The 72,089-nt window shown below is 40.4% G+C and overlaps 1 protein-coding gene across 3 annotated transcripts; it reads left to right on the forward strand.

Annotated features, from left to right (window-relative positions):
- Window positions 1-882: 882 nt before the first annotated feature.
- CLDN12 (claudin 12) lies at window positions 883-13,559 on the forward strand. 3 transcript variants are annotated; one of them, XM_033194403.1, is made up of 4 exons: window positions 916-1,093; window positions 3,057-3,146; window positions 7,948-7,982; window positions 10,996-13,559. In XM_033194403.1, exon 4 carries the CDS (start codon window positions 11,029-11,031, stop codon window positions 11,761-11,763), a length of 735 nt encoding a protein of 244 aa, XP_033050294.1. In that variant the 5' UTR covers window positions 916-1,093; window positions 3,057-3,146; window positions 7,948-7,982; window positions 10,996-11,028; the 3' UTR covers window positions 11,764-13,559. The 3 variants fall into 3 exon arrangements, with proteins under 3 accessions (XP_033050293.1, XP_033050294.1, XP_033050295.1); XM_033194402.1 differs by lacking the exon at window positions 7,948-7,982 and having other exon boundaries at window positions 883-1,093; XM_033194404.1 differs by lacking the exons at window positions 916-1,093; window positions 3,057-3,146; window positions 7,948-7,982 and adding an exon at window positions 9,334-10,405.
- Window positions 13,560-72,089: the final 58,530 nt, after the last annotated feature.

The raw sequence follows: 72,089 nt of genomic DNA on the forward strand, positions 1-72,089 counted from the left end.
TACCTCACTTGCCCAAGGTTATACTTACTTGGGATGGGTGCCGTCCTTTTGTATAAACTATGATACTTTTTCTCCTTTTTATTTTGAAAAATTTCTAAGATACAGAGATTTGAAGGAATAGTACAAGAAACACCCACAAACGTATTCTTCATGAATCAATTATACACTTTGCCACATTTTATATCCATTTGTGTGTGTGTGTGTGTGTGTGTGTGTGATCATTTCGAAGTAGTAGGCATCACAACACTTCAGCATCTTTTATTTTTTAAAAACTCGGATGATTGTTATTTAGGACTTTGGAATCCTTTAGTTTAATTCAAATATTCATTCACTAATGCAGGACTTCACATTCGAGAGAAGCCAACAGAGAAAGGGACAGGACAGTAGAAATTGTGTGGGAGAGTAAAATTAGTTCAAATGTCTAATAGCTAGCTATGTATTCTGTACTTTAGCTATATTAGGTCCCTCAATTTTCAAGACAACAGTATGATGTGGGTGATCTTATCCCCATTTTAACAGATAACCTCCAGACATAGAGAGATAACTTGCCCAGGGCCACCCAATCAATACACAGCAAAGCCCCATACAAATCTGCGCTGTTTCGTTCTAGACTTTGAGCTCTTTTCTACTTTGTGCCTAGATAAACCTTTGAGGGGAAAAAAAATCCAGATTTAAGAATTTTTGCTAACCTTCTTACGGGCAAGTCACCTTCACTGGGGAATATTTACTTAGGTACCCAACTCAAAACTACTTTTAGTTTTGTTTCGTTTGGCCTTTTTTTTTCTTTAATCGATAACCCAATTCTAGACAGAAGATAAGGTGCAAGAGAAATCCGGGGAGGTGGAGGGGGAAAAACGGAAAGGCAGGAGGTGGTCGCAGGATGTTGCCTGCGGCTGGCAGCCCAGTGGATTCTGGGAATTGTAGTCCCAGCCATCCAGGGCATTGCCGTTCAGGGCCACGGGAGAACCTGACTGCGCTCCCAGAAGCCTCCGGTGTGCCTCTCTGGGAACGCACTTCCTGGGACGCTGAGAGGGAGACGCTCCAAGAGGCTCCTCAGTGTGGGCGAGTAAAATGCCCTGCGTGTGAGAAGCAGGTAGGTGTGGTCAAGATGTTCCGATTTCTGGGTCTTTTGCATAAGTAACTGAGGATTTTATGTAAAATAGCTAAATCCAGGGGAATTGGGAGCATTGGAAAACGCTCACCACATCTGTGGATGTGAAAATTGAGTAGGTATTTGGTAAGGCTTTAAAAATTATTTTGTACACAGGAGTATGGAAATGTCGAGGTGTGTTGCCGGAACCGCCAAGGGTTGGTGGCTTTGCTGGCGCGGGATTGTGGGGGAGCCCAAGCTGCTATTTTTGAATAACCAGCTGATGCTGGTTGTGTAATGATGACCTGCTTGCGGTTCAAACCCACTCAGTGTTGCAGGGATGGGCTAGCTCTCACTGAGAGCGTTAACAGTCGCTGTTGCGGTCTCTCTCCATTGGCTCTAAATAGTGAGGCATTTTTTTCTTTCTGCCAGGTCTGTGTCTACTAAGCACAGGGCTCTTCGAAAAGAGGGAGGAGGAGAGGAGGCGGAGTGGGGCGGAGGGGGATGTGGATTGCCCTGGGAGCTTGTTTTGCTTTCCTGTAAGTTCTATGTTCCCGGCCTAGTAAGGGGCCCATAGCCACGAGAAAGGTCAGACTTGGTGACCTCACTTAAGATGATTGCCCAAGGAGTCTATGTGTGTTATTAATTGTAAAGCGATTTCCTCTGACTTTGGAGTGAGCAATTATGCTTGATATCAACTCAAGAAACACATTTGGGGCGGGGGAGGGGTTGTGGGGGACTTGACTGAAATCTCCGAGCAGCCAGTTGTAGAGGGCATTCTACATAATGATCATAATAGGGCTAGTGATGAACGCCTCAATCCAGGAAACTCTCAGGCGCACATAATAATGAGTTTCCATTCTCATCTTACCTGTTTGAGATAAATGGTATTTGAAGAGGAAATGGCTAATGTTTAAAGTAGATATATAGAAGCATCTTCAAATGGCAGGTTGAGTCATTGGTGGAACAATTTTTTGAAAGCATTCTAGTTGCAAATTTCAGGATGCAGAATTCAGGTCAATTTTGTCTGGTCTTGTTGTCAGTGTCCTTTTTTAAAAATGTAAAAGAAAATTTATTTTGCTTCCAGGACAACTGCACAATCTTTCCCCACCTTATCCTTTCACCATAGTCATGAAAATGATCTAAAACATTCATTAAATATCAATCATATATTCCCAAGACAGCAAAGTTTTTTTCATCCCCATTTCTCCTATATTCTCAAGTCACAAAATGAGTTTTTTCCTTCTATTTCTACGTATTTTTCTATATTCTCTATATTTCTCATATATAATGCATGAATTAAGGAATAAACAGCCTTTTCATTTTTATTTTTGTATTATTTGAGACAGATCATTGCTGTCATCCAGGCTGGAGTGCAGTGGCATGATCATGACTCACTGTGGCCTCAAACTCCTGGGCTCAAGTGATCCTCCCGGGTCAGCCTCCCAAGAAGCTGGGACAACAGGTGTGCACCATCACACCTGGCTAATTATTATTATTATTATTATTTATTTGATTTTATTTTTTTGAGCCAGAGTCTCCCTCTATCGCCCATGCTGGAGTGCAGTGGTGCAATCTCGGCTCACTGTAACCTCCGCCTCCCAGGTCCAAGCGGTTCTTGTGCCTTAGCCTCCCAAGTAACTGGGACTATAGGCATGAGCCACCATGCCTGGCTAATTTTTGTATTTTTAGGAGAGATGGGGTTTTGCCATGTTGACCAGGCTGGTCTTGAACTCCAGCTCAAGTGATCATCCCGCCTTAGCTTCCCAAAGTGTTGGAATTACAGATGTAAGCCACTGCACCCCTGCTCAACTGCCTTTTTAAAAAATTTACTATCTGCCCTTTTTAGTATAACATTTAATTGGTTTTAGGTGATTACTAATCATTTCTTCTAATTCATGGGAATTCAAGCAGAGCTTTTAGAGAAGTACTGTGTTAATTTGGAGTATTTTTCCTATTTCTTTAGGCTCAGATTATTGCTACTGTGTATTCAGATCTGCATGTGTTTCTTCTAAGCTGAATAAAGCTGTTTTGGAACTGTCAGGTACCTCAAAGGGTAAGTACATCCTTTAATTATATCTTATTTCCCTCCCTCCTGCTACCATGTCTGCCAACAATGATTATTTTTTTTTTCTCTTGTTCAACAAAATAAATGTATAGGACAGACCTCTCTTGTGAGTGCAATGATTGATGACTTACAGTTTCTCAGAAAACCCAAATTATAGGTAGAAGGAACTCTCAGTGTTACCATCAAGAATTAAGTTAGGGCTGGGCATGATGGCTCAGCCCTGTAATTGCAGCACTTTGAGAGGCTGAGGTGGAAGGATCCCTTGAGGCTGGGAGTTTGAGACCATCCTGGGCAACATAGCGAGATCCTGTTTGTATGAGAAAATTTTAAAAAATATCTCACACCAGTTAGAATGGCAATCATAAAAAAGTCAGGAAAAAACAGGTGCTGGAGAGGATGTGGAGAAATAGGAACACTTTTACACTGTTGGTGGGATTGTAAACTAGTTCAACCATTATGGAAAACAGTATGGCGATTCCTCAAGGATCTAGAACTAGAAGTACCATATGACCCAGCCATCCCATTACTGGGTATATACCCAAAGGATTATAAATCATGCTGCTATAAAGACACATGCACACGTATGTTCATTGCAGCACTATTCACAATAGCAAAGACTTGGAATTATCCCAAATGTCCATCAGTGACAGACTGGATTCAGAAAATGTGGCACATATACACCATGGAATACTATGCAGCCATAAAAAAGGATGAATTTGGGTCCTTTGTAGGGACATGGATGCAGCTGGAAACCATCATTCTCAGCAAACTATCGCAAGAACAGAAAACCAAACACTGCATGTTCTCACTCATAGGTGGGAACTGAACAATGAGATCACTTGGACTCGGGAAGGGGAACATCACACACCGGGCCTATTATGGGGAGTGGCGGGAGGGATTGCATTGGGAGTTATACCTGATGTAAATGACGAGTTGATGGGTGCTGACGAGTTGATGGGTGCAGCACACCAACATGGCACAAGTACACATATGTAACAAACCTGCACGTTATGCACATGTACCCTAGAACTTAAAGTATAATAATAATTAAAAAAAAAAAAAATTAGCCAGGTGTGGTGGCACATGCCTATAGCCCCAGATACTCCGGAAGCTGAGGTGGGAAGATTGCTTAAGCCTGGGAGGTCGAGGCTGCAGTGAGCCATGATTGCACCACTGCACTCCAGCCTAGGTGAGAAAGCAAGACCCTGTCTCAAAAAAATAGAAGCCAGCTGCTACTAGACATATGTACTCTTGTAACTCTCCTGTAACTATAACTCAGAATTGTGCCTGGAAAAAATAGTGCAGGGTCTATGAGATCTGTGACTTCCTAAAGCACTTAGCCACTGTTCCTGCTCCAGCCTTCTTTAAATTCTATTCAAAACCATAGAAAATATATACTTTGAAAATATTTTTATTTGAAATTATGTCTTTGATAACATTTAATTGTGTACCAAATTTTATCTTCTTTTCTGAAAGTCACGGTGGAACAGAGGGTCAAATGACAAATCTGAAGTGGTTATTTGAAATAGAGTCTATATTTGATTTGGTCAGTGTCTCCAAAGAGAATGTTCTGTCCTTCTTGTCCTTCTTGTTATATGACTATAACCATCTGTGGGCGTTTGCTGAGGGTCCAGAAGAAAGTATGTTTCTAGTTGAAAAAAGTAAATAAGCCTGCTAATAATCATTACTGACTTACATTTCTGACCGTATTCTGGTTTACAAAGGACTTGGCTATTCATGATTTTACTACTTTGTGGTACACTTTACAGATGAAAAATTTGAGGTTCAGAGGACATAAGTGACTTGTCCAGTTTGTAGATGATAGGTTCTGAGTGGTATTCAGGTCTTTGGTCTCCGGGACAACAATACCAAGCAGCTTCCTAGATGGAAACAACAGACATACTTATGTGTATGTACAACGTAGCTCAAAGCTGTCATCCAGCTAGTACTCCTGACTGCTTGTCAGATTTGTTAAAGTGTTCTTAGCCTTGCACATTTTCCACAGTCCCTAATTCGGGATTTTCACATGGCAAAAAGATGTTTTTTTCTCCATTAAAAAACATATATATTGTTTAGCTTTACTAAATATTAATTTGATATATTAACCACTCTTAAGAGAAGTATGTCTAATTCATGACATACCTGTTAAGTTGAAAACGGAAGAATCAACACCGGAACAATGGACTTTTTGTTTTTGAAATGGAGTCTCGGGGTTTCATCGTATTGGCCAGGCTGGTCTCGAACTCCTGACCTTGTGATCCGCCTGCCTCGGCCTCCTAAAGTTCTGGGATTACAGGCACAAGCCACCGCGCCCGGCCAGGAATAATTGACTTTCAAAGCATTGTTGAAGTTAGCCAGTGTTGCTAAACCTAGATATGTATTCCTAGAAGCATAGTCTGCATGTAGGTACCTAAGGATGGCCTCGTCTTTGCTAAGCACAGGTTTCTGGGGGAAGAAAATGAATGTTGTTTTGTAAAATGGGAGAGTCTTTTGGCCAAAAAGGAGAAAGCAGGGGCACAGTCTAGAAGCAGTCTGGATGTATCAGAATGCAGGGTGGTGTGAATTGTCCCAAATGAAGTGAATGGAACTGAGACTAAATTTCTGTCTGTATTCTGACTAGAGTTATACAGAACCTCCATTTGTTTGCTCATTCATTCAGAAAATAATTGAGTGCCTTTTATGTGCCAATATAGGACACAGTGAACAAAACAAAGGGATCTCTGTCCTGGAATTCACAGTCTGATGGGAAAGAAAACAACACTGAACAAGGAATTATAAGAATGATCACTGCTACAGAAGAAAAAGTGCAAAAGTGCTACCACAGCATATAACCAGGAGTGGGGGGAGGTTTAGGGCAAGCCTCCCTGGACACTAGAAGAATGAGTAAATATTAGCTAAGCAAATAATAGGTTGGAATTAAGAAAGTTCTAGGAGAAAGACCATGAGGGAAGACCCTTAACCGAATTAGAAAGTGGAAAATTTGGGAAGTTAACAGAAAGGTGGTGTGGCTGCATAGACTGTAGTGTGTAGGGTGGAAGAGTGGCACATAAGAAGGTTGAGAATTTGGTAGGAATCAGGTGGTGTAAGCTATGGGGAGGATTTGAAACTTTAGAGACTTTATTCTGTGGGAAATGGGAACTTATTGAATGGTAAGAAATGGAATGGCGGATGAGGTTTGCATTTGAAAAAAATTATTGTGGATTAAAACTAAATGACACAGGACAAGAGTAGTCTTTTTACCCTTGCAAGTATGAACAAATCCTAATCTGGAAGTCAGCATTATCTTTGTTTTAAAACATCAAACATATTCTTTCCCTAGACTATCCTATAAAATTTTACTTTAGGTATAGTGGCTTACTTTTGTAATCCCAGGCCTTTGAAAGGCTGAGGTTGGGGGATTGCTTGAGCCCAAGAAGTCAAGACCAGCCTGGGCAACATAGCAAGACCCCATCTACGGAAAACTTAAAAGTTAGCCTGGCATGGTGGCATGCACCTGTAATCCCAGCTACTCAGGAGGCTGAGGCAGGAGGATTACTTGAGCCCAGGATCTCAGCCCACTGAAATCTAGTGAGCTGTGATCATGCCCTGCACTCCAGCTTGGGTGATAGAGTAAGACCCTGTCTTAAAATAAATTACTTTCTCTTTCTCGTGGGATATATAACTTATCAAACCATAAGCATGTGAAATTAAGAACAGGGCATAAAAGTGAAGTAGCCAAAAGAAGCTACAAGGAGCTAGACATTAATTCCAGCATCAGGCCAAAATTTAGCTTAAGAATTAAGGCTAATAGTACTTCCCTTCTGAAAAAGTGCCATGGTATCCTTGTTGACTCTGTATAGATAGGCCTTTGTCCATCCCTGAGATCTGAGCTAAAAATGCTTCATCAAAGGTAATTTCAGAGAACTAATAGAATATTTGTATTGATTTGATGCAGATTACAGTTAAAAGCACTTCATACTGAAATATATATTGCCCCACCTCTCTTCATTAATGTCATTTGATAGTCTATAGGCTAAGAATTATAGAAATTTATTTTTCTTAATAATTTTCTTTTTTTTTTTTTTTTTTGTAGAGATGGGGTCTTGCTATTTTGCCCAACCTGGTCTCAAACTCCTGGGCTCAAGCTATCCTCCCACCTCAGCCTCCCCAAGTGCTGGGATTACAGGCATGAGCCATAGCACCTGGCCTGGAATTTATTAATAATAGAGTTATACATCCTGATCTTGTTTCTCACTCCATTTACGTTTCAGGAATCAGTGTTACAGGGCAGTTTGATTGGAGAAATCTCAATTACATTGAAATTCCAATTATTGCTATACTACTTGTGTTTTTTGTTGCTGTTTGTTTGTTTTGAGACAGAGTCTCGTGCTCTGTCACCCAGGCTGGAGTGCAGTGGTGTGATCTAGGCTCACTGCAACCTCCACCTCTTGGATTCAAGTGATTCTCCTGCCTCAGCCTCTTGAGTAGCTGGGATTATAGGCATGTGCCACCATGCCTGGCTAGTTTTTTTGTTTTTATTAGAGATGGGGTTTCACCATGTTGACCAGGCTGGTCTCAAACTCCTGACCTTAAGTAATCTGCCCGCCTTGGCCTCCCAAAGTGCTGGATTATAGGCATGAGCCAATTCGCCCAGGCAGTATACTGCTTCTGAAAGCAAGAAGGAATTGTGATTGCATTAGGACTTTGAGTGGGTTATCTGAAGACTTCTGAAGCTTGAAAGAAACAGAGGGAACCTTTTTCTTATGTCTTCACAACTTTAGTCAAATCCTTATTCTCCTTCATTTCTCAGTTTTTAACTCCTGGCTGATAAATTTTTATGAACAGGTACGTTATTCACTTTGCTTAACACCTAACAATAATCACTTGATATGTAGTAATTATACAGTTGATTCACCACCAGCACTTTAAGTTTACGTAAAACAGCTGTTTCTTTCCACAAGTCTGTCTGTAGACACATTGGGAGCAAGGTTCAGGTCTCAGTGGTCTTGGTGTTTTTCCAGGGTCTAAGTTGACATAAAACAGCTGTTTCTTTCCACAAGTCTGTCTATAGACACATTGGGAGCAAGGTCCAGGTCTCAGTGGTCTTGGTGTTTTTCCAGGGCCTAACAGTGTTTTGTGTATGCTAGACACTCAGCACGATGTAAGTACTTGTTGAATAAATGATTGCTTCTTACTAATAACTACTTCCTTGTACAGTTCTTCATTACCAGTGGCCCACCTTTGTGAGTTACTGGGGTCTTTGTACAGAGCCCACTACTCGTTTATTCAAATAATCCTAGAATCACTTGTGTGCCAGGCACACAAGTTGTATGGGGGAGATAGGTGAATAAGCAAAGACCACCAGAGAGCTGTAGCCTAGAGTTTGGCATCTCTAGTAGCTTTTTCCAGTGCAAACATTCTCAAATCTGTACTAGTTTCCATTGCTGTACTGAGGTGTTTGGTTGCCACAATTAAGCGAGACAACTTTTTCCCAATTTGCATGAAAAAAAATACTGTAATTTATCTCTCCCTTTCATAAAATTTTCTTCAACAATTGCTACTTCTAATAATATTGACAGAAGGTAACATAATAAATACTAAACTAATACTAATGGAAAAACTTAGAACTAACCGTGTTTAACTTGAGAGCTTTAAAAATGGTTACTTGTGCTTAAACTCTGATTTTATATTGTACATTTATATATGCTTTGAGTATATTTGAATATATATGTATGTACACATAGGCATTTTTTTGGTTAGCAAAATTATTCTGGCTGGGTACGGTTGCCCATGCCTATAATGCCAGCTTGTAATTTCAGCACTTTTGGAGGCCAAGGCAGGAAGATTGCTTGAGGCCAGGAGTTAGAGACCAGCCTGGCCAACATGGTGAAACCAGTTCTCTAAAAGAAAGAAAAAAAGAAAGGGAAGAAGAATTGGGTGGTGGAAGGAGGGAGGAGGGCTGGTTCACACCTGTAATCTCAGTACTTTGGGAGGCTAACGCTGGTGGATTGCTTGAGCACAGGAGTTTGAGATCAGCCTAGGCAACATGACAAACCCTGTCTCTACAAAAAAACAAAAAACAAAAATTAACATAGTGACGTGTGCCTGTGGTCCCCAGCTACTCAGGAGGCTGAGGTGGGAGGATCGCTTGAGCCTGGGGGGGGGTCAAGGCTGCAGTGAGCCATGATTGTGTCACTGCACTCTAGCCTGGGCAACAGGGTAAGACTTGTTTCAAAAAAAAAAAAGAAAGAAAGAAAAGAAAAAAATATTCCTGTATTATATGACTAGATTAAATATGCAAATAACATTGTTTTCTAAAGAACATTGTGCCCTCCCACTGGAATTCATCAGAATCACATTCTAAGCCAGCTTCCTAGCATTTTGGTCATAATTGTCTTTCTGATCCTGAAAGCTTAGAAACAACTTCACCATCCCAGCAGATAATATTTGATTCTGCAAAGGATGATGGAACTGTATACAGAAATAAAAATTATTCTCAACCTTGCCCCTTCATCATGCTCTGACCAAAAAAAGTAAACCTTATTGAAGTAGTCTGCTCTATTTCCTCATAGTAGGTATTATAGAAGGCAGAGAAAAAACATTTGAGTCCTGCTTCGAGAGTGAATATCAGATCCTTGAGGAAATTAAAGCTGAATATAATGCAAGCTTTTTATAGTTTGTCATATACAGAAAAAGAACATGGCCTTTTAATTTGTAATGAAAGGCCTCGTGACTGTTTTTCTTATAATAGCATTAATAGAAATAGGTTGTCATTACTTGTAAAATGTTTGCATTCATCTTATATGAACAGTAGTAGTAATAACCAACAAGTGCTGTAGATTTCCCTGAAAAGCACTTGGGTCATCTTGAATCAACAAGGAAGTAATTAAGCAGAATAATTTCAGGGAACAATGTTCTCATCTTTTCATTTGACTGACTCATTGGAGATGAGCTCATTTACTTTTTATAATTTCCTCGTGTGCCTAGTACATAGGAATTAGATCAGTTTGCTTTTTCTTATTTAACATTCATTCAATGAATGTTCTTTGAACTGCTCTGATGTGCCAAGCACTGAGCTGGGTCACTGAATGCTAAGAAGTAGTTAACACTTGGCGTAGCGTTTATTATGTTCTAGACATGTTTTAAGCACTCAACATTATATTATCTCATTGAACCCATAGAACAACCCTGCGAGGTTGGCACTGTTATTCTTTCCATTTCACAGATGAAGAAAACAAGGCACAGGGAAGTTCTGAATCTGGCCCAAGGTCAGTGAGCTAGTAAGTGAGGAGATGGGGATTAGAATTCAAGCAGCCTTGCTAAGAGTTGACTCTCAACCATTCCCCTGTTCTGTACTGCTTCTTTCCCTACACCTTTGCCTTTTATGAGCCACCTTCACCCCTGCTGCATGAGCATTTGAGGCTGAATTTGTGGTATTTGTAGCTAACTGATGATTGATGAGTGCGCCCTTGCTATATGAGTGCCTGACATATACAGAGTGTTTGATATATGTGTGTTGAAAGAACGATTATTGACAAACAAGAAGATTGAAGGTGTAATTGTAAGAGATTTTAACATTATCTTGGTTGTTTTTTAATTCTGAAGAAAAATACTGATGACTAAAGATTTTAGTTACTCCATTACCCAGTCAGGAATAACCAAATGTGTGTGCACCTGTACTCTGAGGTCATACACACCTGCATGTATATACATTTGTATTGTACGGAGAGGAAACGGGAGACTTTCCCTCTTTGCATTGACATTTCATCATTAAATGTTTTGCCAGTTGGCACCACCCTTCCTGCTCTGTTCTGCTATTGTCCCCTCACGATTTATCCTCTTGTGTGTCACTCCCTAGTCTGACTGACAGCACTCCACAAGCTTGCCTGCCATGGGCTGTCGGGATGTCCACGCAGCCACAGTCCTTTCCTTCCTATGTGGAATCGCCTCAGTAGCAGGCCTCTTTGCAGGGACTCTGCTTCCCAACTGGAGAAAATTACGATTGATCACATTCAACAGAAACGAGAAGAACCTGACTGTTTACACAGGCCTGTGGGTGAAATGTGCCCGGTATGACGGGAGCAGTGACTGCCTGATGTACGACACTACTTGGTACTCATCAGTTGACCAGCTGGACCTGCGTGTCCTCCAGTTTGCCCTACCCCTCAGCATGTTGATCGCCATGGGTGCCCTGCTGCTCTGCCTGATTGGAATGTGCAACACTGCCTTTAGGTCCTCGGTGCCCAACATCAAACTGGCCAAGTGTCTGGTCAATAGTGCAGGTTGCCACCTGGTGGCTGGGCTGCTATTTTTCCTGGCAGGTACTGTGAGCCTCTCCCCATCTATCTGGGTCATCTTTTATAACATCCATCTGAACAAGAAGTTTGAGCCAGTTTTTTCATTTGACTATGCAGTGTATGTCACTATTGCTAGTGCTGGGGGCCTGTTTATGACTTCCCTTATACTGTTTATTTGGTATTGTACATGCAAATCTTTGCCTTCTCCTTTCTGGCAACCACTGTACTCCCATCCACCCAGTATGCATACTTACTCACAGCCCTATTCAGCACGCTCTCGCCTCTCTGCCATTGAAATTGACATTCCAGTAGTTTCACACACCACTTAATGGGGAAATAGTTAATTGTTAAAGAAAACTTCTTGTAGCCTCACATTCCCCTTGTGCAAGGAGGTCTTTTGGACCTATATACATTTTCCTTTGTTTTTGACCAATCAATGAAGCCAAATTTGTATGTCCTGGTAGAATGAAGTGCTGCTAGTTTTTATGAGAAGTACATTATATTAAATGTGAATTTTTTTATTTTGCTTCTTATACTGGAAGGAATTTTAGCCTTCATATTGATATCTAATTAATTATTTAAGTGGAAGAGGCCTGCATCACAATTGAGGTAATTTAGAGCAACATGTTAAAGAATCATGGTTAGCAGAAGCTGTTGTATACAATCTTTATGAATATTTCAGTGTGTATTTTTCTTTTTCTATAAGACCTTTAACTGCAAAGAAAAGGCAGTTTCAAATATAAGAAATTTATTTCAGGTAAGGGTAATATTTTAATAGTAGTCAATAATCTAGCTTAAGGCTGTAACTCTTCTCTCTCGGGGTTAATTGTATGAATAGGTGTCAGTATGTTGAAGATTACTTTCTTTTGTGACTTTCTTCTACCTCATGCCAGTGTTTAAAAGTAAAATGTATTTTAAATGATGTTAGACTAAGACCACCATTCTAAATATCATCTACTTATGAATAACATATAATAATTTTTAACATTAATGATTCCATAAATTGTGTTATTGGGATTAGAATGTGCTTTATGACAGGTTAGTGTTTCCTCTGAGGCAGAGAACCCTTTTTTGGAGATATTATCCATCAAACAGTACTCATGCCCATATACAATCTCTTAGTGGCTAAGAGAAGTAAATAAAAGGGCCATAATTGTTTGTTCTCTTTCAGACATAATTTAGTAGGGGACAAGAAGTCTGTTCTTCAGTGACTACAATAGAGATTTACTCTGGTGACTGCCTTTTGAGTTATGGGTGGTGTAAGGTATGGCTTTGCCATAACCTGGATTCATTCACCCTTGATTCATTTCCCACCCCGTCACTGATTATTTCCTTGAGCATATATCTCTGCCTAACACTTTAGTAGGTGCTATAGAGGATACATGAAAAGTATGAGATCTGGTCCCATCCAGTAAGACATTTTAATAGAGAAGATCAAAATGTTACCTGACGGTTGGGGAATAGTCTGACTTCATTGGCAGTTGGCCTTAACTTCTTAATCATTGATCCAGGAATATTTCAACCAGAGACACAACTTTTGGGCAGACAGACAAATTGTACAACACCAACAATATCCTGGACCTTGAAATTCTGTTTACTTCAGTCCATTGTATCCTTAAGGCACCTGTGCTAGCCTAGATTTTGTAATAGCACTGATTTATGAGAACGGGCAAAAGTGGTAGAGAAATTGTTCCCTCTCCACTTCTGAAAGTATGATGATGTATTAAGGATGGAGGAGTTATTTTTGATGAGGTAACAATTAGATGAAAACCATGTTAAAACTGAGATGAACACTTAGAAATTCAGGGATATTGGGTCTTTAGCCTTATGAATTTGAGCTGCTTATTTAATTCGTGTAATTTGCTACATATTAGTACTATATTCATAAGGATTTTTTATTAACCATTACAGATTTTACGAACAGCTAGTTATATGGTAAACAGATTATTATGCTTTTTTGCAATTCTGAATATGATTCTAGTATTTGTGTAGATGTATTTGGTACTTTTTACCCTAATTCCAACACTAGTTTATATATATATAGCAAATAAATCTAGTTGTATACATTTTTAAATGCTGTCAGTAGAAAGCACACAAGGTTATGATTTTTTTTTTTTTTTTTTTTTTTTGAGACGGAGTCTCACTCTGTCGCCCAGGCTGGAGTGCAGTGGCCGGATCTCAGCTCACTGCAAGCTCCGCCTCCCGGGTTCACGCCATTCTCCTGCCTCAGCCTCCCGAGTAGCTGGGACTACAGGCGCCTGCCACTTCGCCCGGCTAATTTTTTGTATTTTTTAGTAGAGACGGGATTTCACCGTGTTAGCCAGGATGGTCTCGATCTCCTGACCTCGTGATCCGCCCGTCTCGGCCTCCCAAAGTGCTGGGATTACAGGCTTGAGCCACCGCGCCCGGCCAAGCTTATGATTTTTTAAATTACTGGCTTCTGATTTCTTTCACTTCTGATCCTTTTCATTTTTCTTAGCTGTAGCTGAGTCTTGATCATTTTAAGACAACGATGAGTAGAATTTTGAGATTAATATTAATTTTCCCTTTTTGTTAATTTCAGTCCCCTCTCACTATGCCTTTGTCCAGAATGATCAAGAATTCTACCATCCCTTGGGTCGTTGTGTATAAACAATGTTAAATAAAGGTAGACTCAGTCATTAACATATTAGACAGTTTTTTTAGTCCATGAGATTGTAAATATAAGCATTAACTTTCCTATAAGAATCTTTTGGCTTTGTAATCTATAGCCTCAAATTGGTATTTATTATGGATTCACTAGACAAACAGCTGTTTCCTTACTGTCTTTTTTCTTTAGTGTTTCTGATTTGCTATCAGTAGCTATTTTTAAAGCCATCAAAGGAAAATAATTATTTACAGTTTTTGAAGTCACTTTTGAGCCCTCATCAAACTCTCATTGTGATGGGAGGGATACCTTTTTGTTGTTAAAAGCCTATTAATGTTAAAGGCCTTTTATGGAAACCAACTTGGAAAACCACCTTAAATGTGGATGTATCAGATTTGGTTTATCCAGCCATGGGAGAGAAAACCTAAGTTTACTTTACTTGTACATACACACTACAATGGATAGTATGTTTGCTGTAAACTACAATGTAAAACCTCAATAAAAGTGCACTGTACTTCTTGATGTTTATTAAAAGATGTATTTTTACAAGTTTCTGCTTCTGTTTTTTTCCTCAGTGTTTTAAGGTGAAATATTTTGAGAAATGTTTCTCAGATGTATGTAAATTGAGAAAGAGAGTTCCATTTAAAGCCCTAAAATGTATGAACTGGAAGGCCGGGTGCAGTGGCTCATGCCTGTAATCCCAGCACTTTTGGAGGCCAAGGCAGGCGGATCACTTGAGGTCAGACACTTGAGATCATCCTGGCCAACGTGGTGAAACCCTGTCTCTACTAAAAATACAAAAAATTAGCCAGGCATGGTGGTGTGCGCCTGTAATCCCAGCTACTCAAGTGGCTGAGGCATGAAAATTGCTTGAACATGGGAGATGAAGATTGCAGTGAGCTGAGATCATGCCACTGCATTCCAGCCTGGGTGACAGGGAGTTTGTTTCAGAAAAGGAACTAGAAAGGAATTGGAAAACATGGAACTATTATTCCACAAGTGCCAAGACACTGTATCCATTTCTGGTGGTCCTGTGGTCCTAACAGTTCACTGGGCTTTTTTTTTTTTTCTTCTTCTTCTTTTCTTTCTTTCTTTTTTTTTAAGCAGTCCGCAAAGAACCAAGTTGTGGGCCGGATTGCCTCATCAATGGAGTTTTCTCAGCCTATGATCTTAGAGACTGGGAGTTCAGTTCTCAAACAGTTAAGTAGAAGGAACTTTCCATACTCATCAAAGCTCGAGGTTTCCAGGAGAGGTGACAGTCATGTCCCCTCAACATTTCTGAAACCTGTGATGAACGTATAGTTTTGGATTACATCTGTGTTGGGGCAGTTCTTACATACACTTCTCACTGAAACCTGTGGCTCTATTGGTTAGATGGCCGAGCCATATGTTGCACTGGAAATCAGAAGCTACTTCAAACTGGGTTACACTAAAGCACAACAGTCCACTCTGGACTGTTGTGCAGATTCACTGAGGGTGAATAAATGGTATAGAAACCATTCATGCTAACCAGGTTCACAAGAGACTGGTTTACCAACCAGAAGTGAGAAATACATGTTACTTGGAACCATTAGACACAACCAGTTTTATACAAGGCCCAGCACATCTTATTCTGACAAAAAGGAAATGCTCAAAGAATTGTGGGAGCTTATCAAATTTCACAGGTTCCAGATTGAAGGTGCTCCCATTGGCCAAATCTGGGACAATCTGAACATCAAAATAAATGATAGCAATGGGTTGTAACTCATTGAATAAAATACAAATCCACATGTCCATGCTGATATAAATATGGAAGAAAGAAAAGTTCTTTCTTATAGTAAAATACCAAATAAGAAGTAGAGAAAAAAACGAGAAAAACATCAATGGGGTTAAAACTAGTTGACTGAATTTTGTATGAGAGGCAGGATATTTACTTAGTCTCAAAGTACAAAATGGCTTATTAATTTCAGAGAGGAAAATAACTTTATAGTGGATAAACTTGGCAACCTTAGCTGAGTGATCAAGTTTGTCGCCGATAATAAGAAAAAGTAACAACATGCACTTCCTGATATGATGCAAGGAGAAGGCCACCGTATTTCTGAGGTCTTGCCTGAGTCTAATCTTGAGACATGCAGCTCATTGGTCCCATTTTTGCTTTTCATTTCCTTCTCTATCCTGATCTGATATCTCTTCATTTTTAGAAAAATGCATAAAAATGTAGTCCTATCTCCAAAATATTTTATAAAATAAACTATTTTAGGAGAGATTTTTTAAAACAATTTGTCAGATCGTCTGTCCTGAAAAACTAAAAAGTCCCTGCAGAAGAGTTGTACATCAAAGTCACAGAAGCACAGGACTGGATGGGAACTTAATTAGCTGTTCCATTTCTGTTGGTTAGCAGTGTCTTCAATCTGAAAGCATATTCACGTTACCCCACACACACTAGAGGACCCTTTCCAGGAGAGGCTCATTCCCCCTGTACCTGCTGGGTGGCTCATTACCCCTCCAGCCCAGCCAGCTTCTGTGTCAGTGCCATAGCATGCAAGGAAGCCCTTTAAACCTCACTGCAGGATTGTGGGACTTGGGGAGAAAAAGCACATCTATATCCTGCCTAGTGTTCATATCCAAGTCTGCTATTAAAGGGAGATTTGGGTTGGTTTGTTGTATTTTATTTCAAAATAGGCCAACTTTTCGGACTGTTCTATAGAAAATTGTATTCAGCAAAATTTGGGGAAGATAGCAAGATGGGGGATGAGAAGAAAAGACAAGAACCTTTTTCTTGTATGAAAAACCCAGTGTGACTGGACCTCTTAGCAAAAGTCTAGTAATCATAAATTTGGGGTTGTCTTATTAATCAAAATCCTCTCTAGAAAGATGGAATATGTGCTCATATCTCCAGGATTTTGCTTTATAGAAAAAAAGGCACCGCTTCTCATTAAGAGAAAATACATTATTGATACTTGACATTATATAATACCTAGTGGCCTTGTTCCCAAGGTTCACTCTCAAATTCTTGAAAGTGAATCTAGTAAATAAATCTAGGTAACTCACTTAAATTTTTAAGTAACTTTTGCCTTTCTCTCCATGCCCCCTTTCTTGACCTCACTTTCAAAAGATAATCTTGTAGTGTGGAAGATCCAGGTGGCAGTTTAGCACCAGGAGGCTGCTGCAGGGAACCCCCAGGCCCTGGTAGCCCTTCTCTGGGGTGAGCCCATCTTCACCTTTGCTGGCCATGTGGATGAGGGTGGAAACTCAACTGGTCCCTTGTGTTCCAGAACTAACCTGCTTCTCTGGCTGCTTCTGCTTTAAGAGCTCAAAGGTAGTAGTGGAGTGCTGGAGCCAAGTGGTACTGGCCCCCAAGAACCAGTGTGTACATCTCTTCCCAATCCCCCAACCTGTGACATCATATTGGTTGCTTGGAATTGGTCAGGGTGAAAGTACTTATGCTCTAGAAATTGTTAAATGCTACAAGTTAGGGCTTTGCTTTGCCTTTTCCTGAGAGCTGATTGTTAAACATTTACTGGCACACCACTGCTTAGGCAAGACACGTTTGCTGAGATTCGGGTTAGCTAATGAGGAAATGAAAAATCATAGCAATGCTGAAAGTTGTACAACTTTAACTGTGATAAAGGGGCTATCTGAAATAGCCTCTTAACAGGTCTCTCTGTCTCCAATATTGCTCTCCTACCCTACCACAAATGTATCCTATACACAAGGCTGTAGAATGATCCTAATAAAATGCAACTGAGGCCAGGCACGGTGACTCATGCCTGTAATCCCAGCACTTTGGGAGGCTGAGGCAGGTGGATCACCTAAGGTCAGGAGTTCAAGACCAGCCTGGCCAACATGGCAAAACCCCGTCTCTACTAAAAAATACAAAACTGGGTGTGATGGCATGTGCCAGTAGTCCCAGCTACTCAGGAGGCAGAGGACAAGAGAATCGCCTGAACCCGGGAGGCAGAGGTTGCAGTGAGCTGAGATCGCGCCACTGCACTCCAGCCTGAGTGACAGAGCAAGTCCATCTCAAAAAAGAAAAAAAAAAGATGCAACTGATACCTAGTTTCTCCCATACTTAAAATAAAATTTGGCAGCTATATCTTAGAACAGTCTAAGCACAGAGACATGAGTTGTCTAGGAGAAGAATTTTTTCACTGTGCCCAGAGATGATAAGACTGTTGGTGATTATTGACACTAACAATATCTCACAAGACAAATGTGTAAAAAAAAGTGAATTTAATAATAAATAATGGGAAATATCCCTTTTCTGTGACTAAATTGGTCACATTCCTTATTCAAGGAATATCTGTTTCCTGTATTATTCCAAGAATATCTGTTTCCTCTATTATTCATTATTATAGAAAGAGTGGCATGATGAATGTGGTAGCTAGCCTCCAAGATGGACCCAGTGATCTTGCTTCCTGTTATTCATAACCTGTGTATTTTCTTCTCCCATTGAGCAGGCTGTGTTACCAGTAGGATTTTGCAGAAATTATAGTGTGTGACTTCTGAGGTTACAGATCATAAAAGACATAGTGCTTCTGTTTTGTTCTCTCTTGGATCACTTACTCTGGGGTAAACCAGCCACAATGTTGTGAGGACACACACAGCTGTAGGGTTAACATAGGAAGAGCTGAGGCCTTCCGCCAACAATCTGTACCAATTTGCCACCCATGTAAGAAAGCCATTTTGGAAGTGAATTTCCCTAACCCCAACCAAACCTTTAGATAACTGCAACCCTGGCCAATGTCTTGAATGCAACCAGAGTGAGAGACTGAAAACCAGCATCACTCAGCTAAACCCTCCCACCTTCTTGACCCACACAAATTGGATGAAACAATTCTTGTTGTTGTTTTAAGCTGCTAAATTTGGGAGAGGTTGTTATGCAGCAGTAGATAACTAATGCAAAGAGCATAGAGCAGTTGCAGGGGATCAATCTTGAGGAGTATTTATGCTATAAGTACTGTGAGCTTTCCTTGCTCCATATCAGAAAAGCTCTTTCTCATGATCTCAGATTCCCTTGGAAGGTGCTGACTATTGCTATAATGTGGTGAAACAACTTAATCTGAAGGTAGGGAGAAGGGAAGATCTGAGCTTAGATTGGGAGCAGAGTTCTTCCTAATTTTGGTTAGGTATGAATGGCTGCTGTTGTTACCAAAGCAATAAACTGAACACTGGTCATACCTGAGGTTTAGAATGGAAGATAAACACATTTGCAATCAAATCAATCTGATACACATAGTGGTTATGTTGTCATATGGTTAGTAGGAACGAATAAACCAATCCTATAAAAAATACATCATCTGTTAGTTTTTATCCAACTAGCCAGTTGTATCTAGGGCCAACCCTTTAAGAAGATACAACTGATAGTTTCTCAGCTGGGAGAGGAAATAGCTGATTCCAAGACTTTAGGCAGTTGAATTGAAGTGATGCCTCCCTCTAGTAGCAGCAGAACACTACAGCTTATTCCTCCTGCTATAGCACTGCAGGGTAACCAGAGTTAACAATAATTTTATTGTATATTTTCAAATAGTGAAGAGAGGATTTTGAATCTTCCCAACCCAAATAAATGATAAATGTTTGAGGTGATGGATATGCTAATTGCCCTGATTTGATCATTACACATTGTACACATGTTCAAAATATCCCACTCTATCCCATAAATATGTACAATTATTATATGGCAATTAAAATAATAATCAATAGCAAGATAAAAGCCCATATCAGTGGTTGTGAGATAAGGGTTGAGAGAAGGAAGCTGAATTATACTGACATTTCAGTATAGTGGATTTAATCTGATTGTTTTCCCAACATTTGGCTGAATCTGATGGCTTTAGACTTTTCAAAGGAAGCAGCCTAAGGACAGTTGAGCTCCTTGGTTGGGAATAAAAGAGGTTCATGGAAGAAAATGTGACTGAAGTGAAGGAATGGATGGCTCTTGCCCTTCTGCTGTTTTCAGGCTGCTTCTGTCCCCTCTCAGCCTGTACAAGTTGTCAGGCATTAAGGTTGAGAAAGCCATAAAATGCTAGTGAAATACAGAGAGACTGTTAAATTTTCCCCCACAATGCCAATGGACTTAAGCTAGCTTTGGCAGGGAACAGAGCAGGAATTAAGGAAATCCCAACACCTTGTGGCAAATGAGAATTATCTAGTTCAGCTCCAAATGAAATTCTGTGCCCTTAGGAGTGATAATGTGAAAGAATGATGAACAAAAAATCAATTTATTCACAGAACAAAAGCATATCAGTGTTAAAGAAATAAAGGAATTAAATGGTTTTTTTTTTTTTTTTTTTTTGAGACGGAGTCTCGTTCTGTTGCCCAGGCTGGAGTGCAGTGGCACAATCTCAGCTCACTGCAAGCTCCGCCTCCTGGGTTCCAGCCATTCTCCTGCCTCAGCCTCCCGGGTAGCTGGGACTACAGGCACCCGCCACCCACGCCCGGCTAATTACTGTTTGTTTGTTTTGTTTTGTTTTGTTTTAGTAGAGAAGGGGTTTCACCATGTTAGCCAGGATGGTCTTGATCTCTTGACCTCGTGATCCGCCCACCTTGGCCTCCCAAAATGCTGGGATTACAGGCCTGAGCCACTGCACCCGGCCAGGAATTAAAATTTTAAAGATGTTTCAGAAAGAAAAAAATGGCAAAAAAAAAAATTGTCTTATCCTGATTTTTTACTTAAAATCCCTGCCGTTGTCAGTCACCTATCAAGAGACTGGCAGCCTGTCTTTCTATGTTTATGTATTTGTTTTATTTCCATGGATGCCTCTGAAATCTTTGTTAGAGGCAAAGGCACTCAGACTGCCAAGAGAAATTAGCAATGTTTCCACTGTGGCATAGACACAGATCACACCAAGGGCAAACAGAAGCATTCCCCTGCATACAGCCCCAACTCCTGCAGGATCTGTGCTTTTGGCTGGTATGGTGACATGAGGGCAGGGTCGGCTTCATGAGCATGAGGCCTGTGCAGTCACAGAGAACCCAGCACTCAGAAGGGCCCTGCTCTTGTTTTAATATTCTGTGGTGGGTTTCTTGAAATTCTTAATTTTTGAACAAGTGATCCTGCATTTTCATTTTTCAGTGGGCTCCACAAATTATGTAGCCCATCCTGTGTCAGTGTGCTCTGGGGAAGGCAACACACCAGCTTTGGAGGTAGGCAGGCTTGGAATTCCATCTAAACCGCCTCTTACTACACAATGGGAGAATTATCCTCTGAACTTCAGATTTTCATCTACAATGAGGACAATGCCGTCTACCTCTTGGTGTTATTGTGAGGATTAGACACTGTTGTGAAGGAATGCAGGTAAAGTGTCTAGAACAGTACACCTGGCTTCACTGCAATTATTCATAAAAGCCAAGTCTGTATATTGGATGCCAGTTGATGTTAGTGCTGGTCATAAAAATAAGAAAAATATGTTTTCTTTAGAAAAGCAGCTCTCTCTTTTACATCTTACAGGAAGCTGTGGACTTACATTGCCACGGCTATCACTTTTGCCAGGATTCTCATGGCTTCTTATTGCAGTTGCAGCCAAAGTAGAGACCAAAAAAATTAACAATCCTCTTAAATATTAGCTGCTTCTTGTAAGGTAGTTGTTTTTCATGATTCCATACCAGAAACAAGGAAGTCAATGAATTTTCCCAATTCTTCTAAGAAGATATTAATGTGACTAAAATACACAATTTAAAATACATGATGCCCTTTCTGATAGCCTGGAGCAAAGGATGTTTCCACTGTTCCCACTGTCAAAGCAGCGGGTCTGTTCCAGCCCCCAAATGGCTGCAGTCAGGGAAACTTACTTCCTTGTTTATTACTTCCAAAGGTAGAGTGATATTGGAGCACCAATTTACCAAACCCAAAGTGTAAGTACCACCTTGATGAGCTGAAATAGTCCCTATTGTGGGGTGAGGATAGGGAGCTAAGACAGGCCCTGACATTACACAGGGTTGAGATGATGTACCTCAAAACCAATGCCCATGACACTGTGTCTAAATACAGCCTATTCTTGTTATTCATTGTAGTTATTTTCTGTAAAGTAGCCATGCATACTGAATAAGCAAGCACTGAACCATTGTTCTTAGAGGAGATTCAGGGTTAAGTCACAATCTTTGGTCACAACATTTTCACCAGTTGGCCAGTACATAATCTTGTTTTATGATTGTTTCTGTTTAAAGATGCTTTATTTAATGTATATTCTTGAGTCATTATTATTGAACTCATAACCAATAGCACTATAACTCATGCCTAAAAGAAGCTTATGTAATACACACATTTTCCCTATAAGGCACATCACAGTCTTCTCCTGCTTAGGAACACTAAGATGGCACTTCCAAACTGTGCTTGGGGACCATTTTAAACAAAATCACCAACAAAAAGTACAAAAACGTGAAAAATGTGGCACTTGTTTTTGGTATGAGAGCTGAAGTGAAGACAGAGTATTGCTATCTTAGGCCTCAACTGGGAACATGCACATCAGGCCATTCAAGTTTTCTGTGGCTCTGCACATGTCCAAGAGTGGCCATGAAAGTACAGTGAGTATTGATTTGGGAGCTATGAATACATTTTAGTGAGTAGGCAAATTTGCAAATGTGGAATGCACAAATAGTGAAGATCAATTGTACATGGAAGTGTACATGGTGGAGGAAGTGATTCCACTACCTTAGTAGACTTAAAGAGAAAACACATCCAGATTGTTGGTTGAGAGATGCACATACATGTGACATCGCGCAGCATCTCTCACATCATTTTCAAGTAGGATGCAGCAGAGATCACATGAAGTCAGAAGAACTGAGATTTCTGTGGTTTCAGGTCTTTGTCTTACTAGCTGGGCAACTTTGAGTAGGTGTCTGAAAACTTCATTTCTCAGTTTCCACAACTGTCAGTTGAGAACAATAATCTTCTTTCAAAGTGTGATTGTGAGGGTGCAGTGGGTTTTTCTTTAAGTTCTGGCTTACTGTGGCCTAATTTAGGGGCTAGGATTGAAGATGGTGAATCAGGTGTCATATTGTGTTTTAGAATATTCCTTTGTATATGGTTTGTCTCCCCAGAAAGAAAAGCAGGTGCCAAGTCCATACTAATATTTGGATTAGGGTAATGAGTATGTTTTCATTCAAAATGCATTATGAATCCAAGGGAATAGAATATAACAATAAGCATTTTCTGGTTAAACTGGCCATGCTAATTAAGATAAAGTAATTGAATCAATAGTTTTAAGGCCTACACCAACTTCTAGGATTTTAAGAGGAAAATAGGAATGAGAATTAACAACTTCTGATATGATAGCCTCAAAGGAAGAGCCCAACAAAAAGCTGGCTCCACTGTGTTGGACAGCAGTTGGGGTGGTGGAGGAGACACATTAAAAAGAACCAACCCTCATCCCAGCCTGGAACTACTGCACTGTTCTTCCATCATGTTGAAGACACACCCTAACCTTTCAATTCTAGGACAGGAAATATGAAATGTACACATGTGAGTCATGGGCCAGGAAGAACCTTTATATTTCATCAGTTACCCTCCATGTCCACCCTATGGAGATGTATGCCAGAGCTGTAAGTGTTCTGCTCCCAGATCAGGGATCGGGGAGAGGACACTGGGCACTTATGCCATTCTATCTTTTTAGATAAAAATTTGTCCAAAACTCAATAGTCAGACTTACTTTCCTCATCTTGAAATTCCTAAGGCTAAAGACTATGTAATTTAGTTCATTTAGATAGACTAGAAAAAAATTTTATGTCAACACAAAAAATAATTCTTCATGAAAAAATAAAATAACATGTAAACTTGCTTTAAAAATTGTAGAATGCTCCATGGACAGAAAATATTAGGAATTGACTGGTGTCTATAAATAACATACATATATACACAATGGAATACTATTCAGCCATAAAAAGGATGAAGTGTCTTTTGCAGCAATGTTGATGGAACTGGAGGTCATTATCTTAAGTGAAAAAAGTCAGACACAGAAAGTCAAATCCCACATGTTCTCACTTACAAGTGGGAGCTAAATAATGTGTATACATGGACATAGAATGTGGAATAGTAGACAATAAAGACTTAGAAGGAAAGACTTAGAGTGGAAAGGGGTTGAGTGGTGAGAAATTACTTAACGGGTACAATATACATCATTTGGGTGGTGGATACCCTAAAAGCCCTGACTTTACCACTGCAACATCTATCTGTGTAACGAAATTACACTTGTACCTCATAACTTCATGCGAATAAAAAAATAAACACTCTTATACATGTTACTCTGTTCATACAATTTCTTTCAAATGCAAGATGTCTAAAAAACAGCTATGTCTTCAAGTTTGGTATTCCACATCATCATTTGCCAAGATGAGGCCTTTTCTACCCTGTTCATTGTCATTATTTTATTTTATCTCTATATAAAACTAAGTTAATGAGCAACTGTTGCTAAATGTTATCACCTAACACTATTGATTCACTTTGCTGTTTAATCTATATCACTTACTTTTTTCTTTAAAAAAATTATTATTTTATGGCCAAATATTTATTTAGCCCTACGTCTACATGCAATTCTTATATTTAGAACTTCTTAATCAGAAACTAAATGTGGATTTGGTTTGAATGCTTGCTTTAATGACTAGTTTATTATGAGTACAGGAGCAAATAAGTGATATCTGTTTCCTCATATGTTTGTGATGATTTGTTTTACATCAACATAAAGTATGCAACTCTATATGAGAGCATTGGGAAGTATCTGTGATGATATGAATTTTGGTAAGCTGAATGTTATCTAGAGCCTTAGGTTTTCTCGTGTTTTTACATTTCTCAGTAGTAAAGTCACACTGTGTTTTGTCATATTTAGCTTAAGGGACACCAGAGTGGACACCAGAGCCCAGGCTAAAGCCACCTCTTCCTAATGCGCTGTCACCCACCCTGTCCCTTTTCCTGGGCATCTGTCTTATATTTTATTCACCGTGGGCCTCGTTCTTGTTTAAAACCCAACGAATCTTTAAAACTATTCAGCAGTAGTACTTGAGGGGGTCACTCCACCCAGATATATTTTACAGTTTAAAATGCCACTCCTATAGGGATGGTTGAAGCCAAAGTTTTCTTAAAGCTATATAAAAACATAAAAAATAAATGCCACTTCTAAAGATTGGAAACTTTAACCTCCCCACGATGAATCTTCAGTGGTAGAATTTCAGGTGACAAACATGTTAGAGGTGAGACTTTCTGAAACCTGAGTTCCCTCTGAAAGCCCCCAGATCACACCATATGAACCTACCCAATTTTAGCATTTTTAAGAGCCTCATGCAAGCATATGAAAACTCACTTAAGATTTCTTTATGATATGTAAAAGGCATTTTGAAGATCATTTTTTGATGTAGCAAACTGTTCTTGTTTTAGAGTTTTGCTGGGTGGCATGTATAAGCACCAATTATTTTAAAGTGAAGGACTACATAACAAAAGTTCTTTCCAGTTTCCCAATTTGATTTACACACCTGGCTATAGCTTTATTTCTGTGGAACTATCATGACATCTAGTGGCTAACCTAAGTAAGGCCAAGGAATGGTTTCAAATGCTATTTTCCTTAGCTAAATTCACTTAAATATGAGAACTTGCTATTCAAATACTGTAATAAATATCCTTGTACCTATATTTTTATATACTTAATTATATGAGATAAAGATGGAGAAGTAGAGTTTCTGAGTGAAAGGATATGTGTACTTCGAATGCTGATATTGCCAAAGCTGATAGTGCCAAGAAGGTTGCACCAGTTGGAACTTCTGTGAGATTTCTTCTCATCATCCCAATGATGAGTATTATCAAATATGTTATTTTTTGTTTTAGTTTTTATTTCTTAATGAATGAGACAGCTTATCTTTTTAAGGCTCCCACACTCCCCCACCTCTGCTCTCCCATTTTTCTCCCTCTTTCTTTCTTTCTTTCTTTCTTTCTTTCTTTCTTTCTTTCTTTCTTTCTTTCTTTCTTTCTTTCTATTTTCTTTGGCCATTTGTATTTATTTATCAGTGAAGTGCCAACATACATATTCATACCATTTTTTAAAGATTTACTGGTTCATAGGCATCTTTTTTGTTTGTAAAAGGGTTTTGCATATTGAAGAAATTTACTGTCCTTTGCATTGAAAATATTTTTCTTAGTTTGCTTTGTGATTATTTTTTGCTTTGTAAAGATTTTAATGTTTATGCAGTCAGGTATATCAGGATTTTACTTTTTTGTTGTTGTTGAGACAGAGCCTCACTCAGCTGCTCAGGCTGGAGTGCAGTGGCATGATAATAGCTTACTGCAGCCTCAATCTCCCAGGCTTAATCAATCCTCCAACCCCAGCCTCCCAAGTAGCTGGGACTACAGGTGTGTGCCACCACACCCAGCTATTTTTTTTTTAATTTTTAGTACAGATAAGATCTCACTATGATATCCAGGCTGGTCTCGAATTCCTGGGTGCAAGTAATCCTCCTGCCTCCAAATTGCTGGAATTACAGGTGTGAGCCACTGTGTCCAGTAGCATTTTCCTTTATAGTTTTAGTTTCATGTCATATTTAAAATGTCCATCTCCTCTGATATGGTTTGATTGTGTCCTCACACAAAACTCACCTTGAATTGTAATAATCTCCACGTGTCTAGGACAGAACCAGGTGAGATAACTGAATCGTGGGGTGGTTTCACCCATACTGTTCTCATGGTCGTGAATAAGTCTCATGAGATCTGATGGTTGCTGTCTTGCCTGCTGCCATATAAGACGTGACTTTGCTCTTCCTTCACCTTCTGCCATGATTGTGAGGCCTCACCAGCCATGTGAACTGTGAGTCCAGTAAACCTCTTTCCTTTATAAATTACCCAGTCTTGAGTATGTCTTTATTAGCAGCATCAGAAGGGACTAATACATCCTCTCCCAGAGGACAAAAATTAAAAATAATGTATGTTTATTTATGTAACATAATCATGTATGTTATTTAGTTTTAGTTTTTACGTTTAAGTCTTTCATCTATCTATTAATAGCATTTTAGTGAAATAGGGTAGGCAGGGATTTGACTTTATTCTTACCCTAGCAATGTAAAGGAGATTGGTAAATTTAAGTATAGCTATTAAAAACATTGAGTGTAGGTGTCTGTACTGATGAGAAAAGATGTCAAAAATATGCAAAGGATAAGAAGACATTAGGAAAATGGCCAATAGGAGACAGAACTAACATGCAGCTACCACTTGAATGGAAAAAGCAGGTGTGGAGACTCATATTGTGAACTTTTGCTCCAAGACCCACTGTAGGAACATACCAGGAAAACAAAGAATTCACAGACCCTTTGAAAGAAGCGACTTTGGCTGGGCACGGTGGCTCACACCTGTAATCCCAGCACTTTGGAGGCTGAGGTGGGCAGATCACAAGGTCAGGAGTTTGAGACCAGCCTGGCCTACATGGTGAAACCCTGTCTCCACTAAAGATACAAAAAATTCACCAGGTGTGGTGGCACACACCTGTAATCCCAGCTACTAGGGAGGCTGAGGCAGGAGAATCACTTGAACCCAGGAGGCAGAGGTAGCAGTGAGCTGAGATCACATCATTGCACTCCAGCCTGGGCGACAGGGTGAGACTCTGTCAAAAAAAAAAAAAAAAAAAAGGGAGGAAGAAAAGGAAGGAAGGAAGGGAGGGAGGGAGGGAGGGGCTTGCCGCTGCAAACTCTGTAAGATAACTGAAAATGGTAAGTTCCCAAAATGTGAGAGGGGAAAACTCTGCCTCTGAATATACATCCCCACTGGGGAACCTGAATATCCAGATCATGGGAGGATTTAACCTTACCTAGAGCTGAAACAGGTTTACGGAGCTGAGTGAAATATAAAAGTAGAAGCAGCAGCGAGAAGAGCCCTGTAGGTACTCCTGATCCCCAGCTTTATCTCACAGGGGTCCTTGGGGAAGGCAGCTAGCAGAACTGGGGATGGGTCACAGGATGAAGGAAGCTTCTAGCTGAACTTTGTAATAATTTCGAATGAGCACAAATTTTCCTAAGCAGAATCCAGGGGTACGGATGGGAAATTCAGATACAAACACAGGAGGCACAACCAAAGGAATAGGCAGGCAGGGAGGGCAAGGCCTGAGAGCCCTGCTTGCTTTCTCAGCAGGAAGGGTTGCAGCCTTGGGGCAAGATCTCAGCCCTGCTCACTAACTGCCTGGATATAAATTCAGTGCTGTTGGCCAGGCACAATGGGAGTAAGACTGGCCTTGCTGGCTGTGTGGAGGTTGGGTGAAGTCTGTCACTACCGACTTTTTCCCACTTCCTTGGCTACCTGTATAGCACAGCAGAGGCAGCCATAATCTCTCTGAGAACATAACTCCATTGGCCTGAAAACCACCCTTCTATCCCCTACAGCGGCTGCAGCAAGCCTCGCCCAAGAAGATCCTAGGCTCAGACCTGGCTAACTCTGCCCCAACCTGATGGTATTTCTTTACTGACCCTGCTAGCTGAAGACAAAAGACATAAACTGTTGGGAGCTCTATTGCCTTGCTAATGGCCTGAGAAACCCGAGTACTTATCCTAGGCAATGTAGGGGAAGCTTGTATCCACCTCCTACTACTGCAGCTGGTGCTCTCTTTAAAGAGCCACCTCATGGCTGGAGGCCAACCAACTCAAGCCATTACAACAACTCATAACAGAACAACCCCACTGCAAAGAAGGAGAAAACAACAGCTAATTCCACCATGTGCAACACCCTGGCTAACCAGAAGTCCTGAGTCTGTCCCCATGACAACTTCACTGCTAGCATAACCAGCATTTGAGAAAGCCAGCACACTACACATATCTACAACCAAGGACTCTCACAGAGTCTACTTTACTCCCCTGCCACCTCCACTGGAGCAGGTATGCATGGCTGGGAGACCTGAAGACAGATCACATCACAGGACTCTTTGCTGACAACCCTAGCACCAACCTGGAGCCTGGTAGCCCTACTGGGAGGTTAGACCCAGAAGAGCAATAACAATCACTGCAGTCCAGCTCTTTGGAAGCCCCATTCCTAGGGGATTGGGAAGAGCTTCACATCAAGGGATCACCCTCTAGGACAAAAGAATCTGAACAGAAGCCCTTGAGCTCTAGATCTTTCTACTGAAACTGTCTACCCAAATAAGAAGGAACCAGAAAAGTAATTCTGGTAATATGACAAAACAAGGTTCTATAACACCCCCAAAAGATCACACTAGCTCTCCAGCAATGGATTCAAGGCAAGAAGAAATCTCCGAATTACAGGATAAGGAATCCAGAAGGTTTATTATTAAGCTACTCAAGGAGGTACCAGAGAAAGGTGAAAACCAACTTAAACAAATTTAAAAAATAATACAGAATATGGATGTGAAAGTCTCCAGAGAAATAGATATCATAAAGAAAAGACAATCACAACTTTTAGAAATGAAAGACACACTTAGAGAAATTCAAAATACCCTGGAAAGTTTCAACAATAGGATCAAACAAGTAGAAGAAAGGACTTCAGCACTTAAAGACAAGGCATTTGAGTTAACCCAATCTGACAAAGATAAAGGAAAATAATTTAAAAAATGAACAAAGCCTCCAATAAATTTGGGATTTAAATGACCTAACCTAAGGATAATTGGCGTTCCTGAGGAAGAAGAGAAATCTAAAGTTTGGAAAACTTATTTAAGAGAATAATTGAGAATAATAGAGATCTAGACACCCACATGCAAGAAGCACAAAGAACTCCTGGGAAATTCATCACAAAAAGATCATCACTTAGGCACAGAGTCATCAGGTTATCTAAAGTCAGGACAAAGGAAAGAATCTTAAGAGCTATAAGGCAAAAATATCAGGTAACCTATAAAGGAAAACCTATCAGATTAACAGCAGATTTCTCAGCAGAAACCCTACAAGTTAGAAGGAATTGGGGTCCTATCTTTAGCCTCCTTAAACAAAATAATTATCAGCCAAGAATTTTGTATTGAGTAAAAGTAAGCTTCATAAATGAAGGAGAGATAAGTCTTTTTCAGACAAATCCTGGGGGAATTCACCACTACCAAGCCAGCAGTAAAGGAAATGCTAAAAGGAGTTCTAAATATTGAAACAAAACCTCAAAATACACCCAAAATGAACTGTCACAGGATCCTTAGGGTGTCACTTCACCAGCCAGAAACCTCTGTGGCTGGTGGTGCTTCTGCTTGAGTTTTGCTCATGCCTTTTTGGCTCAGCAGGCTGCAATCAGCTCACGCTACTGGCTCGGATCCCAAGCCTCCCAAGGGCGAGCCAGGCATGGAGCAGGGAGGAGTGTGTGAGTGAATGAGCGCAGGTTCCAGCCACTGCCCACAACCAGGTACACTGGCTGCTGTGGCGGGGTGAACAGCTTCAGGTGCTGGCACAGACACTGGTTCCATGCGAGGCTGTGGCTGGACCAGATGTACTGCAAGTGGCATCTGCTCTGGGCTCCAGTGTCTAGACGAGGGGAATGCAGTGGGACCTGAAAGCTCGGAGACGCCAAAAACCACAGAGCTCCAAAGAGGGTGTTACAGCATTTCACAACCCTGACTTGAGAAGCCCTGAGGTCTGGGCTCCCAGAAGGGCTGCATTTCTTCTCTCCTTCTTGTCATGCACAGCACAGTGAGCAGGGAGATGTTTTGCAGGGGCATGCTTCAGCCTATTTGTGTTACAGCTCTTTCAGTCCTACCATCTCCCTCTAGCCCATGACTCCTGGACTGGCCCAGCCCTGCCGCTGCTTCCCATTGTGTGGGGCGCCACCTGGCATTGGCAGAGAGTAGGAGGGCTATAGTGTTATAGCAGCTCTGGCTCAGGGAATGCAGAAGGGTTGCCACTTTTCATTCCCATAATTCAGGAGCATGTCACTGCCTGCAGCTCATTGAGCCAGGCAGGAACGTGTTACCACTCCTTTCACTTCCACTGTTTGGCAGGTCCTGAGTTCTTGTCTCATGTCCAGGAAGAATTAGGTTACATGGACTACTGGAAGGTGAGCAAGGCAGAGAGGAGCTTTAATGAGCAACAAAACAGCTCTCAGGAGACCCAAAGTTGGTAGCTCCTATTCACAGGCAGATTGTCTCAAGCAGTGTTTGAGTCTGGTTGAGTCTGGGGTTTTTATCTGCTCAGAATGGAGGAAGTGCATGCTGATTGGTCCATGTGCAGCCATGGGCAGGCCATCTTATTGGCTGAAGGGTATCAGTGAAGTTCTCACTCTGGGTCATGAACTCCACCCAGAACTGGCAGCCTAACCCCCAGGCTTCAGACTGTCCCTAACTTAAGGATGGAGTTTCACCAGCGACCTGCCCCTTCTCACCTAGGAAACTGTCTACCTCTTGCCACCATTAACATACTATCCAGAGTACTCAGGCTGTCTATGCCCAGGGGTGCCTGCACCAAGCTGCCCTCAGCCCCCTGACCTTCCTTCTGTGCTCGTTAGCACCCAAAGTTTGGACAGGGCCAAGGTAGCAGGGGGCTGGCATGCCAGCACCACCCTGAGTGCACACATACCTGGCGGGGTTGCAACAGTACCTGGGTTTGTCTGCAACTTTGCTCCACACCAGGATTGGCACCGGCTGTGGGGAGAGGCTAGAGAGTGAGATCAGGCACTTCTGAGCCTGTAGAGGCAGGGGCTTCCCAGGCCCCTGAGAATGCAGTGATGCCTAGGTCTGGAGCCGTGGCTGGATGGATACAGCTGCACCCAGGAGCATGGGCTCTAATCTTGTCAACTCAGTAGGGTGCAGGGCTCCCGCTGGGATCACCTGTTCCTGGTTCCCACCAGCTCTGCAGAGTGTGCAGCCCTGGCCATACCTCCCCCACTGCAGCTGGTGTCCTCCCAGTGGCCACTCCAGATAGGCTGCCACCACCATCAGAACTCCCTTAAAGCATAAATCTCACAGGGCCTATAAAACAATAACCCAATGATAAAACAAACAAACAAACAAGGTGTTCAGGCAACAGCTAGCACGATGAATAGAACATTACCTCACATCTCAATACTAACATTTAAGGTAAATGGCCTAAATGCTCTACTTAAAAGATTCAGAATGGCAGAATGGATAAAAATTCACCAACCAAGCATCTGCTTTCTTCAAGAAACCTGCCTAACAAATAAGGACGCACATAAACTTAAGGTTAAAAAGGTGGAAAAAGATATTCCATGCAAATGGAAACCACAAATGAGCAGGAGAAGCTATTTTTATATCAGACAAAACAGACTTTAAAGCAACAACAGTTAAGAAAAGACAAAGAGGGACATTATATAAAGATAAAAGGATCAGTCCAACAGGAAAATATCACAATTTTAAATATATATGCTCCTAACACTGGAGCTCCCAAATTTATAAAACAATTACTACTAGACTTAAGAAATAAGACAGATAGCAACATAATAATGGTGGGGGACTTCACTACTCCACTGACAACACTAGACAGTTAATCAAGACAGAAAGTCAACAAAGAAACAATGAACTTAAACTACAAATGGACTTAACAGATATTTACAGAACATTCTACCCAACAACTGCAGAATATACATTCTTTTCATCAGCACATGGAACATTCTCCAAGATTGTCCATGTGATAGGCAACAAAACAAGTCTCATTAAATTTAAGAAAATCAAAATTATGTCAACTACTCTCTGAGAACACAGTGGAATAAAATAACTCCAAAAGGGACCCTCAAAACTATGTAAATCCATGGAAATCAAATAATACGCTCCTGAATAATCTTTGGGTCAACAATGAAATCAAAAGGGAAATTTAAAAATTCTTTGAACTGAACGATAATAGTGACACAACCTATCAATACCTCTGGGATACAGCAAAAGTGGTGCTAAGAGGAAAGTTCATAGCATTAAATGCCTACATCAAAAAGTCTGAAAGAGCACAAATATACAATCTAAGCTCACACCTCAAGGAACTAGAGAAACGAGAACAAACCAAACCCAAACCCAGCAGAAGAAAGGAAATAACAAGATCAGAGCAGAAGTAAATGAAATTGAAACAAACAAACAAAAAAAAAAAATGCAAAAGATAAATGAAACAAAAAGCTAACTCTTTGAAAAGATAAACAAAATAAAGCCGGGTACGGTGGCTCATGCCTATAATCCCAGCACTTTGGGAGGCTGAGGTGGGCGGATCACAAGGTCAGGAAATCGAGACCATCCTGGCTAACACGGTGAAACCCCATCTCTACTAAAAATACAAAAAATTAGCCAGGTGTGGTGGCGGGCACCTGTAGTCCCAGCTACTCTGGAGGCTGAGGCAGGAGAATGGCGTGAACCCGGGAGGTAGAACTTGCAGCGAGCCAAGATTACACCACTGCACTCCAGCCTGGGCGACAGAGCGAGACTCCTTCTCAAAAAAAAAAAAAAAGGAAAGAAAAGATAAACAAAATAAATCGACCATTAGCAAGATTAGTCAAGAAAAGAATAGAGAAGATCCACATAAGCTCAATTAGAAATGAAATGGGAGATATTACTACCAATACCACAGAAATACAGAAGATCATTCAAGGCTATGAACACCTTTATATATATAACAAACTAGAAAACCCAGAGGAGATGGATAAATTTCTGGAAATATACAGCCTTTCTAGATTAAATGAGGAAGAAACAGAAAGTCTGAATAGACCAATAACATTTAGCAAGACTAAAACAGTAACAAAAAATTGCCAACAAAAAAGTTCAGGACCAGATGGATTCACAGCTGAATTCTATTAGACATTCAAAGAAGAATTGGTACCAATTTTACTAAAAGTATTTGAAAAGATGGAGAAACAGGGAATCCTCCCTAAATCATTCTATGAAGCCAGTATCACCCTAATACCAAAACCAGGAAAGAACATAACAAAAAAGAAAACTAGACACCAATATTCCTGATGAACATGATGCAAAAATCCTCAATAAAATACTAGCTAACTGAATCCACAGAATGTCAAAAAATAATACACCATGATCAAGTGGGTTTCATACCAGGGAAGCAGGGTTGGTTTAACATATGCAAGTCAATAAATGTGATACACCACACTAACAGAATTAACATCAGAAATCATATAATCATCTCAATAGATGCAGAAAAAGCATTTGACAAAATCCAGCATCCCTTTATGATTAAAACTCAAAAAAATTAGCATAGAAGAGACATACGTTAAGGTAATAAAGGCCATCTATGACAAATCCACGCTAACCTTATGCTGAATAAGGAAAGGTTGAAAGCATTCCCCCTGAAAACTGGAAGAACACAAAGATGTCCACCTTCACACTTCTATTCAACATATTACTGGAAGTCCTAGTCAGAGCAATCAGAAAAGAGAAAGAAGGGCATCCAAATCGGTAGGGAGGTAGTCATATTGTTGCTGTTTGCCAATGATATGATCATATTATTAGAAAACCCTAAAGACTCATCCAAAAAGCTCCTAAATATGATAAATTAATTCAGGAAAGTTTCAGGATACAAAATCAATGTACATAAATCAGTAGCACTGCTATACACCAACAGCAACCAAGCTGAGGATCAAATCAAGAACTCAATCCCTTTTACAATAGCTGCAAAAAATATATAAAATACTTATGAATCTACCTAACCAAGGAGTTGAAAGACCTCTACAAGGAAAACTACAAAATGCTGCTGACAGAAGTCATTGACAAAACAAATGGAAACCCACCCCATGCTCATGGATAGATAGAATCAATACTGCCAAAAGCATTCTATAAATTCAATGCAATTCCCATCAAAATACCTTTGTCGGGGCCGGGCGCGGTGGCTCAAGCCTGTAATCCCAGCACTTTGGGAGGCCGAGACGGGCGGATCACGAGGTCAGGAGATCAAGACCATCCTGGCTAATACGGTGAAACCCTGTCTCTACTTAAAAATACAAAAAACTCGCCAGGCGACGAGGCGGGCGCCTGTAGTCCCAGCTACTCGGGAGGCTGAGGCAGGAGAATGGAGTAAACCCGGGAGGCGGAGCTTGCAGTGAGCTGAGATCCGGCCACTGCACTCCAGCCTGGGTGGCAGAGCAAGACTCCGTCTCAAAAAAAAAAAAAAAAAAAAAAAACCTTCGTCATTCTTCACAGAACTAGAAAAAAAATACTAAAATTTAGATGCAACCAAAAAAAGAGCCCACATAGCCAAAGCAAGAATAAGCCAAAAAAAAAAAAAAAAAAAAAATGGAGGGATTCCATTACCCAATTTCAAACTATACTACAAGGCTATAATTACCAAACCAGCATGGTGCTGGTATAAAAATAAGCACGTAGACCAATGGAATAGAGTAAATAACTCAGAAATAAAGCTGAATACTTAACAGCCAACTGAGCTTTGACAAAGCAAAGGAAACCATAAAGTGGGAAAAGGACACCCTATTCAACAAATGGTGCTGGGATAATTGGCAAGCCACATGTAAAAGAATGAAATGATCCTCATTTCTCATCTTATACAAAAACCAACTCAAGATAAATCAAATACTTAAATCTAAGACCCAAAACTCTAAAAATTCTAGAAGATAACATCGAAAAAACTCTTCTAGATATTGGCTAACACTTCTACACAGCAAAAGAAATAATCAGCTAAGTAAACAGACAACCCACAGAGTGGAAAAGAATCTTCACAAATTTTGCATTTCACAAAGGACTAATATCCAGATTCTATAAGGAACTCAAACAACTTGGCAAGAAAAAAACAAATAATCCCATCAAAAAGTGGGCTAAGGACATGAATAGATAATTCTCAAAAGAAGATACACAAATGGCCAACAAACATGAAAAAATGCTCAACATCACTAATCATCAGGGAAATGCAAATCAAAACCACAATGCAATACACCCTTACTCCTGCAAGAATGGCCATAATTTAAAAAATCAAAAAATAATACATGTTGGCATGGATGTGGTGAAAAGGGAAAATTTTTACACTACTGGTGGGAATGTGAACTAATACAACTGCTATGGAAAACAGCGTGAAGATTCCTAAAAGAACTAAAAGTAGAACGATTATTTGATCCAGCAATCTCACTACTGGATATCTACCCAGAGGAAAAGAAGTCATTATAAGAAAAAGACTCTTGTACTCACGTTTATGGCAGCACAACTCACAACTGCAAAAATGCAGAACCAGCCTAAATGCGCATCAATCAGTGAGTGGATAAAGAAAATGTGGTATGTATATAACATGGAATACTACTCAGCCATAAAAAGGAATGAAATAATGGTATTCACAGCAACTTTGATGGAGTTGGAGATCATTATTCTAAGTAAAGTAATTCAGGAATGGAAAACCAAACATTATATGTTCTCACTTATAAGTGGGAGCTAAGCTATGAAGACACAAAGGCATAAGAATGATATAATGGACTCTGGGGACTCAAGGGAAAGGGTGAAAGTGGGGTGAGGGATAAAAGAATACACATGGGTACAGTGTACACTGCTTGGGTGATGGGTGCATCAATATCTCAGAAATCGCCACTAATGAACTTATCCATGTAACCAAACACCACCTGTTCCCCAAAAACTATTGAAACGGTTTTAAAAAATAGAAAAATAAGCTTAGATGAAAAAAATATTCAAAGAGTAGAACAATACTGAGAATACAATTCCATGTATGTAGAAGAACTATTTCCCTGCAAAGGCACAGAAAATATCTGAAAGGACACACACACACACACAAATGCTTGTGCACACACAATTATTAACAGTGGGTACTTTTAGGTAATTCATATAGGATACTGGCAAGATAAGCAGAATTTTACTTTTACCTCTATACAGATACAGTTCCCTACTATTTGAATGTATTACCACAAACACACATTTCTTCTGTTATAAAAATTATTTTAAAAATAATATTTAATATCATGGGAAGATTTAATATCTATAGTAAACTGAAAGGTCAAGGTATAAAACGATAAGTAAAATATGATCTTGTTTTAGAAAATAATATTTTTTTTTGAGACGGAGTTTCACTCTTGTCACCCAGGCTGGAGTGCAGTGGCACAATCTTGGCCCATTACAACTCCTGACTCCCGGGTTCAAGCGATTCTTCTGCCTCAGACTTCCCAGTAGCTGGAATTACAGGTGCCCACAACCACACCAGACTAATTTTTGGTATTTTTAGTAGAGATGGTGTTTTGCCATGTTGAGCAGGCTGGTCTAGAACTGTTGACCTCAGGGGATTCACTCACCTTTGCCTCCCAAAGTGCTGGAATTACAGGCGTGAGCCACCATGCCAGCCTAGAAAATAATACTTATGCAAAGGAGAAAGATTGGGTGGGTATACACCAAAATGTGAACAGTTATCTCAGAATGTGTATTAGTTTGTTCTCATGCTGCTAATAGAGACATACTTGAGACTGGGTAATTTATAAAGGAGAGAGGTTTAATGGACTCACAGTTCTACATGCCTGGGGAGGCCTCACAATCATGGCAGAGATGAAGCAAGAGCAGAGGGACATCTTACATGACAGCAGGCAAGAGAGTTTGTGCAGGGGAACTCTCATTTATAAAAACATCAGATCTTGTGAGACTTATTCACTACTACGAGAACAGTATGGGGGAAACCATCCCCATGATTCAATTATCTCCACCTGGGCCTGCCTTTGACACATGGGGATTATTACAATTCAAGGTGACATTTGGGTGAGGACACAGCCAAACTATATCAAAGTGGATGAATTTGGATGATTTTTATTGTTTTCTTTTGCACTAATCTTGATTTTCTAAACACTTTTTATCCTTTAAGAGTTTGATTCATCAGGCATTTCTTACAAAATGATATACTTAATTAGTACTCTTAAAAAGATAGATCTCTGATTCATGGAGCCAGCAGATAATTGGATACAAAACTATCTGATGTGAAAGTTATTTCTTCCACCAAATTTCAGTCATGTAAGATCTCTTAATTTTTGGATTTATTCTCTATACATGGCTGACTTCATCTGTATTTTATGTGGAATAAGTAGCAAATACTTCTGAGCTTCTTCAAAATGAAGTGGAAAATAAAATATAAAATGAGTGAAGAAATCAGAAAAAGAAAATATGACAGAAGGAGAGAGAAAATGAAATCACAAGATGAACTCTACCCCTTAAGGGCCAGCACTTTTTTTGAGGGTGATCTAGTCATGCATCACTTAATGGCAGGGATACGTTTTGTGAGAAATGCATCCTTGAGCAATTTTGTTATTGTGCGAACATCATGGAGTGTACCTACACAAACCTAGCTGGTATAGCCTACTACCCACCTAGGCTAGATGGTATAGCCTATTGCTCCTAGACTAGAAACCTGTACAGCATGTTACAATACTAAATGCCACAGGCAATTGTAATACAACAGTAAGTATTTGTGTATCTAAATATATCCAAACATAGAAAAGGTACAGAAAAAAATATAAACAATAAAAAATGGTACACCTCTATAGGACACTTATCATGAATGGAGCTTGCACGACTGGAAGTTGCTCTGGGTGAATCAGTGAGTGGGTGATAAGTGAGTGTGAGGGCCTCACACATTATCATACACTACCATAGACTTTATAAATGCTGTACACTTAGGCTACACTAAATTTATAAGAATAACTTTTATTTCTTCAATAATAATCTTAGCCTACTGTAACTTTTTTTGCTTTAAACACTTAAAATTTTTCTTTTTGACTCTTGTAATAGCACCTAGCAAATTGTACAAAATATTTTCTTTCCTTTTCTTTTTCTTTTTTTTTTTTTTTGAGATGGAGTCTCGCTCTGTCACCCAGACTGGAGTGCAGGGGCCGGATCTCAGCTGACGGCAACCTCTGCCTCCCAGGTTTACGCCATTCTCCTGCCTCAGCATCCCGAGTAGCTGAGATTACAGGCACCCGCCACCTCGCCCGGCTAGATTTTTGTATTTTTTAGTAGAGACGGGGTTTCACCGTGTTAGCCAGGATGGTCTCAATCTCCTGACCTCATGATCCGCCCGTCTCGGCCTCCTTTTCTATAAGCGCTTTTCTTTTCTCTTTTTTTACTTTTTCATTTTATTTTATTATTATTATTTTTCTTTTTTATTATACTTTAAGTTCTAGGGTACATGTGCACAACGTGCAGGTTTGTTACATATGTATACATGTGCCATGTTAGTGTGCTGCACCCATTAACTCTTCATTTACATTAGGTATGTCTCCTAATGCTATCCCTCCCCCCTCCCCCCACCCCACAACAGGCCCCAGTGTGTGATGTTCCCCTTCCTGTGTCCAAGTGTTCTCATTATTCAATTCCCATCTATGACTGAGTACATGTGGTGTTTGGTTTTCTGTTCTTACAATAGTTTGCTGAGAATGATGGTTTCCACGTCCCTACAAAGGACATGACTCATCCTTTTTTATGGCTGCATAGTATTCCATGGTGTGTATGTGCCACATTTTCTTAATCGAGTCTGTCATTGATGGACATTTGGGTTGGTTCCAAGTCTTTGCTATTGTGAATAGTGCTGCCATAAACATACGTGTGCATGTGTCTTTTTTTTTTTTTTTTTTTTGAGACGGAGTCTTGCTCTGCCGCCCAGGCTGGAGTGCAGTGGCCGGATCTCAGCTCACTGCAAGCTCCGCCTCCCGGGTTCACGCTATTCTCCTGCCTCAGCCTCCCGAGTAGCTGGGACTACAGGTGCCCGCCACGTCGCCCGGCTAGTTTTTTTTTGTTTTTTTTTTTTTTTGTATTTTTTTTAGTAGAGACGGGGTTTCACCATGTTAGCCAGGATGGTCTCGATCTCCTGACCTCGTGATCCGCCCGTCTCGGCCTCCCAAAGTGCTGGGATTACAGGCTTGAGCCACCGCGCCCGGCCGTGCATGTGTCTTTATAGCAGCATGATTTATAATCCTCTGGGTATATACCCAGTAATGGGATGGCTGGGTCAAATGGTATTTCTAGTTCTAGATCCTTGAGGAATCGCCACACTGTCTTCCACAGTGGTAGAACTAATTTACACTCACACCAACAGTGTAAAAGTGTTCCTATTTCTCCACATCCTCTCCAGCACCTCTGATTTCCTGACTTTTTAATGATTGCCATTCTAACTGGTGTGAGATGGTATCTCATGGTGGTTTTGATTTGCATTTCTCTGATGGCCAGTGATGATGAGCAGTTTTTCATGTGTCTGTTGGCTGCATAAATGTCTTCTTTTGAGAACTGTCTGTTCATATCCTTTGCCCACTTTTTAATGGGGTTGTTTTTTTTTTCTTGTATATTTGTTTGAGTTCTTTGTAGGTTCTGGATATTAGCCCTTTGTCATTTGGGCAGATTGCAAAAATTTTCTCCCATTTTGTAGGTTACCTGTTCACCCTGATGGTAGTTTCTTTTGCTGTGCAGAAGCTCTTTAGTTTAATTAGATTCCATTTGTCTATTTTGGCCTTTGTTGCCATTGCTTTTGGTGTTTTAGACATGAAGTCCTTGCCCATGCCTATGTCGTGAATGGTACTGCCTAGGTTTTCTTCTAGAGTTTTTATGGTTTTAGGTCCAACATTTAAGTGTCTAATCCATCTTGAATTAATTTTTGTATAAGGTGTAAGGAAGGGATCCAGTTTCAACTTTCTACTTATGGCTAGCCAGTTTTCCCATCATTTATTAAATAGGGAATCCTTTCCCCATTTCTTGTTTTTCTCAGGTTTGTCAAAGATCAGATGGTTGTAGATGTGTGGTGTTATTTCTGAGGGCTCTGTTCAGTTCCATTGGTCTATATCTCTGTTTTGGTACCAGTACCATGCTGCTTTTGTTACTCTACCCTTGTAGTATAGTTTGAAGTCAGGTAGCATGATGCCTCCAACTTTGTTCTTTAGGCTTAGGATAGTCTTGGCAATGCAGGCTCTTTTTTGGTTCCATATGAACTTTGAAGTAGTTTTTTCCAATTCTGTAAAGAAACTCATTGGTAGCTTGATGGGGATGGCATTGAATCTATAAATTACCTTGGGCACTATGGCCATTTTCATGATATTGGTTCTTCCTATCCATGAGCATGGAATGTTCTTCCATTTGCTTGTGTCCTCTTTTTTTGATTGAGCAGTGGTTTGTAGTTTTCCTTGAAGAGGTCTTTTACATCCCTTGTAAGTTGGATTCCTAGGTGTATTATTCTCTTTGTAGCAATTGTGAATGGGAGTTCACTCATGATTTGGCTCTCTGTTACTGGTGTATAAGAATGCTAGTGACTTTTGCACGTTGATTTTGTGTCCTGACACTTTGCTGAAGTTGCTTATCAGCTTAAGGAGACTTTGGGCTGAGACGATGGGGTTTTCTAAATATGCAATCATGTCATCTGCAAAGAGGGACCATTTGACTTCCTGTTTTCCTAATTGAATACCCTTGATTTCTTTCTCTTGCCTGATTGCCCTAGCCAGAACTTCCAACACTATGTTGAATAGGAGTGGTGAGAGAGGGCATCCCTGTCTTGTGCCAGTTTTCAAGGGGAATGCTTCCAGTTTTTGCCCTTCAGTATGATATTGGCTGTGGGTTTGTCATAAATAGTTCTTATTATTTTGAGATTTGTTCCATCAATACTGAATTTATTGAGAGTTTTTTATCATGAAGGGCTGTTGAATTTTGTCAAAGGCCTTTTCTGCATCTATTGAGATAATCATGTGTTTTTTGTCTTTGGTTCTGTTTATATGCTGGATTATGTTTATTGATTTCTGTATGTTGAACCAGCCTTGCATCCCAGGGATGAAGCCCACTTGATCATGGTGGATAAGCTTTTTGATGTGCTGCTGAATCTGTTTTGCCAGTCTTTTATTGAGGATTTTTGCATCGATGTTCATCACGGATATTGGTCTAAAATTCTCTTTTTTTGTTGTGTCTCTGCCAGGCTTTGGTATCAGGATGATGTTGGCCTCATAAAATGAGTTAGGGAGGATTCCCTCTTTTTCTATTGATTGGAATAATTTTGGAAGCAATGGTACCAGCTCCTCCTTGTACCTCTGGTAGAATTCAGCTATGAATCTGTCTGGTCCCGGACTTTTTTTGGTTGGTAGGCTGTTAATTATTGCCTCAATGTCAGAGCCTGTTATTGGTCTATTCAGGGATTCAACTTCTTCCTGGTTTAGTCTTGGGAGAGTGTATGTGTCCAGGAATGTATCCATTTCTTCTGGGTTTTCTAGTTTATTTGCATAGAGATGTTTATAGTATTCTCTGATGGTAGTGTGTATTTCTTTGGGATCAGTGGTGATATCCCCTTTATCACATTTTATTGCATCTATTTGATTCTTCTCTCTTTTCTTCTCTTTTTTTCGTCTTGCTAGTGGTCTATCAATTTTGTTGATCTTTTTGAAAAACCAGCTCCTGGATTCAATGATTTTTTGAAGGGTTTTTTGTGTCTCTATCTCCTTCAGTTCTGCTATGATCTTAGTTATTTCTTGCCTTCTGGTAGCTTTTGAATGTATTTGCTCTTGCTTCTCCAGTTCTTTTAATTGTGATGTTAGAGTGTCAATTTTAGATCTTTCCTGCTTTCTCTTGTAGGAATTTAGTGCTATAAATTTCCTTCTACACACTGCTTTAAATGTGTCCCAGAGATTCTGGTATGTTGTATCTTTGTTCTCATTGGTTTCAAAGAACATCTTTATTTCTGCCTTCTTTTCGTTGTGTACCCAGTAGTCATTCAGGAGCAGGTTGTTCAGTTTCCATGTATTTGAGTGGTTTTGATTGAGTTTCTTAATCCCGTGTTCTAGTTTGGTTGCACTGTGGTCTGAGAGACAGTTTGTTATAGTTTCCGATCTTTTACATTTGCTGAGGAGTGCTTTAGTTCCAACTATGTGATCAATTTTGGAATAAGTGCAATGTGGTGCTGAGAAGAATGTATATTCTGTTGATTTGGGGTGGAGAGTTCTGTAGATGTCTATTAGGTCTGCTTCGTACAGAGTTGAGTTCAATTCCTGGATATCCTTGTTAACTTTCTGTCTCGTTGATCTGTCTAATGTTGACAGTGGGGTGTTGAAGTCTCCCATTATTATTGTATGGGAGTCTAAGTCTCTTTGTAATTCTCTAATGACTTGCTTTATGAATCTGGGTGCTTCTGTATTGGGTGCATATATATTTAGGATAGTTAGCTCTTCTTGTTGAGTTAATCCCTTTACCATTATGTAATGGCCTTCTTTGTCTCTTTTGATCTTTGTTGGTTTAAAGTCTGTTTTATCAGAGACTAGTATTGCAACCCTGCCTTTTTTTGTTTTCCATTTGCTTGGTAGATCTTCCTCCCTCCCTTTATTTTGAGCCTATGTGTGTCTCTGTACGTGAGGTGGGTCTCCTGGATACAGCAAATTGATGGGTCTTGACTCCTTATCCAATTTACCAGTCTGTGTCTTTTAATTGGAGCATTTAGCCCATTTACATTTAAGGTTAATATTGTTATGTGTGAATTTGATCCTGTCATTATGAGGTTAGCTGGTTATTTTGCTCGTTAGTTGATGCAGTTTCTTCCTAGCATCTATGGTCTTTACATTTTGGCATGTTTTTGCAGTGGCTGGTACCAGTTGTTCCTTTCCATGTTTACTGCTTCCTTCAGGAATTCTTGCAAGGCAGGCCTGGTGGTGACAAAATCTCAGCATTTGCTTATCTGTAAAGGATTTTATTTCTCCTTCACTTATGAAACTTAGTTTGACTGGATATGAAATTTTGGGTTGAAAATTCTTTTCTTTAAGAATGTTGAATATGGCCTCCACTCTCTTCTGGTTTGTAGAGTTTCTGCCGAGAGATCTGCTGTTAGTCTGATGGGCTTCCCTTTGTGGGTAACCCGACCTTTCTCTCTGGCTGCCCTTAACATTTTTTCCTTCATTTCAACTTTAGTGAATCTGACAATTACGTGTCTTGGAGTTGCTCTTCTCCAGGAGTATCTTTGTGGCATTCTCTGTATTTCCTGAATTTGAATGTTGGCCTGCCTTGCTAGATTGGGGAAGTTCTCCTGGATAATATCCTGCAGAGTGTTTTCCAACTTGGTTCCATTCTCCCCGTCACTTTCAGGTACACCAATCAGACGTAGATTTGGTTTTTCACATAGTCCCATATTTCTTGGAGGCTGTGTTCATTTCTTTTTACTCTTTTTTCTCTAAACTTCTCTTCTCGCTTCATTTCATTCATTTAATCTTCAATCACTGATACCCTTTCCTCCAGTTGATTGAGTTGGGTACTGAAGTTTTTGCATTTGTCACATAGTTCTCGTGTCATGGTTTTCATCTCTATCAGGTCATTTAAGGACTTCTCTGCATTGGTTATTCTAGTTAGCCATTCGTCAAATCTTTTTTCAAGGTTTTTAGTTTCTTTGCGCTGGGTTTGTAATTCCTCCTTTAGCTCGGAGAAGTTTGATTGTCTGAAGGCTTCTTCTCGCAACTTGTAAAGTCATTCTCCGTCCTGCTTTGTTCTGTTGCTGGCGAGGAGCTGTGTTAGTTCGGAGGGGGAGAGGTGCTGTAATTTTTGGAATTTCCAGCTTTTCTGCCCTGCTTTTTCCCCATCTTTGTGGTTTTATCAACCTTTGGTCTTTGATGATGGTAACGTACAGATGGGGTTTTGGTGTGGATATCCTTTCTGTTTGTTATTTTTCCTTCTAACAGTCAGGACCCTCAGCTGCAGTTCTGTTGGAGTTTGCTCAAGGTCTGCTCCAGACCCTGTTTGCCTGGGTATCAGCAGTGGAGGCTGCAGAAGAGTGAATATTGCTGAACAGCAAATGTTGCTATCTGATCGTTCCTCTGGAAGCTTCGTCTCAGAGGTGTACCCAGCCATATGAGGTGTAAGGTGTCAGTCTGCCCCTAGTGGGGGATGTCTCCCAGTTAGGCTACTAGGGGATCAGGGACCCACTTGAGCAGACAGCCTGTCCATTCTCAGATCTCAAACTCCGTGCTGGGAAAACTACTACTCTCTTCAAAGCTGCCAGACAGGGACGTTTACATCTGCAGAGGTTTCTGCTGCCTTTTGTTTGGCTATGCCCTGTCCCCAGAGGTGGAGTCTACAAAGGCAGGCAAGCCTCCTTGAGCTGCTGTGGTCTCCACCCTGTTTGAGCTTCCCAGCTGCTTTGTTTACCTACATAAGCCTCAGCAATGGCGGGCACCCCTCCCCCAGCCTCGCTTCTGCCTTGCAGTTAGATCTCAGATTGCTGTGTTAGCAATGAGGGAGGCTCTGTGGGCGTGGGTCCCTCCGAGCCAGGTGCAGGATATAATCTCCTGGTGTGCCGTTTGCTGAGACCCTTGGTAAAGCGTAGTATTAGAGTGGGAGTGACCCGATTTTCCAGTTGTTGTGTGTCACAGTTTCCCTTGGCTAGGAAAGGGAATTCCCTTCCCCCTTGCACTTCCCGGGTGAGGCGATGCCTCGCCCTGCTTTGGCTCTCTTTCATTGGGCTGCACCTACTGTCCAACACACCCCAGTGAGATTAACTCAGTACCTCAGTTGGAAATGCAGAAATCACCCTTCTTCTGTGTCGCTCACACTGGGAGCTGGAGGCTGGAGCTGTTCCTATTTGGTCATCTTGGCGCGGAGGCCCCCCATTTTTTTTTAATAATTTTTTTAACTTTTTAAAAGTTTTTGTAAAAAATAGGACACAAACACATACATTAGCCTAGGCATACACAGGGTCAAAATCATCAACATCACTACCTTCAACTTCTACATCTTGTCCTACTGGAAGGTCTTCAGGGGCAATAACAGGCATGGAGTGATCATGTCCGATGATAACAATGCTTTCTTCTGGAATGCCCCCTCAAGATCCTGCCTAAGGCTGGTTTATAGTTAACTTTTTAATATACATGAATAGAATGACTACACTCCAAAATAGCAATAAAAAGCAGAGTACAGTAAATACATAAATCAGTAACATGGTTGTTTATTATCATTATCAAGTATTATATTGTATTTAGTCTGTTTTCACACTGGTGCAAAGAACTACCTGAAGCTGGGCACAGCGGCTTACGCCTGTAATCCCAGCACTTTAGGAGGCTGAGGCAGGCAGATCATGAGGTCAAGAGATAGAGACCATCCTGGTCAACATGGTGAAACCTTGTCTCTACTAAAAACACAAAAATTAGCCAGGCATGGTGCTGTGAGCCTGTAGTCCCAGCTCCTCAGGAGGCTGAGGCAAGAGAATCGCTTGAACCCAGGAGGTGGTGGTTGCAGTGAGCCGAGATCATGCCATTGCACTCCAGCCTAGTGAAAAAGTGAGACTCCATCTCAAAACAAAAAACAAAAAAAGAACTACCTGAGACTGAGTAATTTATGAAGAAAAGAGGTTTAATTGACTCACAGCTCTGCAGGAAGCAGGTTTGGAGGCCTCAAGAAACTTACAGTCTGGTGGAAGGAGAAGGGAAAGCAAGCACATCTTAGCATGGGAAAGCAGGAGAGAGAACAAGAGAGCAAAAGGGGAAGTGCTACACACTTTTAAACCATCAGATTTTTGTGAGAACTCACTCACTATCATGAGAACAGCAAGGGGGAAATCTGCCTCTGTGATTCAATCACATCCCACCAGACCTCTCTCTGACATGTGGGGATTACAATTCCACATCGGATTTGAGTAGGGACACAGAGCCAAACTATATCATACATAGTATACAGAATTGTATGTGTGTTAGTTGTGTATGACTGGCAGCCAATAGGTTTAGGTACACCAGCATTACCACAAACATTTAAGTCATGTGTTGTGCTACAATATTACAAAGTCTAGGACATCACTAGGTTATAGGAATTTTTCAGTGTCATTATAATCTTATGGGTCCATTGTTGTACATATGGTCTGTTATTGACTGAAACATTATGTATTGCATTACTGTACTAACTCCTCTAAGCAACCCCCTAACTCTTACCCACCCCCAAAAGAGACCAGAGCTGGGGAGGGTCAAACTGTCCTAAGACAGAGGCCAGGGAGAAATTACTCCAGTGCATGAGCTATATGCAGACAGTAACAACAATGACAGCAACAGCTCCTGTGGCTTCCTATGGATCAAGTTCTATGCTAAATCATGATTTTATTCAAATAAACAATTTTATTTAATCTTCACAAGAACCCCATTCTTAGTAGGGAACATTTATTCCTCCTAAATTCCACAAGGTGGGGAACATCACACACCAGGGCCTATTGTGGGATGGGGGGTCGGGGAGGGGTAGCATTAGTAGAAATACCTAACGTAAATGACGAGTTAATGGGTGCAGCAAACCAACATGGCCCATGTAGACATATGTAACAAACCAGCATGTTGTGCACATGTACCCTAGGACTTAAAGTATAATAAACAAACAAACAAACAAACAAACAAGAGATGGGGTCTTGCTATGTTGCCTAGGCTGGTCTCCAACTTCTGAACTCAAGTGATCCTCCCACCTCAGTCTCCCGAGTAGCTGAGGACTATAGATGCAAGCCACCATGCCCACCTTCATGTGGTATAAAAAGTGTAAGACAATATCCCATGATTAGTGATGCTGAGCATTATTTTCATATAGCTGTTGGCCATTTGTATGCCTTCTTTTGAGAGCTGTCTATTTAGATTCTTTGCTCATTTGGTAATAGGGTTGTTTTCTTGCTATTGAGTTCCTTATATATTCTGGATATTTACTTCTCATTAGATGTATGGTTTGCAAATATTTTCTCCCATTTTGTAGTTTGTGTCTTCACTCTGTCAATTGTTTCCTTTGCTGTGCAAAAGTTTTTAGTTTGATAAAATCACATTTGTCTATTTTTGCTTTTGTTGTCTGTGCTTTGGGGTCATATAAAAAAAATCATCCCCCAGACCAATGTCGGGAAACTTTCCCCCTATATTTTCTTCTAGTAGTTTTACAGTTTCAGGCCTTATGTTTAAGTCTTTAATCTATTTTGAATTGATTTTTACATATGGTGTAATGTAAGAGTCTAATTTCATATTTATGCATGTGGATATCCAGTTTTTTCATTATCATCTATTGAAGGAACTGTCCTTTCTCCATTGTGTTATTGGCATCTTTGTTGAAAATCAACTAACTGTAAAATGCCTGGGTTTATTTCTGGGCTTTCTATATTGTTCCATTGATCTTGTGTCTGTTTTATGCCAGTTAAAATTGTTTTGGTTACTATAGCTTTGTAGTATATTTTGAAGTCAGGTAGTGTGATGCCTTAAACTCTGTTCATTTTGTTTAAGATTGCTTTGGTTATTCAGGGTCTTCAAGAGTTCCACACAAATTTTAGGATTGTTTTTTCTATTTCTGTGAAAAATGTCATTGAAATTTTGATAGGTATGCATTTAATCTGTAGATTGCTTTGAGTAGTATGGACAGGTTAACAATATTAATTCTTCCAATGTGTGAACATGGGATATCTTTCCATTTATTTGTGTCTTCTTTATTTTTTTATCAATGTTTATAGTTTCAGTGTACAAGTCTTTCACTTCCTAGTTAAATTTATTTTTAACTTTTTAAATTTTTTGTAGCTATTGTGAATGGGATTTTAAAAACTTCTTTTTCAGCTAGTTTGTTGTTAGTATATGGAAATGCTACTAATTTTTGTATGTTATTTTTGTTTCCTACAACTTTATTGAATGTCTGTATTAGTTTTAACAGTTTTTTGGTAGAGTCTTTATTTTTTAAAATATATTATAATATTATGTTTTCTTCAAACAGAGAGACATATTTTCACTACTTCCTTTCTAATTTGAATGCCTTTTATTTCTTACTCTTGTCTAATTGCTCTGGCTAAAAGTTCCAGTACTATGTTGAATAGATGTGGCAAGAATGGGCATCTCTGTCTTGTTCCTGATCTTGGAGAAAGTGCTTTCAACTTTTCATTGTTGAGTTTGATGTTAGCTGTGGTTTTGTCATATATGGCCTTTGTTGTGTTGAGGCACATTCCTTCCATACTTAATTTGTTGAGAGTTTTTAATATGAAAGAATTTTGAATTTTGTCAAATGCTTTTTCTCCATCTATTGAGATGATCAGATGGTTTTGTCTTTCATTCTGTTAATGTTGTGTATCATATTTATAGATTTGCATATGTTGAGCCATCCTTGCATACCAGGAATAACTCCCACTTGATCATGGTGAATGATTCTTCTAAGGTGTTGCTGAATTCTGCTTGCTAGTATTTTGTTGAGGGTTTTTGCATCTATGTTCATCAGGAATATTGGCCTATAATTTTCTTTTTTTTGTAGTGTCCTTGTCTGACTTTGGTTTCAGGATAATTCTGGGCTCATAAAATGAGTTTGGAATTATTCACTGTTCTTCAATTTTTTGGAAGAATTTGAGCAAGATTGCTATTACCTCTTCTTTAAATGTTTGGTAGACTATGAAGTGAAGCCATCAGGTCCTGAGCTTTTCTTTGATGGGAGGTTTTTGACGCTGATTCAGTCACCTTACACATTATTGGTTTGTTCAGATTTTCTGTTTCTTCATAATTCGATTATGGTAGGTTTTATGTTTCCGGGAATATATCCATTTATTCTACATTATTCTATTTGTGGCATATAATTGTTCATAGTAGTCTTTTATAATCCTTTGTATTTCTGTGATATCAGTTATAATGTTTCCTCTCTCATTTCTGATATTTATGAGTCCTTTTTCCAAAGTCTAGCTAAAGGTTTGGTGATTTTGGCTATTTTTTCAAAAGTTTTCTTCATCTTTTCTATTGTTTTTCTAGTGTCTGTTTTGTTTATTTCTGCTCCAATCTTTATTATTTCTTTCTTTCTACTTAATTTCTTTTTTTTTCTAGTTCCTTGAGGTATAATATTAGGCTGTTTATTTGAGATCTTCTTTTTTGATGTAGGCATTTATTGCTACAGACTTTCCTCTTAGAACTGTTTTTGCTTCATGACGTAAGTTTTGGTATGTTGTGTGTCCTTTTTCATTTGTCTCAAGATATATTTTGATTTCCCTTTTAATTTCATCTTTAAACCATTAGTTGCTCAGGAGCATGTTGTTTAATCTCTGTTTTTGTGAAAGTTTCAAATTTCTCCTGCAATTCATTTCTAGTTTCATAGTATTTGGGTTGGAAAAGATACTTGATATGATTTCAATCTTCTTACATTTGTTAAGTCTTGTTTTGTGACCTAACATATGATCTATCCTGGATTATGTTCCATACGCACCTGAGAAGAATGTGCATTTTGCTGCTGTTTGAATTGAATGTTCTGTTTATGTCTGTTAGGTCCATTTGGTCTAAAGTGTTGTTTAAGTCATGTTTCCTTATTTTTTTCCATCTGGACGATCTGTCTATTGTTAAAAGTGGGTTATTGAAGTCCGCTCCTATTATTGTATTATTGCCTATCTCTCCTTTTATAACTATTAATATTTGCTTTCCATATTTAGGTGCTTGGATGTCTCTTGCTGTCTTCCTTTGTGATTAGGTGATTTTTCTCTATAGTATGCTTTGATTCCTTTTGTTGTTGTTGTTGTTGTTGTTGTTGTTGTTGTTGAGACAGGGTTTCGCTTTGTCATCCAGGCTGGAGTGCAGTGGCATGATCTCGGCTCACTGAAACCTCTGCCTCCCAGGTTCAACCAATTCTCCTGCCTCAGCCTCCTGAGTAGCTGGGATTACAGGTGTGCATCACCATGCCTGGATAACTTTTGTATTTTTAGTAGAGATGGGGTTTTACCATGTTGGCCAGGCTGATCTTGCACTCCTGACCTCAAGTGATCTGCCTACCTCAGCCTCCCAAAGTGCTGGGATTACAGGCATGAGCCACTATGCCCGGCCTGATTCCTTGCTTTTTGTCTTTTATGTATCTACTATAGGGTTTTACTTTATTGTTACCATGATGCTTACATAAAATATTTTATAGTTATAACAGTCTATTTTAAGCTGATAATTTAACTTTGATTGCATACAGAAACTATATTTTTACCCCACATCATCCACATTTTATGTTTTTAATGTCACAATGTACATCTTTTTATATTTGTATCCCTTAAGAAATAATTATAGACATTATTATTTTTTAGTAGTTTTGTCTGTTAACCTTCATCTCCTGTGAAGGTATTTTTGTGCATGGGTAGTTATTCAAATTGATGTTTCTGTGGATGGACAAGCACTAGAAAGTCCTATTCTGCCATGTTGCTGAAGTCACTTGCTCAATATTTTTTATTATTATTAGCTCAGTTATATTATTTTCTTCATCTAAAAACATATGAATTCGAAACTTTGTATTTGTTTTTGCTTTTTAAAGAATGGTTGAACTATCCTTGATTTCATTCCACTTGTTCTTGCAACATCACATAAACATGAATTCCAGTGTATGCATGTGAATGCATGGTGCATGCATTTGGTAAAGGGAGGAGAGGAGGGCCTAACATTTATTAAGCATTACATGCCAGACACCTTGCCAGTGTTGTTTATTTTTATTAGTGGAAAAAGCTACAGAGACTATTTCTGAAAATGTTTTTGAGGCTAGATATGAAAATTTTCAACAGCACTGCAAACAATTCTGCTGAAAGAAAGAGCCATCCTCCTGAGGAATTCAAGAGTGACTTAAGTCTGGATTTAGATTTAACTTTAAATTCTCTGCTAAAGACATGACCTTCAATTTTTTCCAAGAAATGTTTTTGACAGCCTGTAAAACAAATTCAACTCACATGAGAATGTAAATCGAGTTAGGATATAAAATCACATATGTTACTTTCTGGCTCCCTAGAAGTTTGACAGCAGAGTTTAGGTTGCAACAAGCTTCAAGATACCCAAGAAGACCTTTCATTTCAAGGTCTGAAATGATTAAATGATTAAAATTGCTCTTTAATAATTAAACATACCATCTGTATAAGGCAGAGGGTGACCTTTCACCCACGGTCTCTCAGGCTGTTCTAGAATTTCTACAGTTGGCACATATGGTATCAGAAATCCATTGCTATTCTTCCTTTGAAATATTAGAAGAGCGGACTTAGAGCAGCTGTTTCTGTGCTGCCAGATTTCATTGAAATGTGGGTTTTAAAAGCCCTTGGCTTGTCATTTTGAGTTAGCTTACCTTAATCACAAATCTCACCATAATGTAATTCAAGTGATGCCTGAAACTCAATATAGCAGAACATTTGCTGAACAATGCACTTAGCAATAATAACCAAGCAAAATGTACATTTTTCACTGAAATATCCTTTTCATGTTATTTGTGCCCTCGAAAATGTCTAATAGATTATAAATACTCCTTTTTCCATAACAACAAAATACCAAGGAAACAATCTTGAGTCATCATGCTCTCTTTCCCCAAGTTGGAAATATATAAGGGAATACGACATTTGGAGATCTGCTAGACTATCTGCTGTAGGATTTCAAGATTGATAGGACTACTAAAAAATTGATGCAACCCTGTCATTAAGCCAACTGTAGTAATTAGACTGCAGTTGATGAGTACACTTGTATGTTTGTCTTAAATGTCATATCAGACAACTTCCACAGTTTAGTGATTGGCAGTTATAATGGTCAGAACAAAGGAATACCAGTCACCATAAACATAATTTCTCTGCCTGTGGGGGAAGGAGGTATAGACCTAGCTGTAACAGTACTTGCTAATTAACCTGTAGTATACTGGAGACTTTTAATCTGCCTGCCTTCAACAGGCTGTTTGTTTATTAAAGTTCAACTGTTGGACTACATTCAAGGGCTTTCAGTGTTGACTTTAGTACTTCTTTTGGAGATAAACATAATTCCTCACTTTCATTTAAAGACTTTGTAAGAACTTTTAACGCTGAAAGGAAAGATAAGTGAGCTATTCTTATTCTTAAAATATACTTCAAATTTTATTTTTAAAAGGCAAATTGTGGGAATTTTTCTCTTATTATTTAAATTTTTTTCTCATATAAACATATAGCCAGGAATCCGGAAAAATGATCTTGTTTGCTTTATTGTTGTATTTATTGTATTAAGAATTGGAATTTAATGTATTGAATTTCAGATAGAATTCATTGGGCATAAGGCATAACATAAAATAGAGTACAGTTGCCATTTTTTCCTCCAGGAAAATTTTAAGTCATGGAGATAAATAATGAGTATTCATTTATTTGTTAAAAAATATGTATTTATTAGTTCCTCTTAAATACATTCGTTTTTGTGTTGGAATACTTACCACCATGGATGAGACATTTAAGAACTCAATCTATACATAAAATAGAAGGGAGGGCAATTCATTTTGTGAAGGCAAGTTATGCTAATTATTCACTAGCTGCCATGATTTTGTCATGTCCCCCAAAGTTCAGGTGTTGAAAATTTAATTCCCAATGCAACAATGTTGAGAGGTGGGACCTTTAAGTGGTGATTAGGTCACAAGGGGTCTGCCCTCATGAATGGATTAATGCCATTATCTAGGGAGTGGTTAGTTATCATGGGAGTAGGTTCCTAATAAAAAGGATGAGTTTGGCTCCCTTTCCTCTCTCACATGTGTGCATTCTTCTCCTTCTGCCTTCTACCATGGGATGATACAGCAAGAAGGCCCTTAACCTTGGACTTTCTGGCCCCCAGAACTGTGAGCCAAATAAATTTCTGTTCATTATAAATTACCCAGCCTCAGGTATTTCTCTATAGCAGTACAAAACAGACCAAGACACTGGCTAACCCTCCAAATTCATTCTCCATCCTTTTTTGCCCTACACTGACCTACAGATTGTATTATCTGAGTTTCTTTATTCCTTTGACTTTGGGAGAATAGATAGTAGGAGAAGAGAAAGATTTGGGTATTTATTCCCTCTACTCACTCAGCCAAACTATATTTCCTTTACCTTATGAGCACAGTTTCTATTGGGCAGCTCTTCAGTTCTCTCTGATTTCAGTCCCTCCACTCCCTGCTCTGCCTCTTCAGTTGCAGGGATGGTAATAGCTTCTCTTCATTGTTAGTCGCTGGGTGCTTCACCATCTTTGGTTATTGTTACTCTTGACACCCCTCTGTATTTAGTCCCTTCATTGAATTCTCTTCAATTTAACCTTCCTACTGGACTGCTTACTGTCACAGACAGGAATATGGAAGGTAAAGGAAGAGAATACAGGGATTTCTTTACCTTCAAATTTTCAGCACGGAGACCGTGATAGATCTGAACAAAGCTACTATCCAGATTAAAAACATGCAATTTCTGTTGCTGCCAACAGATGGCAGTAGTAGTCATACTTGGTTATTTGGGGCCATAAAGTGTTCTGTTCTTGACTCTGTTAGCTGCTTTTCTCTATTTTTAAAAAATGTTTTACAAATATTAACTCCATCCACACCTGATAAATGCAAAACAGTAAGAGTATTGGTAAAAACTATTTTAGCAGGCATACATTTGTTTATGATAAAGCCAAGAATAGAGATTATTCAAAACAGATGGAAAATAGAAAGAAAAGAACAAAGTTTGCATATGCACAAGGAGTGAACTTTTGAAAACAGGAATAATGTTAAAGGAACAGAAAAATGTTGTGTCTAATTGTTATGGACTGAATTTTTTTCCTCCCAAAATTCATTTATTGATGGCCTAACCCCTAATGTGGCTATATTTGGAGATAGGGCTTTGAGGAGTTAATTAAGGTTAAATGAAGTCACAAGAACGGGCCCTAACCCAATAGGACTGGTGTCCTTATGGGAAGAGGAAAAGACAACGGAAGTGTATGTGCGCAGAGGAAAGACCACGTGAGGACACAGCAAAATGGTGGCCCTCTGTGAGCCAAGGAAAGAATCCTCAGCAGAAACCAACCCTGCCAGCAATTTGATCTTGGACTTATAGTCTCCAGAGAAGTAAATTTGTGAAAAATAAATTTCTGTTGTTGAAGCCACCCAGTCTGTTGGATTTTGTTATGGCACCCCTAGCAGACTAATGCACAAACCCATGGACAATAATCCCCAAGAGACTAAGTGACGAAAGCAATGAAAAACATAGTGTTTGCATGTGTGGCTAAAGGCTCAGTATTAATATCAAATGCCCGTTAGCATTAGGAGAGGGCTAGGAACTTGTTCCAAAACTGAAAATGCCGAATGACCCTGTGGCTTCTCCCATAGGTGACTGGATGGTTATTGATGCTATGAATCCAATTAGGAAAACTGGAGAAAGAATGAATTTGATGGGGGAAAATGAGTCTGACTTTGGGCACACTGAGTTTGAGGTGTCTTAAGGATATTCAAGTAGAGACATCTGAAAGAACTTGGAATATTGGACTAGAACTAAGGTGATAAATGATTTGGGAATAAAAGTTCAGCTAACACATATGATTGGGTTTTAGTTTTAGTTTTAGTTTTTTCGAGACAGGGTCCCACTCTGTCACCCAGTCTGGAGTGCAGTGTTGTGGTCTCGGCTCACTGTAACCTCGGCCTCCCGGGCTCAAGCAATCTTCTCTCCTCAGCCCCCCAAGTAGTTGGGACTGCAGGCACCCACCACCATGCCTGGCTACTTTTTATGTGTTTTTTGTAGAGACGGGGTTTTGCCATGTTGCCCAGGCTGGTCTTGAACTCCTGGACTCAAATGACCCACCTGCCTTGGCCTCCCAAAGTGCTGGGATTATAGGCATGAGCCACAGTGCCTGACCTAAAACATATGTATTGAGCACCTACTGTGTGCTAGGCACTGTCTAATGCTTAGGTTACATCAGTGAACAAAAGAGGCAAAAATCCCTATCTCATGGAGCTGAAGTTCTGGACAGGAGAAAGAAAAAAACAAAAAGCAATAACATAATGAGTACATTATACAGTATTTAGGAGACAATTCAATGTCTTAGGGCAACACAGCCTGCCAAGGAAATTGGACATGCTGGTATGAGGAGGTGCAGGTTGCAGTATTCTCTAAGGTCATTCAGGTTAGGTCTCATTGAGAAGATGGCATTTGAACAAAGACTTGAAGGTGAAGGAGGTAGCCAAGGGGCTATCTGAAAAAAGTGTGGTCCAGGAGAGGGAATAACCACTGAAAAGGCCCTAGGGTGACAGCATGCCTGGTGTATCAGAGAGACAGCAAAGATTCCAGCAAGGTTGTAGCCTAATGAAAGAAGAGAAGAGTAATAGATGATGAGAGAGCTACAAGGTGGAGGAAGTATCAGGTCACGCAGGCTATGTCTTTTGTAAGGAGTTTGGGTATTACTCTGAGTGATATGGAAGCTTCCAAATAGAGTTGTTACCTTGTCCTTCATTTTAAAATAATTACTGGCTGCAGTATTACCAATAAGCAGTGAGAAGAAGGAAGGTCAAGGGTGGGAGCGAGGACACCAGTTGGGGCACAATTGCAGTAACAGAAGAGGAGGTAGAAGTTTGCTAATTTGAAGGTAGAGGTGATTTACTAATGAACTATATGTGGAGTTTCAGAGAATTAAAGGAATCAAGGATGACTTCAAGAGCTTTGGACTGAGAAACAAGAAGGATAAGAAAATGGATTGAAGAAAAGATCATAACTTTCAAATGTATTGAGATGTTTGTTGCCATCTATTTGTATATGTTGAATAGGCATTCTGATATGTTTAACTGGATATTAGGAGTAAGATTCAAGCTAAAAATATAAATTTGGGAGTGAGCAGCACATGGATGGTATTTACAGCCATGCTATTGATTGAGATTACCAAGATAATGAATGTACTTAGAAAAGAAAATCAAGAATTCAGTTGGGTTCACACCAATAGTAGCAGTTCTTGGAGAAAAGGAGCATCCAAAAAACAAGACTGAGTAGGAGCAACCAGAGAGGTAGGAGGGAATTTAAGAGAGCATGGTGAACTGGAAGCCAAGTGAAAAAGATACCAAGGAAGATGGTATGACAAATTGCACCAGATGGTGTTAATAAGTCAAGGAAGATGACGACTGAGATTTGATCTCCATGTGCTATACTGAGGTTAGCACATGGAGGTCTTTAATGTCCTTGACAAGAGCCATTTTGTTTTTTGTGTATCCATTGTATGCTTTTTGGTTTGAGGTTACCATGAGGCTTGCAAATCCTATTTATAACCCTTTATTTTAACCTGATAACAACTTTACACTATTTGCATAAATAAACAAGCAAAACGAACACTGATAAAAACTCTACACCTTAACTTCCCCTGCTTTTTAACTTTTTGTTATTTCTTTTATATCTTATTGTACTGACTATATCTTGAAGTGTTGTAGTTTTTTTTTTTTTTTTTTTTTTTAATTGTTTCATCATTTAGTCTTCCTACTTGGGATAAGAGTAGTTTACAAATCACAGTTACAAACCTGTAGGATCTGACATTGTCTCTGGGTAGATAGTGTCCAAATTGAATTAGAGGACACTGAGCTGGCATCCACTGCTTGGTGTGTGGAGAATAAAGCCCCACATATTTGGTCACAAAATCTTCTTCTGTGTTGATGATTGTTGATGAATGCCGTGAGTAGAGGAAAAACACAGAGAGAGTGTTCCCTACACACTGCCTGAGGGCACTAGATCTCACCCTACTCATCTTCCCAACAATACTGCTCCAGCAACTGGAGTTACCAAAGGATCCTAAAAGCATGCTGCGTTTTTCTGTGTTCTTACTTTTACCAGTGAGTTTTGTATCTTCAGGTGATGATTTATTGCTTATTAATCCTTTCTTTCTGATTGAAGTACTACTCCCTTTAGCATTTCTTGTAGGACAGGTCTGGTATTGATGAAATCCCTCAGCTTTCGTTTGTATTAGAAAGTCTTTATTTCTCCTTCATGTTTGAAGGATATTTTCACTGTATATACTATTCTAGGATAAAAAGTTATTTTCCTTTAGTACTTTAAATATGTCAGCCAGGCACGATGCCTCACGCCTGTAATCCCAGCACTTTGGGAGGCTGAGGCAGGCGGATCATGAGGTCAGGAGATCGAGACCATCCTGGCTAACACGGTGAAACCCTGTCTCTACTAAAAAAATATATATATAGAAAAAAATTAGCCGGGCATAGTGGCGGGTGCCTGTAGTCCCAGCTATTCATGAGGCTGAGGCAGGAGAATGGCGTGAACCCAGGAGGAGGAGCTTGCAGTGAGCAGAGTTCACGCCACTGCACTTTGGCCTGGGCAACAGAGCGAGACTCCATCTTAAATAAATAAATAAATAAATATGTCATGCCAATCTCTCCTGGCCTGTAAGGTTTCCACTGAAAAAGTTTCGACTTAGAAAAGTCTATTGCCAAGCGTATTGGAGCTCCATTGTAGGTCATTTGTTTTTTTTCTCTTGCTGCTTTTAGCATCCTTTGTTTATCCAAGAGCCATTTTGGTGGAGTGTGGGGTTAAAGTCTGATTGGAGACTTTAAGAGACAGATGGAGCCAGGTGTGGTGGCTCATGCCTGTAATTCCAGAACTCTGGGAAGCCGAGGTGGGTGGATCACTTGAGGTCAGGAGTTTGAGACCAGCCTGGTCAACATGGTAAAACCCCATCTCCATTAAAAATACAAAAATTAGCTGGGCATGGTGGCACACACCTGTAGTTCCAGCTACTCAGGAAGCTGAGGCAGGAGAATCACTTGAACTTGGAAGGTAGAGGTTGCAGTGAACCAAGATCCACCACTGCAGTCCAGCTGGGTGACAGAGCATGACTCCATCTCAAACAAACAAACAAAAAAAGAGAGAGAGAAAAAGAGACAATTGGATGAGCACTGAAGTAAATAATCAAGAATTCTCTTGAAAAATTTTCTGCCAGGGGGAACAATGAAGTGATTGCTAGTTAAGGAAGTGGCATTAGGACAAGGTATATAAGTGTTTTTAAAGACAGGATTAACAACAGCATATTGATATATTGTGGGGAATGATCCTATAGAGACTGAAAAATGAGGGATGCAGAAGAGCAAGAAGAAAGTTGCTGGAGCAGTATTGTTGGGAAGATAAGTAGGGTGAGATCTAGTGCCCTCAAGCAGTGTGTAGGGAACACTCTCTCTGTGTTTTTCCTCTACTCACGGCATTCATCAACAATCATCAACACAGAAGAAGATTTTGTGACCAAATATGTGGGGCTTTATTCTCCACACACCAAGCAGTGGGCACCAGCTCAGTGTCCTCTAATTCAATTTGGACACTATCTACCCAGAGACAATGTCAGATCCTATAGGTTGAGGGTCCAGTCCCCAAGACTACCCTACCCCCCTCCACCACATGCCAGTTGCAAGTATGGGCCTTTGGAACTTCTGACCAACCAGTTTCGAGGTTTTTGTTTTTGTTTTGATTTTTGTTGAGACCAAGTCTTCCTCTGTTGCCCAGGCTGGAGAGCAGTGGCATGTCTTGGCTCTATAACCCCCACCTCCTGGGTTCAAGCAATTCTTCTGCCTCAGCCTCCCGAGTAGCTGGGACTACAGGCAGGCACCACCATGCCTCGCTAATTTTTGTTTGTTTGTTTTTTTGTATTTTTAGTAGAGATAGGGTTTCACCATGTTGGCCAGGCTGGTCTCACACTCCTGACCTCAAGTGATCCACCCACCTCAGCCTCCCAAAGTGCTGGGATTATAGGTGTGCGCCACTATGCCTGACCTCAAGTTGGAGTACTCATAACCTCCTCTTTGGGTTCAATTAATTTGCTAGAGTGGCTCACAAAACTCTGGGAAACACTTACTTACATTTACTGGTTTATTATAAAGGATATTATGAGGAATACAGATGAAGAGACACATACATAGGACAAGGTATGGGGGAAGGGGCATGGAGATTCCATGCCCTCCCTGGTGCACCACCCTCCAGGAACCTCCACATGTTCAGTTATCTGGAAGCTCACTGAACCCTTTCCTCTTGAGTTTTTATGGAAGCTTCATGATGTCAGCATTCCTTCTCCCAGGATATAGGGTCGGACCCTCTCATGGGAGGGTCTTAAGACCCACAATCAGAAAGGCAGGGAAGCATTGGAGTCCTACCTTGAAGCAGGAGAAGGTTGGAGTCCCACCCATGAGGCCTCACACACCCAACATTATCACAAAAGACTGTAACAAGGGCTATGGGAGTTAGGAACCAGGAACTGTGGATGAAAACCAATATATAACATAACACCACAGGCAGGTTTGGCTTTGAAATGGAGTATGAAGGAAAGCAGAAATGTGAGTGCAAACATGGGTAAATATTGAGGTGGAGGCTGGGGAAATTTCCTTCTGGCTGGTTTCATTTTTTCTGAGGAAGCATAAACAAGGTCATCAGCTAAGAGTGGTTTGGAAGTGTGACAAGTGGCAGTTGTTATGTTGTGGGGTGTGTGAGATTGCTGATTCCAAGTTGGCCAGAGTTGGGGCTATCTTCCTTCTCTGGACAGGATGGTACTTTTGATGAGGCAATGAAACCTCAGTCACAAGGCACTAACACACTGAGGCCAGCTCAAGGGTTTCAGGCATCATGGGTTGTGATGTCACTTACTCAACCCTCTGCATAAGGTGGGATGTTGCAACTCCCTGAATATATTCAGGAACCCAGAGCTGGTGAGGTACACATTTGGGCCAGGGGAGGAAGCAGTAGGCATACCAAGGTGATGCTCTGAGGGAGGGGATGTCCTGATCTTTTCTTTTCTTTTTTCTTTTTTTTTTTTTTTTTTTTTAATTATACTTTAAGTTCTAGGGTACATGTGCATAACGTGCAGGTTTGTTACATATGCATACTTGTGCCATGTTGGTGTGCTGCACCCATCAACTTGTCAGCACCCATCAACTCGTCATTTACATCAGGCATAACTCCCAATGCAATCCCTCCCCCCACTCCCCATAATAGGTCTGGTGTGTGATGTTCCCCTTCCCGAGTCCAAGTGATTTCATTGTTCAGTTCCCACCTATGAGTGAGAACATGCGGTGTTTGGTTTTCTGTTCTTGCGATAGTTTGCTGAGAATGATGGTTTCCAGCTGCATCCATGTCCCTACAAAGGACATGAATTCCTCCTTTTTTATGGCTGCATAGTATTCCATGGTGTATATGTGCCATATTTTCTTAATCCAGTCTGTCACTGATGGACATTTGGGTTGATTCCAAGTCTTTGCTATTGTGAATAGTGCCGCAATGAACATACGTGTGCATGTGTCTTTATAGCAGCATGATTTATAATCCTTTGAGTATATACCCAGTAATGGGATGACTGGGTCATATGGTACTTCTAGTTCTAGATCCTTGAGGAATCGCCATACTGTTTTCCATAATGGTTGAACTAGTTTACAATCCCACCAACAGTGTAAAAGTGTTCCTATTTCTCCACATCCTCTCCAGCACCTGTTGTTTCCTGATTTTTTAATGATTGCCATTCTAACTGGTGTGAGATGGTATCTCATGGTGGTTTTGATTTGCATTTCTCTGATGGTCAGTGATGACGGGCATTTTTTTATGTGTCTGTTGGCTGTATGAATGTCTTCTTTTGAGAAATGTCTGTTCATATCCTTTTCCCACTTTTTGATGGGGTTGTTTGTTTTTTTCTTGTAAATTTGTTTGAGTTCTTTGTAGGTTCTGGATATTAGCCCTTTGTCAGATGAGTAGATTGCAAAAATTTTCTCCCATTCTGTAGGTTGCCTGTTCACTCTGATGGTAGTTTCTTTTACTGTGCAGAGGCTCTTTAGTTTAATTAGATCCCATTTGTCAATTTTGCCTTTTGTTGCCATTGCTTTTGGTGTTTTAGACATGAAGTCCTTGCCCATGCCTATGTCCTGAATGGTATTACCTAGGTTTTCTTCTAGGGATTTTATGGTATTAGGTCTAACATTTAAGTCTGTAATCCATCTTGAATTAATTTTTGTATAAAGAGTAAGGAAAGGATCCAGTTTCAGCTTTCTACTTATGGCTAGCCAATTTTCCCAGCACCATTTATTAAATAGGGAATCCTTTCCCCATTTCTTGTTTTTCTCAGGTTTGTCAAAGATCGGATGGTTGTAGATGTGTGGTGTTATTTCTGAGGGCTCTGTTCAGTTCCATTGGTCTATATCTCTGTTTTGGTACCAGTACCATGCTGCTTTTGTTACTCTACCCTTGTAGTATAGTTTGAAGTCAGGTAGTGTGATGCCTCCAGCTTTGTTCTTTAGGCTTAGGATAGTCTTGGCAATGCAGGCTCTTTTTTGGTTCCATATGAACTTTAAAGTAGTTTTTTCCAATTCTGTGAAGAAACTCATTGGTAGCTTGATGGGGATGGCATTGAATCTATAAATTACCTTGGGCAGTATGGCCATTTTCACAGTATTGATTCTCCCTATCCATAAGCATGGAATGTTCTTCCATTTGTTTGTGTCCTCTTTTATTTCACTGAGCAGTGGTTTGTAGATCTCCTTGAAGAGGTTCTTTACATCCCTTGTAAGTTGGATTCCTAGGTATTTTATTCTCTTTGAAGCTATTGTGAATGGAAGTTCATTCATGATTTGGCTCTCTGTTTGTCTGTTACTGGTGTATAAGAATGCTTGTGATTTTTGCACATTAATTTTGTATCCTGAGACTATGCTGAAGTTGTTTATCAGCTTAAGGAGATTTTGGGCTGAGATGATGGGGTTTCCTAAATATACAATCATGTCATCTGCAAACAGGGACAATTTGACTTCTTCTTTTCCTAACTGAATACCCTTGATTTCTTTCTCTTGCCTGATTGCCCTAGCCAGAACTTCCAACACTATGTTGAATAGGAGTGGTGAGAGAGGGCATCCCTGTCTTGTGCCAGTTTTCAAAGGGAATTTTTCCAGTTTTTGCCCATTCAGTATGATATTGGCTGTGGGTTTGTCATTAATAGCTCTTATTATTTTGAAATACGTTCCATCAATACCAAATTTATTGAGACTTTTTAGTATGAAGGGCTGTTGAATTTTGTCAAAGGCCTTTTCTGCATCTATTGAGATAATCATGTGGTTTTTGTCTTTGGTTCTGTTTACGTGCTGGATTACGTTTCTTGATTTGCATATGTTGAACCAGCCTTGCATCCCAGGGATGAAGCCCTCTTGATCATGGTGGATAAGCTTTTTGATGTGCTGCTGGATTTGGTTTGCCAGTATTTTATTGAGAATTTTTGCATCGATATTCATCAGGGATTGGTCTAAAATTCTCTTTTTTTGTTGTGTCTCTGCCAGGCTTTGGTATCAGGATGATGTTGGCCTCATAAAATGAGTTAGGGAGGATTTCCTGTTTTTCTGTTGATTGGAATAGTTTCAGAAGGAATAGTACCAGCTCCTCGTTGTACCTCTGGTAGAATTCAGCTGTGAATCCATCTGGTCCTGGACTTTTTTTGATTGGTAAGCTATTAATTATTGCCTCAATTTCAGAGCCTGCTATTGGTCTATTCAGGGATTCAACTTCTTCCTGGTTTAGTCTTGGGAGAGTGTAAGTGTCCAGGAAATTATCCATTTCTTCTAGATTTTCTAGTTTATTTGCGTATAGGTGTTAATAGTCTTCTCTGATTTAATTTGTATTTCTCTGGGGTCAGTGGTGATATCCCCTTTATCATTTTTTATTGCATCTATTTGATTCTTCTCTCTTTTCTTCTTTATTAGTCTTGCTAGTGGTCTATCAATTTTGTTGATCTTTTCAAAAAACCAAGTCCTGGATTCAGTGATTTTTTTGGAGGGTTTTTTGTGTCTCTATCTCCTTCAGTTCTGCTCTGATCTTAGTTATTTCTTGCTTTCTGCTAGCTTTTGAATGTGTTTGCTCTTGCTTCTCTAGTTCTTTTAACTGTGATGTTAGAGTGTCAATTTTAGATCTTTCCTGCTTTCTCTTGTGGGCATTTAGTGCTATAAATTTCCCTCTACACACTGCTTTAAATGTGTCCCAGAGATTCTGGTATGTTGTATCTTTGTTCTCATTGGTTTCAAAGAACATCTTTATTTCTGCCTTCATTTTGTGATGTACCCAGTAGTCATTCAGGAGCAGGTTGTTCAGTTTCCATGTAGTTGAGCGGTTTTGATTGAGTTTCTTAGTCCTGAGTTCTAGTTTGATTGCACTGTGGTCTGAGAGACAGTTTGTTATAATTTCTGTTCTTGTACATTTGCTGAGGAGTGCTTTACTTCCAACTATGTGGTCAATTTTGGAATAAGTGCAATGTGGTGCTGAGAAGAATGTATATTCTGTTGATTTGCAGTGGAGAGTTCTGTAGATGTCTACTAGGTGCACTTGGTGCAGAGTTGAGTTCAATTCCTGGATATCCTTATTAACTTTCTGTCTCGTTGATCTGTCTAATGTTGACAGTGGAGTGTTGAAGTCTCCCATTATTATTGTATGGGAGTCTAAGTCTCTTTGTAAGTCTCTAAGGACTTGCTTTATGAATCTGGGTGCTTCTGTATTGGGTGCATATATATTTAGGATAGTTAGCTCTTCCTATTGAATTGATCCCTTTACCATTATGTAGTGGCCTTCTTTGTCTCTTTTGATCTTTGATGGTTTAAAGTCTGTTTTATCAGAGACTAGGATTGCAACCCCTGCTTTTTTTTGTTCTCCATTTGCTTGGTAGATCTTCCTCCATCCCTTTATTTTGAGCCTATGTGTGTCTCCGCATGTGAGATGGGTCTCCTGAATACAGCAAAGTGATGGGTCTTGACTCTTTATCCAGTTTGCCAGTCTGTGTCTTTTAATTGGACCATTTAGTCCATTTACATTTAAGGTTAATATTGTTATGTGTGAACTTGATCCTGTCATTATGATATTAACTGGTTATTTTGCTTGTTAGTTGATGCAGTTTCTTCCTAGCATCGATGATCTTTACATTTTGGCATGTTTTTGCAATGGCTGGTACCGGTTGTTCCTTTCCATGTTTAGTGTTTCCTTCATGGTCTCTTGTAAGGCAGGCCTGGTGGTGTCAAAATCTCTAAGGGTTTGCTTATCTGTAAAGGATTTTATTTTTCCTTCACTTATGAAGCTTAGTTTGGCTGCATATGAAATTCTGGGTTGAAAATTCTTTTCTTTAAGAATGTTGAATATTGGCCCCCACTGTCTTCTGGCTTATAGAGTTTCTGCTGAGAGATCTGCTGTTAGTCTGATCAGCTTCCCTTTGTGGGAAACCCAACCTTTCTCTCTGGCTGCCCTTAACATTTTTTCCTTCATTTCAACTTTGGTGAATCTGACAATTATGTGTCTTGGAGTTGCTCTTCTGGAGGAGTATCTTTGTGGCATTCTCTGTATTTCCTGAATTTGAACGTTGGCCTGCCTTACCAGGTTGGGGAAGTTCTCCTGGATGATATCCTGAAGAGTGTTTTCCAACTTGGTTCCATTTTCCCCCTCACTTTCAGGCACCCCAATCAGACATAGATTTGGTCTTTTCACATGATCCCATACTTCTTGCAGGCTTTGTTTATTTCTTTTTCCTCTTTTTTCTCTAGACTTCTCTTCTCACTTCATTTCATTCATTTGATCCTCAATGGCTGATACTCTTTCTTCCAGTTGATCGAGTTGGTTACTGAAGCTTGTGCATTTGTCACATATTTCTCGTGTCATGGTTTTTATCTCTGTCAGTTTGTTTATGGCCTTCTCTGCATTGATTATTCTAGTTATCCATTCTTCCATTCTTTTTTCAAGATTTTTAGTTTCTTTGCACTGGGTACGTAATTCCTCCTTTAGCTCTGAGAAGTTTGATGGACTGAAACCTTCTTCTCTCAACTCGTCAAAGTCATTCTCCGTCCAGCTTTGATCCGTTGCTGGCGATGAGCTGCGGTCCTTTAGAGGGGGAGATGCACTCTTATTTTTTGAATTTCCAGCTTTTCTGCCCTGCTTTTTCCCCATCTTTGTGGTTTTAACTGCCTTTGGTCTTGACGTACTGATGAGGTTTTGGTGTGGGTGTCCTTCCTGTTTGTTAGTTTTCCTTCTAACAGTCAGGACCCTCAGCTGTAGGTCTGTTGGAGATTGCTTGAGGTCCACTCCAGACCCTGTTTGCCTGGGTATTAGCAGCAGAGGCTGCAGAAGATAGAATATTGCTGAACAGCGAGTGTACCTGTCTGATTCTTCCTTTGGAAGCTTTGTCTCAGGGGTGTACCCCACCGTGTGAGGTGTGGAGTGTTGGTCTGCCCCTAGTGGGGGATGTCTACCAGTTAGGCTACTCATGGGTCAGGGACCCACTTGAGCAGGCAGTCTGTCCGTTCTCAGATCTCACCCTCCATTTTGGGAGATCCACTGCTCTCTTCAAAGCTGTCAGACAGGGTCGTTTGCATCTGCAGAAGTTTCTGCTGCTTTTTTTGTTTGTTTGTTTAGCTGTGCCCTGTCCCCAGAGGTGGAGTCTACAGAGACAGGCCGGCCTCCTTGAGCTGCTGTGGGCTCCACCCAGTTCGAGCTTCTCAGTGGCTTTGTTTACCCACTTAAGCCTCAGCAATGGCAGGCACCCCTCCCCCAGCCTCGCTGCTGCCTTGCCATTAGATCGCAGACTGCTGTGCTGGCAATGAGGGAGGCTCCTCGGGCATGGAACCCTCCCGGCCAGGTGTGGGATGTAATCTCCAGGTGTGCCGTTTGCTAAGACCCTTGGTAAAGCACCGTATTGGGGTGGGAGTTACCCGATTTTCCAGGTGTTGTGTGCCTCAGTTCCCCTAGCTATGAAAAGGGATTCCCTTCCCCCTTGTGCTTCCCAAGTGAGGCAATGCCTCGCCCTGCTTCAGTTCTTGCTGGTCAGGCTGCAGCAGCTGACCAGCACTGATTGCCCCGCACTCCCTAGTGAGATGAACCCGGTACCTCAGTTGAAAATGCAGAAATCATCCGTCTTCTGTGTCGCTCGTGGTGGGGCAATCTTTTCTACTATTCTACTCCAGAAATTAAGGATCTCTGGTAGCAGACAATAATCACAATCTTCTGTTCTTAATTTAGGACAATGTCAAAAAACTTTCCATATATTTATATCGATATTATTTTATTTTATTTTATTTTATTTTTTGAGAAGGAGTTTCGCTGTTGTTGCCCAGGCAACAAGATTTTGCAATGGCACAATCTCAACTCACTGCAACCTCTACCTCCCGGGTTCAAGTGATTCTCCTGCCTGAGCCTCCAGAGTAGCTGGGATTACAGGCATGTGCTACCATGCCTGGCTAGTTTTGCATTTTTAGTAGAGACAGGGTTTCTCCAAGTTGGCCAGGCTTGTCTCAAACTCCCAACCTCAGGTGATCCACTTGCCTCAAACTTCCAAAGTGCTGGGATTACAGGCGTGAGCCACTGTGCCCGGTTCCCTTATATTTTAGATAGATGGATAGATAGATAGATAGATAGATAGATAGATAGATAATGTTTGTATAGTTTGCAAATGTGTGTATACTTTGTATATATAAATACAAAACATACATATGTGGAAATGTACTTGTAGATAGGAGAAGCAAGAGAGCAAACATGATTTATGAACAAAAGGAACTTTATACATGGGATTTGTAGACTCATACTGTCCCCTTCCTCATTGCGGATATTGAGATCAACTCCAGGAAAGGGCATGAGAAACTTCCTTAAGAACAATAATTGCAAATCTGTTACCATCATCTTTCCTGCCTATCAGGAGTCTTTATATGTTACTGTCAAGGGATGCTCAAGAGACAGAAACCATAACTCAAACTGGCTTAAGCAAAAGGTGAATTCATTGACTTGGATAGTGGTAATGGAACAACCTGACTCCAGGCACGATCTGATCCAGTGTCCAGATGGATTGCCAGAACCTGTTTCTTTTTCTGAAGCAACTCCATTTTCATGCTGGCTCTCTCCTTATGAGGTGGAGTTTTCTGAGAAGCAGATGCCAAGACAGGATTAGATATGGTTATGGTTTGGGTCTCCATGTATGAATGCAACTCAGGCCCTGTGTCCAGTAATTTTTAAAATGTTAGGTATTCCACTTTTCCTAGTGTACAGACCCCTTGGTAAGTGGTGGTAATTTCGTTTGGGGAAGCACTGGTAGAATTATAATATATATTTGTAGCAATGTTGCAGAGTCCCTTCTAGGAACCTGGTCACCTCTTCATTCAATGGGTCTGGATCTGAATTAACTAAAGTTTGGGAAGTGAGTGATGTGGTTTGGCTGTATCCCCACCTAAATCTCATCTTGACTTGTAGCTCCCATAATCCCCACATGTTGTGGGAGGGACCCAGTGGGAGGTAATTAAATCGTGTGGTGGTTATCCCAATGTTGCTGTTCTCATGATATTGAGTAAGTTATCACAAGATCTGATGATTTTATAAAGGGCTTTTCCTTCTTTGCTCAGCATTTCTTCCTGCTGCCATGTGAAGAAGAACATATTTGCTTCCGCTTCTGCCATGACTGGAAGTTTCCTGAGGCTTCCTCAGCCATATGGAACTGTGAGTCAATTAAACCACTTTCCTTTATAAATTACCCATTCTCAGATATGTCCTTATAGCAGGGTGAGAATGGACTAATATAGTAAATTGGTACTGGGTAGTAATGTACTCCTGTAAAGATACCTGAAAATGTGAAAGTGACTTTGGAACTAGGTAACAGGCAGAGGTTGGAACAGTTTGGAGGCTTAGAAGAAGAGAGGAAGATGTGGGAAAGTTTGGAACTTCCTAGAGACTTGTTGAATGCCTTTGACCAAAATGCTGATAGTCATATGGACAATGAAGTCCAGACTGAGGTGGTCTCAGATGGAGATGAGGAACTTGTTGGGAACTGGCATAAAGGTGACTCTTGCTATGTTTTAGCAAAGAGACTCTTGGCATTTTGCTCCTGCCCTAGAGATCTGTGGAATTTTAACTTCAGAGAATTAATTTAGAGTATCCAGTAGAAGAAATTTCTAAGCAGCAAAGCATTCAAGATGTGTCTTGGGTGCTGTTAAACGCATTCAGTTTTATGTATTCACAAAGATACGGTTTGGAATTGAAACTTATGTATAAAAGGGAAGCAGGACATGAAAGTTCAGAATATTTGCAGCCTGAGAATGTGATAGAAAAGAAAAACCCATGTTCTTCTGGAGGAGAAATTCAAGCTGGCTGCAGAAATTTGCATAAGTAATGAGGAGCCAAATGTTGATCACCAAGATGAGGGGGGGAAATGTCTCCAGCACATATCAGATGTCTTCATGGCAGCCCCTCCCATCACAGGCCCAGAGGCCTAGGAGGAAAAAGTGGCTTTGTTGGCTAGGCCCAGGGTCTTGCTGCTTTGTACAGTCTAGAGACACAGTGCCTGCATCCCAGCTGTGGCTAAAAGGGGCCAACATAGAACTCAGGCTGTTGCTTCAGAGGGTGCAAGCCTCAAGCCTTGGCAGCTCCCACATGGTGTTGGGCCTGTGGGTGCACAGAAATCAAGAATTCAGGGTTGGAACCTCAGCCTAGATGTCAGAGGATGTATGGTAATCCCTGGATGTCCAGGCAGAAGTTTGCACAGGGGTGGAGCCCTCATGGAGAACCTCTGCTAGGCCAGTGCAGAAGTGAAATGTGCGGTCAGAGCCCCCACACAGAGTCCCCACTAGGGCACTGCCTAGTGGAGCTGCAAGAAAAGGGTGGCCATCTTCCAGACCCCAGAATGGTAGCTCCACCAACAACTTGCATCATGCACCTGGAATAGCTGCAGACACACAACACCAACCCATGAAGGCAACCGAGAAGGGGGCTGTACCCTGCAAAGCCACAGGGGTGGAGCTGCCCAAGGCTGTGGGAGCCCACCTCTTGCATCAGCATGATCTGGTTGTGAGACATAGAGTCAAAGGAGATCATTTGGTGCTTTAAGATTTGACTGCCCTGCTTGATTTCAGACTTGCATGGGCCTGTAGCCCCTTCATTTTGGCTAATTTCTCCCATTTGGAACTGGTGTATTTACCCAATATCCATATTCCCATTGTATTTAAGAAGTAACTAACTTTCTTTTGATTTTACAGGCTCATAGACAGAAGTGACTTGGCTTGTCTCAGATGAGACTTTGGACTTGGACTTTTGAGTTAATGCTGAAATGAGTTAAGACTTTGGGTGACAGTTGGGAAGGGATAAATGTGTTTTGAAATGTGAGGACATGAGATTTGGAAGAGTTCAGGGGCAGAATGATATGCTTTGGCTGTGTCCCACCCAAATCTCGTCTTGAATTGTTGTTCTCATAATCCCCACATGTCATGGGAGGGACCTGGTGGGAGGTGATTGAGTCATGGGGCTGGTTACCCCTATGCTGCTGTTCTTGTGATAGTGAGTGAGTTCTCATGAGATCTGATGGTTTTATAGGGGCTTTTCCCTCTTAGTTTGGCACTTCTCCTTCCTGCCACCATGTGAAGCAGGATGTGTTTGCTTTCCCTTCTGCCATGACTGTAAGTTTCCTGAGGCCTCCCCATCCATGCTGAACTGTTAATCAATTAAACCTTTCCTTTATAAATTACTGAGTCTTATATATGTCCTTATAGCAGTGTGAGAATGGACTAATACAGTGAGCAAGGGATCATGACTGTTTATTGGGGTCATTGTCATCAGCTTCTTACTCCTCCATCATTGCCCTTTTCTGGTTGTGGATGTTAAACATCTCCCTTGCTGACTACTCCCCTGTTTTGCCCCTAGAGTTGCCATGGTCTCTTAACCATCTCTATACCTTGCTGTAGGCCAGGCTTCCATTGACCACCCCTCTGATCTTGGTGGTTGTGAGATTCTGGTTTCTTTCATTTAGGTGCCATGACCTGATCACTATTACTTTGGAGGCCCCAGTATTCCCATTGGATATTAACAATTGCAGCTCTGTGACTGCCTCTATTGTCCGTCTTGGCCTGCAGAAGAAAGCTACTGAACTTCTCAGTGATGCAAGTACCCTTCTTACCAGCACATTCCCGATTTCCTTGGTGAATGGTGTTTCCTCTGGACTCTCCCCTGGAACATAGTTATCTTGTAATTTTTCTGACCTCATATAATATAGCCACTCCAGCAAGCCTACTTCTCCTTCTCAGCCTTTTTATTCCTTCCTCTTCCTCCTGCCTAGGCAACTCAGGCATTTCCACTTTGCTCAGTGTTGGATCACTTTCTTAGGCTTCTAAGAGCCATTCTAACAATGAGTTAGCACTGTCCCCTGGGTATTACCAGGCCATTAAATTTCATGTCCTACAAAAGTACTTCCAAGTCAAAGAAACCTTGCTTGTTCAGTTTCATATTCTAGCCCCCTGTTCAAACACCCTCCAAATTCAGTATTGATGGCCCTCATTGGCTAGTTATACCCTGGGATATAATTTCTTTCCTCCCTTATTAGGCTCAGCGTGTCCCCCACTGGATTTAACCCTAGTTATTGGCCTAGCAGCCAAGAGAAAAGGTAGGGGTTCTGAGAGGACACCTATTAAGATACACTTACTGCATTTTCCAGCAGAAGGGTTGGCCACCCCCGCAAGTTCTTAGATTCCTGGAGGATCTGCAGAGTCAACATTAGCAGTATCCATCCATTCACCAAGGCCATCAGGAATGTGCTGGTAAGAAGGGCACCAACATCACTAAAAAATTCAGCAGCTCCCCTCTGCAAGCCAAAACTGACAGTAGAGGCAGTCACAGAGCTGAACTCATTAACATCCACGGGGATAGTGGGGTTCTCAAAGTAATAGAGTAGTAATGTTTCACCACAGAAGCTGTTTCAGGATTCCAAGTTTTCCCAACCCAAGCTCTTACCTTTAGCATACAGACCTGCCTGGCTGGTATAATCTAAGTGCCTCTGGAGCTCTGTAACTATCATATCCTCAATCTGCTGGTAGCTTTCTCCACTCTTCCACTACTGGAGATAAGGGCTGCCAAAGATACCTTCTAGCTTTCATACTTAACCTTTAACTGCCAATCAAAGGCATGTGGTTTCTCATTGTCCCTCTGCAAGGCATCAGTACTACTCTGTAACCAACCAACTCTGTTGTCCTTGCAGGCACTGTCCCCCTATATCTTTCAAATGCTTCAATTATTACACTAACCAGGGGATTCCCAATTACCAGTTTGTTTTCCTAGGTAGAAAACATTTCATCACCATGAAGTCTTTAACAATGCAGCTGCCATCTCTTCCTAGGAGCTATCCATACTCCACATACTGCTCAATATGGTATCTTCTTTGTCCATCAGAGAGGAAGTAAACAAATCTCAAAATTTTATCTTACCACTGGTTCTGTCAGAACACTCAGTAGCATTTGTATTAGCTCAAGTCCTTCAAGATCTGCTAAGATGGGATTAGAAGTCCAAGAGTTTTACTTGGGAAACAAAAAAAACAAAGGGGAGGCCAGGCACAGTAGCTCACACCTGTAATCCCAGCACTTTGGGAGGCCGAGGTGGGCAGATCACCTGAGGTCAGGAGTTTGAGACCAGCCTGACCAACATGGAGAAACCCTGTCTCTACTAAAAAAAAAATACAGAATTAGCCAGGCGTGGGGGCACATGCCTGTAATCCCAGCTATTCAGGAGGCTGGGAGAGGAGAACTGCTTGAACCCAGGAGGTGGAGGTTGCTGTGAGCTGAGATCGTGCCA

This window comes from Trachypithecus francoisi, unplaced genomic scaffold (assembly GCF_009764315.1).
Source record: "Trachypithecus francoisi isolate TF-2019V2 unplaced genomic scaffold, Tfra_2.0 Lachesis_group4, whole genome shotgun sequence".
Classification (NCBI taxonomy): Eukaryota; Metazoa; Chordata; class Mammalia; order Primates; family Cercopithecidae; genus Trachypithecus; species Trachypithecus francoisi.

What these genes read in the sequence shown, in the direction of transcription:
- CLDN12 (XM_033194402.1), top strand. Translation starts at nt 11,029, where the DNA reads ATGGGCTGTCGGGATGTCCACGCAGCCACAGTCCTTTCCTTCCTATGT.